Here is a 72,089-nt window from a genome sequence, read left to right as displayed (position 1 = left end):
CATCCTGGACCAGCAATCTGTGTTTTTTTTTGTTTTTGTTTTTACTTTATTTATTTACTTTGAGAGAGAGAGACCTGGGGGGGGGGCGCAGAGAGAGAGAGAGAGAGAGAGAGAGAGAGAGAGAGGGAGAGAGAGAATCCCAAGCAGGCTCTGTGCTGACACAGAGCCTTATATGCTAGGGCTTGAACCCACAAATTGCATGATCACGACCTGAGCCAAAATGCAAAGTTGGATGCTTAAACAACAGAGCCACCTAGGCACCCCCAGCAACCTGTGTTTTCACCTGCCCTCAAGATGATTCTGATAATGCTAATATTTGAGAGCCTTTGGTCTAAGAGAATTAGGAAGGTAAGGTGAATTAGAGGCTGGGAGTGGGTTGGTTGGGATTTGGGAGGTCCGTGAGGCAGACCATCAGCCTTTCAAGGGGTATATCTGATAGGGATATAAGTGAATTGGTAGGGATAAAAGATTAAAAAGTCGCTTTTAGGTATCATAAATTAGTGTTACCATTGGCCTTTTGTACACATTCACCTTGCATTTGTTGCCCATTTCATTAAAGACTCTAAATGTGGGCATTGACATCAGAGAAGGGGCATGGAGTTCCACCACAGTAGATAGTGGTAAGATTAAGTGGTAAGTAGAGTCTTGAAATTTCTTCAAAACATGTGTTATGATCAGTAACTACAGGTGTGTGGAACACCAGCTCTGCACAATGACACCTTCAAATTAGTCAAGGCCTCTATTTTCTGTAATATTAGACTGTATAGCTTAAAAATAAGTAAATATAATATATTATATTTACTTATTTTGATATAATCTTTAAATGCAGATAAATTAGGGTGAAACATGATGTGTATGATTATAGTTGAAAGACAGTCAACATAATTCCTTCTTGTCCTCTGTCTTAATCATTCCTTCATCTCCTTCCTTTGATTTTCTTCTTTTTGCTTTTTAACACCTGTCATTTTCCAAAGACTGTTCTCTGACCTACTTCTCTCTTTACCAAAACTACTTTAACTAGTACAATTTCAAGGCTTTCATTTGCATCCCCATTTTGAAGAGTATATTTATTTCTAGTCTTCTCAGAATATTTTTGGAAGTCCAGGGCCATTTCTTGTAATCACAGTCTACTAAATTTTATGGAATTTAGTCTTTGTTTACTTCCAAATGCACACACTCTTATCTAACCACCCATCCATACCTAGAAATATATACTTTAGGCCTCAAATGAGAGATTGTACATTCTGGTGTTGCTTTGTTTTCCCCTAGATTTCTCCACTACTTTTTCTCATTTATATAACTTTCTCAAACTTTACACCTGCTCCCTTGACTGGACTAAGATAAGTTACTTATTCACATATTAAGTAATTCTCTAGTGTTGATTGGTTTCTGGACAGAACTTGACCTGCAAGCATGTTCTGTGTCCTGTGCTCATCTGGCCCAACATAATAAGTCCTGACCATTACCCAATTCCCAGTACCGTGTCTCTAACTCCACAGCTTGATATTTCCAAGTGGATATCATTTCAAACTCAACACATGCAAATTAAGCTTCCCCTTTTATTACTCAAATGGGATTTTCTTCCCAAATTGTTAGTAAGAGTGTTCCCCCCAACCCCCCGCCCAAGCTTCTAGGCTTAAAACTTTTGAAGATTGAAACTTTTATTAATGATCCACTTATGAAACCCTATTCTTTGGCTACATATAATCACTTTGTCCCATAAAATTACTCTGTTATTTTTGTCTCTGTGCCTAATTTCTACCTATTCCCCTTATGTAGAAGGCTCTGTCTTCACCTCTATCAATTTTATTTTTAGCCATATTTTATATTCAGCTTAATTTTTATACCTTGATAAGAAATCCCCAATTAACCTGATATTGGCTATTTATCTTCCATTTAAATATTTCTGGATGACTTTCTTCTATTACTTAGTACATGAACTTATTTATTTATTTATTTATTTATTTTTAGTTTCAAGTTTTTATTTGAATTCCAGTTAGTTAACATACAGTGTAATATTAGTTTCAGGTGTAGAATTTAGTGATTTCATCACTTACATACAACACCCAGTGCTCATCACAACAAGTGCCCTTCTTAATACTCAGTACTCATTTAGCACATCCCTCTGCCCACGTCCCTTCCAACAACCCTCAGTTTGTTCTCTATAGATAAGATTCAGTTTTATGGTTTGCCTCTCTCTCCTTTTTTTCCCTTATGTTCATTTGTTTTATTTCTTAAATTCCATATATAAGTGAAATCATATGGTATTTGTCTTTCTCTGACTTATTTCATTTAGCATAATACTCTCTAGCTCCATTCATGTTATTGCAAATGGCAAGATTTCATTCTTTGTTATGGGTGAGTAATAACCACATCTATATCTATATCTATACCTATATCTATATCTATCTACTTATAAAATCACATCTTCTTTATCCATTTATCAGTCAATGGACACTTGGGCTGTTTCCATAATTTGTCTATTGTTAATAATGCTGCTATAAACATTGGTGCATGTGCCCCTGAGAATCAGTATTTTTTGTATCCTTTGGGTAAATATCTAGTACTGTAATTGCTGGGTCATTTCTATTAGTGGTAGTTCAATTTCTAACTTTTTGAGGAACCTCCATATTATTTTCCAGAGTGGCTGCACTAGTTTGCATTCCCATGGACAGGGTTCTCCTTTCTCTCCATCCTTGCCAACATCTGTTGTTTCCTATGTTGGTAACTTCAGCCACTCTGACAGGTATGAGGTGATATCTCATTGTAGTTTTAATTTGTAGTTCTCTGATGATGAGTGATGTTGTGTATGAATGTATTTAATTACAAGTTATCTTCTGCAATTTTCCCATAACATATATAAGACCCTAAGAATGCAGGGTGATTGATTTCTTATTATTATTTCTGTTGTGAACTTTAGTGCTCAACAGAGGATTAAAAATTGAGTAAACAATTCATAATTGTTTAATAATTGATAATTTATTTATATAAACCTCACTTTCCTCCAAAATGATGGCATACTATAGCAACCGAGAGATCAGACTTTGCCCTCAGAAAGATGTAGCTTTGTGGGGTGCCAGGGTGGCTCAGTCGGTTAAGTGTCCGTCTTCAGCTCAGCTCATGATCTGACAGTTCATGGGTTCGAGCCCCATGTTGGGCTCTGTGCTGACACCTCAGAGCCTGGAGCCTGCTTCGGATTCTGTGTCTCCTTCTCTCTCTGTTCCCCCCCTGCTCACGCTCTGTCTCCCTCTCTCTGTCAAAAATAAATAAAGATTTAAAAAATTTAAAAAGTAAATAAAATAAAGATAATAATTTAAAATGATGGCTGGCAAAAATACAAACAGACCAGGAATATAAAACCACATGAATACGTAGATATACAATCCTAGGGCCAACAATGGGCGCTGAAATGGACTGTCAGTTTCTGTTAACCATAGCAGAAACGGAAACACAATCAATTACAAGGTTTGAAATGGACATAAAGGAAAAACTTACAAAGTCTGGTGGAGAAATAAAGTTTTTCCTATTATGTATAAGAAATAAATTTTTCATGCTGAGACTTCTGGTGGAAACACTAAATGATGTGACTGACAACACACTTCACAATATCCCTGGAATTACTGAGATGGCACCATTCCTCTTGAAGTTAGCATTCTTACACTTGAGACATAGTCCCAATGCTCAGGTCAGGTGAAGCATCATTGCAGCAGGCTGAAAGAAATGTAGTCCAAAAGTGTGGCTCTCTGTTAACATTTAGCTTAATCCAGAGATAACATCTAGACGATCCAGATAGGTTCTCCAAACAACCCTATGTAAACATCTATAAAGTATTTGAAAGTTTACACATCACAGTGCAAGATGGTTCCAAAAATAATTTAGCTCTATTCTTTTCCCTAATCTTCTCCCAAAGCCCTCACTGCTAGGTTATCGGATTTAGGGGCAAATATATCCTTAAATTTGCCAGAAGGAGGAATTTCAGACACACAGATTAACTCAATCTTTTTGGGGTAAGTACTACTTAGTTCAGGGTTTCTCCTCCATTCTTCTAGCCACGAGGACACTGGGGGGGTAGATGAAATCTATAGAGCTTTTTAATTCTGTGTCTGTTTTTATGTCCTCTGGATGCTAATTAGTCAAAGTCAAATTAGTGTCAAAGTTCCCTGCACTGCCTGGTAGCTAGGCCTTATGTTAACATCTGCTCTTAAAATTGTAGTGAAACTTGAGCCTATCACTTAGAATGGAGTCCAGTGGCCCTCCCTTGATGTTTTGCTCTCATTTCAGCTCTCATTGGTCCTCAGAATTTCAATCTGGTTGTTCTTTCACACTCTTGGTTTGGGTTTTACATCTCCACCTGCGGCCTCTGTTACAAGGTTACCTCATTCTTTGTTGTCCCTCTTCTGTTCCCCAAACTCTCCACCCCTGGACATGCAGGAAATTGCTTTCTGTGATACTTGTGATCAGAGGGAGATTAGCCATCTACCATATTTGCTCTTCTCTCTGGCAAATATGCCGTTCTATCCATGCCACTACTCCATTCAGTGGGAATGGCATACTGGTACGGGGCACTCTGCAATGTACTTTCCTTGTAAAAGCCCATATTAGAAGTGAGTCAAAGCCTTTCTACATTTGGCCTCCTGCTCTGTATGAAGTATCTACCTTTTTCCATCCATGCTTTATCTCCAAGGATTGCAACCTGGATTTATAACTGTAGTGCTTATCTTCCTGTTTCCCTTCTTCTGTTCTCTGGAATAAGAAATGCTTTCTTTTTATTCCTTTTCTGTCTATAAAATACTTCTCTTATGTGCTAGCCTCCTCATGCTTGATATATCATTAACCTGTTCCTTTCCTTGGAGCCATAGTGGCAGGCAGGCTTTGTGGGAACATGATTTGAGGGAAGAATAATAGTTATTTCAGCTTATCATTTTTGGAATATTAACCCATTATGTATAATTTTACTCAGCATAATTTGTCATAACTGTTGATTACCAGATAGTCGGAGGTTACTATCAAATGTCTCAAATGGTACATATTTAATTCTTTTCCTGTCACCCTTCACTAGAGCTGCCCAACTGCACGTTTCTAATCATGTTCTGTGTGAATGACAAATGAAGTACTTTGCCATACATAATCTGACTAATGACTCCACACAGCCTAATATAACCACCCCATATGTTCATTTCTAAACTTTTACTGGGCAGCTAATGAGACTTTCCCACAAAGTTTATCCAGACCTTCTTCATAGTGAGTGAAAGGACCAAAGAGAATTGATGACTCTGGCTGGAGTGCAGATGGCTTTTGGAAAGCCCAAGTTTTTCCTGGCTGTGTGCTGAGGTCTTGGATTAGGAAAAGGCCATGCTGATATTGCATTTGTTTATTTATCAAATTTAACAAACATCTTTTGAATGCCCACTATAGGAAAAGTCTGAAATTATGCCATGAATAAGTGCATTAAAATCTCTCAGTCTACTTGACCACAACATGAACCTCTTGGATTTTATTTTGATATATTCTTGGCACAGGGAAAATAAATATCTTATCTTTGGGTCATTGTACAGTTCTTTGTTTCTAGCATCAACTTCCTAAACATTAGGGGGTGGAGATGTACGGTTTTTTTTTATTGGCTAGAACAGAACTTGAGGGCTTTTTGTCTCTGTGGGATAACCATACAATTTCTGGATGATCCTAACATCTGAGTCTGTTTTCCCTTCACTAAATAACCAACACACATACCCCAACTCAAACCATCTGCCTATAAAGTACTTTGGATTCTTCACGTGTTTCACCAGATATAACTAATATTTCATGCCAGAATTTACCACTGTAACTATATCTTTTATCTATTCACCATGAATGTGATTTTTGTATATCTCCTGGAGCCAGATGTTTACAAATTTAACTATACAATCTTTCATACCCATTAAAGTCTGATGTATCTACAAGCCTCTTAGTGGAAAATAACACAGGTCTCCAGCTGGCTATTTCGCAGACACCAACACAAACACGCTAGCTGTTTGAAGAGTTCCTTCATGCTTGTCCTCCTTCAGGGCTGTCAAAGTCCATAAATTTATAAAGTCTAGTTAAGCTATGAGATTCTCCTTTATCCACCAGACACATTGGTCTTGAGATTATTACCCAAGATTTCTGAAGGATGTCTCAGGGAGGTAGAGAAAAATATGTGCCTGTTTTAAGGATTGATCAGAAAACTGAAAGAGTGCCTTTGTCTTTTACTGACCTTAAAGAAACCATAGATCATGGTGTTCCATACACTTTGTTTTAAAGCATTAAGAGAATCCCTGAGATGAGTTAAAACCCACCCCTTATCCAGAAACATGAAATATCCACGGTAGCAACTGCTACATACATGTTCATTCAGGGTCTCATTTACTCCATGAATTATATAGAAAGATGAAAGCATAGCCTCATATTCAGTAGGACAAAAAAGGTGGACAAGGACCCTCTAAAACAGCAGGGTTGTTCTAGGAGTGCAGTCATTGAGTTATTAAGATAAGAGGCTCTTGTCAGTTAGAAGCTCCTGTAACAGAATCAATCCCAGTGTGGTTTTTCTTTTATCTAAATCTCTTCTTTTGTCATGTGTTTATTAGCTCAGTGAACATATTTAATCTGCACTGTTGACCAAATTAATTTTTATTAATAAATTAATTTATTTTTAAATAAACAGCATTCCATAGTACATAGGATTATGTATAGCATGTAGTATTCTATAATTATACTTCTTTTTCCTCCTACAGTGTTTTATAAACACACTCTCAGCATGTTTAAAAAGTATTATAAAGCCCATCAATTTCAGTTATTTTTCCTTGGAAACACTCTCTATTGGGGCTTTTTGTGTTTTTTTTCCAATCTAGACTGGTTGTTCTCCAGATTATATAAAGCTTGTGTTCTGATACTTCCCTTCACCAATATGATGAGAATTTCCTTTTTTTAATTCTCATGTAGAACCAATTTCTTGGAGTACATATCTCATACTTTTATTTATTCTTTTGTTTATTTGTAGCAAATTCTTTAATGGCTTCTCCTTTTTTGGATGAATGGCAAATTTTGAAGATCTTAGATGAATAAGAAACAATTTTGCTCTACTCTTATATTAAATATTCATTTAACAATTCTTCTTTATTATTTTGTATTATTTATTTTATTTTTTAATGTTTATTTATTTTGAGAAAGAGAGAGAGCATGAAAGCAGGGGAGGGGCAGAGGAAGAGAGAGAGAGAGAGAGAGAGAGAGAGAGAGAGAGAGAGAGAGAAAGAATCCTAAGCGGTTCCATGCTCAGTGTGGAGCCGAACACATAGCTCAATCTCACGAACTGTGAGATCATGACCTGAGCAAAAACCAAGAGTTAGATGCTTAATCGACTGGGCCACCCAGGCACCTCTATTTGGTTATTTTAAAATTAAGTTTTGTCAGGAACTTAAAGGGCTGCTTTGGTTTTCAGAACTATTTCCAATGAGAAAGTTCAAATTTGGTCACATTTAATATTGTTAATTTTTATGCTTTTAAAGTGCAGAAAATCTAAAAGGTTTTTTTTGTTTGTTTGTTTTGGGTGTGGTTTTGTTTGTTTTACTTGAAGAAAAACAAACACACAGAAGTTGGAATAATCACACAAATATCATTATGATACATTTAGTTCCTAATCACTTTTTGTAAGAAAGATTAAAAAAAGAGATAATGGTGAATTAAAATACAGATACTTGAATCTGGCTTCACAATACCATGTAATATAACAAAATAAATTATAACTATATATATTTTATAGAATTTATCAACTATTTTAGAAATGTAGTATTTTGGTATTATTATGTCTATATATAGTATTATTTAGAGAGCTCAAATTTTGAGAATATTTTTTAGGTTTATTCTGCACATTTTCTGAATCCAATAAATTCATGATCCTCTATGACATTATAAATGGACATACATATTAAACACCAAAATTCTATCATTCTTACAAAGCCTCCACCCTTCATCAGTTGCCCCCAAATACATTTTAGATTGATTAGTAATTATTAATGGTTAAATTGGTGAAAAAAGTTTGCAAAGATCACCTAGACATCTTTAAATATTGATGACCCCAAAATGTTATTGAGATTTGTCATTAAGCAAGAAAAAAATTTATTAAAGAGAAGTTAATACACAATTTATGCAATGTTTTCTTACTGTTTACTAAACTCTTTTTATGATAACATAAAATTACCTGTAATAATTTCATTATCCAAGACAAGAAGGCTGTTACCCTACCTAAATAATGAACCACGCATGGGCTTGTGAACTTATTGATTCTAACAGGAAAAAGAAAGTGGTTAATTGTAGTTGGGGTATATAAACCTGGGGTACAGAAATAGAAAGGAATGGTTTCAGCAAGTAAGGGTTACAAAGTAAATTGATTTATATTCTCAAGGCCCTTGCAAGGCAGGTGAAAGCAATTGAATTTGACTCTATGGCCAATGGGCAGCCAACAGAGAGTTACATGTGCATGAGTGACATTATTCTATTTGCTTTTTAAGAAGGTAACCAAAAACAACGTGCCTGCTGAATGAGAGGAGAGACACTGGAAAATCCTAGGAAAAGATAATGGGATTAACTTTAAGAAATCATAATAATGATTTGGAGAGAGAGAGAGAGAGAGACAGAGAGAGAGGGAGAGACAAACCAAGAAACAGACTCTTAACTATAGAGAACAAACTGGTGATTATCAGATGTGAGGAGGGCAGGGGGGGTGGATTAAACAGGTGTGGAGACTAAGGAGTCCTGCGGTCATGATGATCACCAGGTGATGTATGGAAGTGTTGAAACACTATATTGTACATCTGAAACTAATATAACACTGAATGTTAATTAAACTGTATTAAAATAAAAACCACTAACTAAAGAAATAAAATTGAACAGTAGAGAAATGAAAAAAAGTAGTCATAAAAATGATATTTAAAAGGGAGTGGATTGGTGAGATATTCCAGAGATAAAATCTACAACTGATGGTGGCCAAGGGTGATGGGGTAAGGGTTCGGGTGATGGAGAGTGGGAGATACAGGCCTCTAGTTATGGAATGAATAAATCAGGGGAATAAAAGTCACAGCTAAGAAATATAGTGATATTGTAAGAGTGATAATGTAATGGGACAGATGGTAACTACACTTGTGGTGAATGTAGCAAAATGTATAAATCTGTCAAATCACTAAGTTGTACACCTGAAACAAATGTAACACTGTGTGTCAGTGATGCTCAATTAAAAATATATGCACATGTTTTACAAAGTTAGTGTATGTATGAAGCAAGGTGAGAAAGAGTGAGGCACAAAGGATGATTTGGACTTCTGTCCTGGGGGTGACAGAATACAATTATACTTTCTATTTATATAGCATGTCACAATTTACAAAGCACTTTCATGTATGCTGCATTCCATTGTTTCAACCATCTGTGATAAATTAATATGAATTAAATTACAAATAAGGTTTATATAACAATCTTAAAAGGCTCTGAACACTACTAAGTAATTTCTTTGGGAGATACTATATGCAGGTACCTTTCCCAGTGACCTTTCTTCCTTAGAAAGTAGAAGTTGGCTTGTGTTCCCCATTTCGAAGATACTTGTGTACACCTATATTGTCTTTGATTCTCCCCATGTTACTAGAGGAATGGATTTTACAATGTCTTATTTAATAGGCATATAGTTGGGTCTCTGAAAAAAAAGTGATTTAGATAGTACTTCTCAAGCCTTTAAAACGCATATGAATCATCAGAGAATCCTAATAAAATGCAATCTGATTCAGGGGATGAGGGTCTGAAATTCTGCATTTCTTAAGGCTCCCTGCGATATCTATGTTACTAGTTCATAGAACAAATTTTGATTAGAAAGGATTTAGACCAAAGCCACGCATACATTTGTACAGACACACAGACACAAAGACACACACAGACACACACGGAGTGCCTTTGATTAAGCAGGTGTGCCATTCTGGGATATTTGTATCTTATTTCATTTCAAAAGTCACAATCATTTTCTCACAGGTTTCAAGACAGACAAAAATTGCTACTAATTGTATACATTATATGTGTGTTTTTGTGTTTTTCAGGAATGTAGCTACATTCCATTTCTGTCGCTGTTGGCAAGGATTCTCCTAAAGGTCTCTCAACACGTTAGTGGTCTTTTTCAAGAAGAGATCTCATAAAGAACCACCTCATTGTTAGTTGTTCATTAATAGTTCTCTTATTGGCAACTTGGATGTATGCCTCTTAATTTTGCAAGTATTTTAAAATTAAAATTACTTCCAAAGCATTTCAAATACTCCTGGCAATAACGTTTGCTTGGAAGCAGAATTTCTAATTCTCCTCCCACAGGTCTTTTCTTTTATGGTTCCATAGCCTTGTGGGTTTCCTTAATAGTCTGAAATTCCACAATATAATCCATGTGTGTTGAAAGACATCTGAAATCATCGACATGCCTCAGGGTCTCAGGATTGAGCAACTATCAGCTCTGTCCTCATGTAATTGGACTCTAAGAGGTCATCTCCCATTTAGGTCCAACTCAGAAATTCCTTCTCTCTCTTTCTCCTCCTCTATCCCTGTACTTCCTCTTAGAGAAAGCCCATTTATGGTTCAGACACATTTCTTAAGGAATGCATTTTGATCTCCATGGAAGCCTGTCAAGTCAAACTTCAAGAGATAGTACCTTTTTGTGTACATGACAGAGAGGTAACCATTGAAGGCAATGGTTGATTTTTATGAGATTCTAAGCAACAGCTCAGCCATCCTGAAGAAAGGCTCATCTCCTTGGGCAATAGAGTCCTTTAGTCCTATATATGCTGGACAGCTATATGAGATATATTGAAAGGTATAGGTTAATCAGTGCTAGCACTAAAGTCTCAAAAGTCCTAGGATCTTTGAATGGATGGCCCCAGAGAGTATGTTGCCCAACTTCCTATTTAGTTCAGGAATCCTTAACACTGTGTCTTTGAGATTCATTCAAGGTGCCATGCATGAGTACCTTCTGAAGGGGTAAGACACTAGCTGGACAGCTCCATTTGTTGGATATCTGTAACTGTGAGCAGCCACATGCATTGTCTCAAGCTACTCTAATTTTTGTTATTATTCCTGCTTACCTCCTGTGCTTATATATTCTTGCCTTTTCAATTCTACAGTGTTAATTAATTTCTGTTTACAGCTTTCAGTATTGCACCTTAAGCTCTCCTAAAATGACTTCACTTTAGGTAGGAGCTTAATACTTGCTAAAATATAGTGAAACTTGAACTTTGATACATGTTAACATTTAAGACTGCATCTCATCACTGTACTTTGAAATTCAGAGAAACTTCTGGCTTCAAATGCCTTACTGTTCTCTTCAGGAATTTGATGACGTCAATCTCGCCATTGGATATGTACCTTTTTTCCTCCCATTTTTGGCTGCACCAATGAAGAGTTAAACAATATGCATCAGGCCACACATACTGCTGAAGACCCAACTGGGAATATAGCCCAGGAAACTTGGCTCCCAGTCCGGTGTGTTTCTAACCACATGACCATCATTTCTGATGACTGTAAATTCACATAGTACTCTTCCTGCCGAAATATGCAGAAGACAATCACATTGGCAAACTGGACAAGTCAGTGCAGGTTAAGTAAGTTCCTAAACTGAATAGTGTGTATTTTCCAGGATTCCTGTTGCCACTGACTATGAATTGTCCACATTTTACTAGTGATACCATGACACATGGCATTTTTGAGGGTCCTTCCATTGCAGATTGCCCTAACATTCACATTCTTGGCACTTGTCTTGCTGGACACGGCTTTTGCTCCAATGCCATCTTTCTGAGAAGGAACTTCTAACTGTTGTCAGCTAGTTGCTGCTGTTAAATTCTTCATTGCTTCTGTGCTATGCCCTCCACTATGCTTCCTGAGAGGCTGAACCCCACTCTGCTTAGATTTCAACTATATGTTTTTAAACCTGAAACAGATGTGATCTTGGCTGCTGTCATTTTGTTAGGAGCTTCTCTATTTGCATTATATACAAGGCAGGTAAAAGGCAGGCAATTTGCTGCCTCACTCTTTGGGGAAAGAAAAAGGGGAGAGAGGGTGAAACAAAACAAAGGGAGAGAATAAATACATAAACTGGAAGAATAAAGCCACATGGAGACAGAAAGTACAACCACTTGAGCATCTATTATCCTAATATCATATGCTATAGTTTGGCTACTACTGATCTGCCTGGCATTCCTCTTGAATCATATTTGTGGCCACCCAGATTAATGATGTGAGCTGATCTCTTGATTTAATATCAGCTTGCTCTTTTCAGCTCCCATGTCATTTGCTGTCTTAAAAAAAAAATGTACTGCTTGTTACTCAGCCGTCTCTGTTTTCAAGAACTCAGTCTTCTTTTATTTTTTTTTTCTCTCCTTTTTTATGGGAACCAGGAACTAGAAAGCATTAAATGAGGAAAATTAACCACTCACAGAAAAGGTAGAAGCCCAGAGAAAAAGGGGTTTGTCTTTTATGGTTTCTACTTTGTAAGCTGTGGGTGTGACTCAATTTCCTCACCACCCACATAAAAAGGTTGCCACCCAATCACTGTTTTTTCTATCCCAAACCCCTCCCCTTTGATTTTGGCTAGGAGAGACCCTAGGAAAGACTGCCCTTTCTGGAAGTTGCAGACTGTGACATATAAAAGCTGTTAGCTGCTCCTGCAGCCAGCAGCATTCAAACCTTGCAGAGTTTTGCTCTCTGAGTTTGTAATAAGACACACTCTTACAAGAGTTCATGCTACAACCTAGCAAAGAACTTTAAATTTTTGGAAGAACAGTATATTCATTTTGGCATTGTGCAGAGGTAAGCTCTTTAGCTCGACAAGTTTATTTTGCATGCATTGATTTTATACTAGCTCACATTTTTATTTTTATTTTTTAGAAATGAGATTGGCTTATTATAACTTTTTGGTATGTATTCTATCACTTGGTGTCCATATATGTCTGGGACACATTATCAGCACATTCTCTGTTGTTAACTGTGATGCATTTTTCCTTCTCACTCTCAAGAGTAATCTCAATTCCTAAAGAGTTCCCTCTGAATATGTGCAGTAATGCATTATGTGGTACAGGCATTTGGGGCAAGCGGTTCACATTCATTGTAGGGTTTGTAGTCACACTGTTTATTTTTCTCTAGCTATAGGCAGTTTCTCTTAGGTATCTGACTCATAACACCAAGTAAAATGTATAACGACTACTATATAGGTTGTTTCCTAGGCTTGAGTTCAACATTTGTTTGAATTTTTCAGAGAAAATCAAATAAATGCTCCCAAGTGATGGCTTTGTAAATTCATACCCACTGGACCCCCCCCCTTTTTTTTTTTCTTTTCATAGACCCTAACTCTACCTTTCTGCTTTAAAGCAAACTCGGTGGCCTCTTCTCCACCCCTCAAAATGATAGCAATCTCTGCAGTCAGCAGCGCACTCCTGTTCTCCCTTCTCTGTGAAGCAAGTGCAGTCGTCTTACTCAATTCCACTGACTCATCCCCGCCAACCAATAATTTCACTGATATTGAAGCAGCACTAAAAGCACAACTAGATTCTGCGGATATCCCTAAAGCCAGGCGGAAGCGCTACATTTCGCAGAATGACATGATCGCCATTCTTGATTACCATAATCAAGTTCGGGGGAAAGTGTTCCCACCAGCTGCGAACATGGAATATATGGTAAGAGGAGTTTGTTTCCTTTAAGTTCTGGGTGAGGACGCTGTATTTCGATTGTTCGTTGAAGAATCTAAACAGTGGTTAGGTGTAAAGGGATATGGAGCCCTGTTCACATTTTAACTTAGGTTCTTATGTGCATAGTAAGCTTAAGTTTTGTTCCATCATGGAATTAAAGGAGGTAGGTGGGGTGGGGGGCAGTTCTCATTTTCTTTTGTGAGTCCCATAACCACTAATGAATCAGGTCTTATATAAGAAACAAAGATAAAGAGCGGGGTATGTTGACTGACCACATTTGAAAGGTGCACTTTTTAAAGAAGACTCACATGGGATTTTTCTGTGCTTTGTTTACCTAACAATCATATTTATAAGCTCAAACATTTCTTGAAACTAACTTTTTTAAATTACAGGTTTTGTGTCCATGATTTGTCCTCTGGGTAGGTGTCTTTTCCCTTTCTTGGACAAAGCTCTTCCTGACACAGATCTATTTGTATTTTCAGAGAACATGCTGACTTTTTCCTCTTTGTGATTTAGTGCCTTGTTGTTCAGATAACAGTGAAACCAGCACACTTGCACACTGTTCCAACTTGCCATGAACACATTCTTTGCTCTTTTAAAAATAGGCACGCTGTGTTTAAATCATCCTGCTTAGGAAGTAAAAAACAAAACAAAACCCTTGAGTTGGTATTGAAAGGATAGATGTCTCTTTAAAGTTACTTTATTTTTTGTTTCCAATTATGCAAGGTTATGGTTTAAAGTTCAGCACCTTCTGAGAGCACAGCTTGGAGACTGTTTAAGGCAATGAAGATCACCAGTCTGGTATTTCTCAGTTGGGGTCGAGGGTGGGGGTGGTACCACAAAAAACCTTTTATAAGTGCTCACCCAAAAATTTAGTATTTCTATCAGATTCTAAATTCACCTTTTATTTAAACAAGCTTTTTAAGTTTGACTAATTGTAGATGTCGGTTACAGGAAAAATAAAGACTTGCCAAATATAAGAGAGTCATAGTTCATAGAAGTACAATTTAGACTCCCTGAAAATGCAGTTTCTTAGGATTTTTTAAAGGAAGAGGAAAAGAGGATATAATCAGTTCTGGTGTTATGAATGGCAATATAGTCTCATGACTAAGAATATGGGCTTTGGAATCTAAATGCTTAGGTTCACACCTCAGTCCTGAAATATAACATGCATCAATTTGTTATTGCATTTTCATCACCTTTAATATGAGGATACATGTAGTATCTGCCACTTTGGGTTGTTATCAGGAAGGTATGAGTTGAGGGGTTGAGCAATTAGACCAGAGCCTAGAGCGAAATAGACTTCAATAAACATTAGCACTTTCTAGAAGGTGATACACCGATGTAGCAAAAAGAACAAATACGTTTTTTTATTTAGCATAAATTGTGAGAGCAATGTGCATGAGATTCTACGTGAGATCAGAAAAGCCTAGTATGTAGACTGTGAGTTTAGGAAAGATTTCCTCTGCCAATCACATGGCTATGCAGACCAAAGTAGGACCAAGGCCACTGAAGTGCTTTAGAGGCAAGATCCTCTGAGTTCAAACCCTAACTCTGCTGCCTACTTTGTGACTTCCTGCAAGTTACACAATGTGAGACTCAATTTCCTTATTTTTAAAATGGGAATAATCATGTAGATAATAACCGGGGCACCTGGGTAGCTCAGTCAGTTAAGCTTGTAACTTCGGCTCAGGTCATGGTCTCATGGTTCTTGAGTTCGAGCCCCACGTCGGGCTGTGTGCTGACAGCTCAGAGCCTGGGGCCTGCCTCTGATTCTGTGTCTCCCTCTCTGTCCCCCTCCTCTACTCATGCTCTCTCTCTTTCTCTCTCAAAAACAAATAAACATTAAAAAATTTTGAATAAAAAAATAATAATATAGATAATAACCAACCAATATATAATACAATTCACTATTTTAATGATAGTGAAGGCAGAGGGCTCATCATGAGTAACATTGGGGTACAACACAGTATAAATGGTTGAAAAAAAGCCACATTTTTCTGGTTATATTTTCCCCCGCTGGTCAAGAATTAATTCATTCCGAATGCGTTTATTTTTTTTTTCTACATGCCAACGAGTTGGCTAATTGTTTTTGTAGATGATCTCATTTGATAGCTCACATTCTCCCTATGAGGTTAAGATTGTGATCTTTATTTTTACAAATAAAATCACTTCGACCTAGAAAAGTTAATGAGTAGGCCAAGGTGGTATTGATAGTGAATGGTATTAATAGAGTTAGAATTTAAATCTGTGTAATTTCAAAGCTGATGCCTGTGTTAGGAAGCCTCTTTTCATTTGCTAGGTTTTTATGTTCCATTGGGGGAAACTCCTAGAGATGTCAGGATATCTTTCCTCCTTTAAAAATACCACCTGAAATCTTATAATATGCATATTCTTTTCTATTAATATTTCTCTAATATGGGAGCTAGAATATGATTTGTTTTGTAAGACCCAGATACAGTGCTGGTTGTATCAGTAGATGGGTGCTTTATAAATCCTCTTTAACTTAGTCAAGTTAATGAGAAGCAGTAATTAGCACAGTAAATCCTATAAAATAAAATGACTGTCTCAAATTGTCATGTAAATACTGCATACACTTCATTTGCCCATGTATTTATTTAATTAATATTTATTGAGCATTTATTCTATGTCAGGCACTATTGTAAACACTGGGGTACATTCATGAATAAAATGTATCTGGTTCCCCTGGGTGGAAAACCAGAGAAAAAAGAAGATAAATAAATAAACTATATGGTACATTAGAAGGTGATAAGTTTGAGGAGAGAAATAAAGCAGGTTGTAGGCAGGTTGTGAAATTGAATAGGGTGGCCAGGGAAGGGCTGGAAGAAGTAAGGGAGTCAGGCACACTGATAGGTGAGGGAAGAGCTTCCCAGGTGGAAGGAAGAGCCAAGAAGAAGGCCCTGAGGTAGGACAAAATTGATTAGTTCAGTTAAAAAAAAAATGTGCTCAATTTAATGAAATTGTGGGTTAGAAGGATGGTTTGACTAAATTGAACCATTGAAATAATTCATGTGGATCCCTCGTGAAGACTCAGAGAAACACTGAGGGAAGTACAATGTAATTGGCAGCTTGGAGTTGGGAGCAGAAACTGTTAAGTGACTAATCTCTGGGCCAGGTGAAAAATACAGATCTCAGTTTAACACTACTACCTTCATTTTAACATGTTCAACATTGATTTAGATTGTGAGCAGTCTGAAAGTGAGCTTAGTTCCTAACCTCTACTAGGTACCTCAAAAATTTAGGATTCTTAGCTCACTAGGACCACCAACTATGTCTTCAGATTATCCTCATCAGTGAGTGATAGCAGCCATGGGAGCCTCATAGAAGAGGGTATTCAGCTCAGCTCAGGGCTTTTTCTTTTCTTTTTTATTTACTTTGGGAGAGAGAGTGCGCATATGTGCAAGATGGGGAGGGACTGTGAGGGGAGATCGAGAGAGAGAGAGAGAGAGAGAGAGAGAGAGAGAGAGAGAATCCCAAGCAGGTTCCACACTGCCAGTGGGGAGCCCAACCCAGGGCTCAAACTTACCAACCGTGAGATCATGACCTGAGTCAAAATCCAGAGTCAGACACTTACCCAATGAAGCCACACAGGTGCCCCAGCCCAGGGCTTTCTTTAACTGTGTGGCCTGATTTGGGTCCCTTTTACCCACAACTTTTTTCTCTGAACCTTTTTCCCATGCTGCCTCTCTCCCTGTATCTCCTCCTTAGGTTATTCCATGATCTACAGCTCTGCCCTTCAAGTCTTAGAATGCTGTGTCTTTTATATATACATATATATAAAATATATATATATATTTGATTTCTCCTTCTTTTAACTTCTTTAAATAACCATTCATGTCTGTTATTCTGCTGTCATCAAAATTGAACTCAGTCTACGCTTATTTGTATAGATCTTGCAAACTTTCTAGTTTTAAGCTTTCAGACCATGTTTATTCACCTTCATATCTCCATGTTTTAAGCAAATTCTTGAGTATAGCAGTGATCAACATTTATTTGATGACTTTAGTTGAAATGTCTATGAATTGTTACATGTTTATAAGTAGCATCAATTTTGGTATTACATATTTTAATGAAAGTATTCTCATCACATATGATATTTTATCACATGAACCTGAAGTTTAAATAAAAAGTTTTTCCTAGGGGCGCCTGGGTGGCGCAGTCGGTTAAGCGTCCGACTTCAGCCAGGTCACGATCTCGCGGTCCGTGAGTTCGAGCCCCGCGTCAGGCTCTGGGCTGATGGCTCAGAGCCTGGAGCCTGTTTCCGATTCTGTGTCTCCCTCTCTCTCTGCCCTTCCCCCGTTCATGCTTTGTCTCTCTCTGTCCCAAAAATAAATAAACGTTGAAAAAAAAAATTAAAAAAAAAAAAAAAGTTTTTCCTAAATTTTAAAAAAGCCCCTTAACATTAAATGATTTTATCATCTTTTAAGTACTTGGTTATATCAGTGTACCCTTGACAAAATAAAGTAGAAGCAATTTGAACTCTGAGTGTTGACATTCATGTTATAGTTGTATAATATTTTCTTTGGATATTTGGCCAGATTTTAGTAAAAAAAAACACATATTGAAAAATTTTATTTTCTAAACATAGTATCTTTTTTTAAAAAAAAATATTGATAGGGCTTAAGATATGCAAGTCAAACTTCTTTACTCTTGGCCTCTGTTCCACAATTAGTTTATTGACAAATTTCCAGAGCTCCTTGGACACCAGCTGTTTTTCATTCTTCTAAGGGCAGCTTAAACCATGACTCTAAACCACAAACCACACTAGTTTCTTAGAATAAGAATTATCCCTAAAAGAATGAAATTGCAAGACTCACACATGGAGTAAAATTTGTAAGATATTCCTTGAATTCAAGTCAATTGAACAAATTGATTTTAAAAATGATGAGGTCCCTCCATGAGAGGATAAGATCCACCAATAACAGAATCTTTGTCTTTAAAATATAAACAAAACCATAAAAAAAAAAAACACAGGAAAGAAAACACTAAGTATATAATTCAGTGTAATACGCTGCTGCATAAGATTGATGTAATAAATGAGGTACAGAAAAACACCATGGAGAAATCAAAGAAAGAAGTGATAATCCCTGTTGGCAAAATCATGAAAAGGCTCCTTGAGGGAGGAACATTTGAGATAGATGCTCAGGAAGGGGCAGGCTTGGCTGTTATAGTAGGTAAAGTAACACATGAACAAAATCACCAGGAACAAAAGAGTATAATGTGTTAGCCATACTTTTGAGGAGTTTGAGAAGAGACTGATCATTTCTTCATACAAAAGTAATTAGAGAGACTATAGAGGTCTTGGAGCAGGGTCAGAGGTGCATTTTAGAAAGATGGCCCTATCAGTTGATGGAGTTTAGACTGCCAGTGAAGTTGACTGGGGAATAGGCAACCACTGGGTTAGGAGTGCCATCCCTTTAGGCCAGGTGAAGAGAAGTCAGACACCTGCACCTGCAGAGCAACAGGTATGAACAGCTAACTGAAACACGGTGCTTGAGATAGCAGTCTTCATAGACAGTATACAGTGATGGCAAGGCAGGTGAGGGACAGTGAAAAGACAACGATGGATATGTACTGAACAACTTAAAGCTGAAAAAGTGTAATATAATTTCACTATGTTGATAATATGGGCCATTTCATTTGTTTGGTGTCTGTAAATATCTGCAGAGCTAAGAGAATAAGGCTTCCTAGACTTTTCTGGAAAAGAGAAAAATACTAGTTACCAAGTCACAGCAGGTAGTAAAGTATCAGAAAGCATAACTGCAATGAATGAATGGAGAATAGATTAATCCATCCTTGAAACAGCCAATAAACTATTTTCCCACAATAATTTATGACTCAGGAATGATGAAAAATGCTGATTTTGTTCATTTGGGGTTCATGGGAAGAGAATGGAGATAATGTTAAACTCCTTATTTTTTCTTTATTCAATAGTTGACCAAACACTTATGATGTCTATCCATGTCTTTTTTTTGTTTTTTTTTTTTTTAATGAAACCATATATTGTCCCAGATGGTGCATTTCCTCTCATTTGGGAAGGATAACTCAATTTTCTTGTTATAAACATGAGAAATTTGATGTGTCTAACCTAAATCTTTTCAATGACTGCTTTTATGACTACTAGAAAGCCTCCTGAGACCCGTTGCCAGCCAGCGGTGAACTGAGAAAGACTGCTGACAGGAAGGCATTTCTCCAGCACATTTGGAACGCCACATTCCTGTTCTCGTAGATGTAGAGCCTTTTAAGTGTCTTGGCTTCCAATCGACACTGGGCACATTTTGTAGGAATTTTCTTCCAAGGTGCATGTTGCTTAATATTACTTACTTCGTGTTACTTATATATGAATGTTCAGCTATTCATGTATGGAGTCAGCTGAAGGTTAAGAACATTTTCTTTGCAACCATTTTAAATACAGCCTCTAAAGTGCAAATGTAAATGTTAACACACTTCATGAACAACTTTTAACATTTTCTGGGCACCCAATGTAAAGAATGCATGGCTATGGTGATCTGATGGGCAAGAGTCATTCATTATTCAATCACTCATTCCACAGTATTTATTTACTCATGTGCTGGCACTGTGCTAGGAGATTCAATGGGGAGCGAAGAGACACTCTTTTATAGGAAGAGCTGTGAGCAGACAAGTGAGTGGAAAAGCAGCGAGTTGAGTGCTGAAGTAGAAAAAATACAGGGTGCTTTGGGATTACATGAGACATACTTTGCCCTGACTTGGACTCGAGGTATAGAGGCAGAGAAGGTGTGGTAGGTGTGGTAAGGTGCTCTAAGAAGGTAACTGGTACACTGAAGGCAAGGATAAAAATTCAATGTGGCTTGGATATAGTGTATAAAAGAAAAAGTGGTGTTTGATAAGTCTGGAAAAGGCATGCAAAAACTTGTTTAGTTTTATTTTAAAATTAAGGGAAGTTATTGAAGGTTTTAATCAGGGAAGTTATATACTTAATTTGCATTTCATAAAGGTCTTTCTGGCTACAAGGTGAGGAAGGGATTAGAAAAGGCAGAAGTAAAGGCAGGGTGCATAGTCCAGAGGCTGTTCTAATAGTCTGGATAAGAGATAACTGAACACTGACATTTAAGCCCATAGGGATATGACAAAGTGAATTCAGAGATCAAATCAATAGAAGTAAGTTATTTACATTATGGGAGAGATTAAAGATGTATATGATGAAGCAGTGAAGAGGGTTACCTCTGGTTTTTACCAGGACAACAGGGTTTCTCTGGATTTTGGAGAACTCAAAATCAAAATCAGATTTCAGGTAGTTATGAAGTGGCTGCAGATTTATTTTCCAAGGTATGCATCTATAATGATTGAAAAAAGTAGCTAGTATATGGGAGGGAACATTCCTCCACTATAAAAATGTTTGGATAGGAATATGCTTTGGTAATCAACATGGACTACTTTGCATAATAGGGGTAGGATAGTGTCATGGAGACAGTGTGGATGGATGATTTTATGTCTGGGAATCTACTCAAGAATTTTTGCAAGAAGGTTTCATGTACCTTTTTTTTTTTTAACAAGTACTGAGGCTTAAATCAACACAAATATAAATCCATTTCAGGGGCCTGGGTAGCACCAAGCCCATCTAGTCTTTTTGACACATTCAGGATAAGATATTTTTGGAAACTAATCAGAGGACTTCAGGAAAATAGAAGTTGACTAGTCTGACTGGTCTGATGTCCTGAACTTAGCATATCTAAAAGGCATGTAATAGTCAGTGGCCATTAAATAGTTATGAACTTGGGATATTTAATTGCCAACGAGAATTTCTAAAGAATGTTGTAGGAAGAGGGTAGGGAAAAATCAAGATTAACAGCTTAAAGTGGTCAAGGAAAATATTTGGCATAAAGTACATTAATGGGAATTGAATGTTTCCAGTCTGTGTTACCCATAGTGTCTAAAATCAGGTACCAAGCATTTTTTTTTTTTGACATCAATTTGGAACAATGCCCAACAAGTTGGGGTTTTAGACTAAACTTTTCATGACTCTTAAAATTTCACACCATATACTCCAAACTGAAACACTTGAGAAATGTTGCTTAAGGACACAATATTTTTTCTCCTAAAAAGTGCATCAAATTCACGTTTCATAATTTCATTAAATATGAACATTCTACCACATTGGTCTCTGCATTCCAGAGAGATCACGTTTTCAGCAAGCAGTAGGTAGGCGGAAAGGCATTTGAATTCTTCTAACGATGTGGGCAATGGCAAGATTTGGGATTTGCATGTGTATCACAGGATAGTTTAACAATCAAGAAATCAGTTTTTAGATTACTGTAACACTGAGCTGGTGAAAAAACTTAACCATGCATGAAAATGTCTTCCTGGCTCACAATTCCAGTATTAAATGGTAGGTGATGGGTATTACATTTCCCTGGAAAGGAGAATTCTTGCCAGAATCCATCAACAAATGATGTTAAAATTTAAAGATTGAACATATGTAAGAGAGGGATTTACACAGGGGCATTAATAAGTTTTAAGACATCTAAAATGTTCTCTAAGTTTTATCTTTCACTGCCGGATGTTATTTCCCCTGGAAGCAAACTCATTATCTACATACAATTTTGTTTCTGATTATTTAGTTGCTTAAGGGTCTATCTGTTTTCACTTTATCTGATTGCCTGCTTTGTTGAGATTAAAGCTTGGTCTCTTAAACTTTAGGCTGCCAGATAACATGATCAAAAGTGCACCTCATGCTGCTTCTGGTTTTAGGTGGCTTTCTAGTTAACTTGAGATCACAGCCATTCCAGGGCCTGAACCTCCAATGATAATGTTTACCATTAAGCACACCCTTGTCCTCCTAGGGCTGTGCTCAATACTCTTCAGTCACAATCCTGTCTAACCCTTAGAAAAGTCTTGAGAGATGAGGACAATTTTTCTCATTTAGAAACAGGACTTGGAACTTGGAAAGCAGTGAGTAAATTCCCCCAGGTCCCAAAGCAGGTAAATCAAAATAGTGTGAACACCATTCTAGATGACAACAAAGCCCCTGCTTTGAAAGACCATATGATACACACTCCTTTTCATGTGTTCCTCTCCCACTGTTGAGACCGTTGGCTGGGGAATTTCCCTACATGCGTTTTATTTGAGGACCTCACTGAATATTAGAAAGTATTTCTTCATGTGGAATCAAATCTTACTCCCAGTATTCTTTCTCTCCCCTTGGCAACCATATAGGAAAACTCTGTATTATGATAGTGCCTCAAGTCTTTGAGAGCCGTGAACATTTATGTCTGGGACTCTTGATCTTAAATCACTCAGCTCATTCTTAGCCTTCAGCCCTTGTATTAAGTACCTCTTGTATGCACAGTATTCCAACATAGCTTATCAAGAAGGTTGTACAAAGACACTTGCTTTCTGAAAATACTGGAAAAGGTACAATACAGTATTATTAAATAAATGGAAAATCAGTGTACTCCCCACACACTTTTTACCACACATACATAGATGAATGGTGCCCATTAAAGTCTCAGGAAATGGAAGCAATGTGGCTCTGAGCAAGGAGTTCCTGTATGTGCATGCTCTTCTGATAATTAGATGCCTAGAATTCATGGGACCTGTCAAGTGCAGAGTATCAATGACAAATCACTCTCCATTTATTCTACTTCTGTGGATGCATCCTAAAGTTAGGTTGGCAGAATCAGTGGGCACCTTCTCCCCTGATTCGTGTAATATTCTTGTATTCTCATAAACTGCATGTAGGTTGGATGTATATTTTAAATACAGATTCAGTGTGATTATAATGCAAAGTGTTTGCCTTATTTTTAAAATTTTTATCTTTTTTTTCAAGATTTTGGATTTTCAGAAAGTTCTGTATATGTTTTTCCCATATGTTATTTGTGATATCTTAGTTAATAAAGACATTTAAAGTTTCCATGATTTCTAAATAAGCAGTGTAAATACCTCTGTTATCTCTGTTATTCATATCCGTGTAGCCATAGAATACATGTTCCTTTCTACTGAAATTGTCAGTCTCAGAGTGAATGATGTTGGCTTATTTGTATAGCAACATACACGACCCTATCTCTACCTCTCTCACCAATAGTTCTGTTTTCTGTGAACACAGAGAACAAACATCCTCATAGAGTTTACCACCCAGTGTCTGTGACAGCGAGACATTTTTCTGATAAAATGCTATTTTTAATTTTATTTAAACTTCAATCAGTAATAGAGCAGAGTTGAGAGGAAGGATACTGATGTAAATGCTTATATGTGACAATTAACAGATGTTAACCATTAGAAGTATCCTTTTCTTACTGAAAGTCCCATGTGGTATGGCAGGACAAGGAGGTGAGTAGGGATGGGAGAGGTGAGGGGAGGCCCAGAGTTCTCTGCAGTCAAAACGACTCTCCACCAGATAAAGCTTTACACAATTATTTCTAACCAGAAGAGAACAGAACTATTTTTGCAAGCACACATTCAAGCTCCCTGGTCTTAACATTTTGATGTGATAGGTCCGGGATTGGGGTAGGCATCTATCTTCTCAAAAGTTCCCCAGGAGATCCTGGAGTAATTTCCCAGGTGAGAAATTTCTTAAATCATGGTTTAGGACACAAAAGTGAGCTGAAGAAAACATTACGTGGCTCAAATATCCACTTATTTGTCAAGAAACTATATATTGAAAGGATTAATAGACTAAGCAAAAGGAAGAATTATCCTAAGTATAATTCTATATTATTGCAAAATTTCACTTGAAAGTATTCACCACCTGCTTTCAAAACCAAACATCATGTGGACACTGTAGGTCTAGAACATGAAACAAGGTTTACTTGAGAATATGGTTGATTGGCTAAGGAAACTTTAAAAGAAGCAAACTTTTAAGTAGCACATGATTCTTTTGGAGCATTTTAGTATGATGCATTATATACATTACATATATGTATAATGTATTACCTAATAATGTATTTATGTGATGCATTACAATTTGCAATTATTCATTTATTTATTTGGTAGTGTTTTTGTTACCTGTCTCTTCCCTAAACTTTAAGATAGAGTCCATGTCAGGCCTGCTGACTGCTGAACCCACAATACCTAGTGCCTCCCAGTGAATATTAATTTACTGGCTGCCTAGATGAATGCATTACCTAGGATCTTACTGGTTAATCTAGAAATTTGTATTTCTTGCATTTTTCATTGTTAAGGATAAAATAGCAGTCCTTGTGTGGTAAGTCTGTTGTAGGAGTTTTGGGGCAAAGGTGGCTCCTGGGTCACTCTTCCCTGCCAGTGCCCATGGATATTAGGAGGGAAGATGCCACATCTATGTGAACATAATTATACCTTACTCAGAGTTCATAAGCTGTAGTCTCAACAACCATTCTAATTAGTGAGCATATTTTCTCTGCATGATATTGAACTGTATATAACTTTACATTTAAAAAATTATTTGCCAAATGTTAAAGTTGATACATTTCACATATACATCAGGATTTCTAGATTATCCTGCGGAGTGAAAAGTTCTAGAGTTATTGAGCCCACTTCATACTTGTCAGCAATTGGTTAGAGAGGAGTAGCCTCTTTGGATGGGATAAATTTGCTTATTTCTAAGTCTTTCTCTCTCTCTTTTCCCCCCATGTAACTATCCAGAGGTCCAGCAGCAACAGTACTTTTCCATCTTATACCCAACACTACTTTATTCATTTTCCTTATTAGCCCATCCCCCCAACACAGTCATTTGAGAGTGACTATATTTATACAGAGCTCTAATGTCTTCAAAGCATTTGAGTCAAGTACAGTTTCACAGTGCAGATTTAGCCATGCATAGATTTAAAGCACTGAAATTTTCTTTCCTAACCACCAATCATATTTAAGTACTCTTACTCAAATCTGAATACATATCTTTTATCCATACCCTCATTAATGCATATATTAAGGCTTCGTACCTGTGAAGCCCTGCCTCAGTTAGGAGTCTCTTGCAATAACTTAGATAACACATGGTAGTGGCTTTGACTGAGGTGGTGGCAATAGTGGTGGTGATCAGTGGTTATATTCTGAATATGCAGTATTTTGAAGGTAGGGTCAACAAGATTTGGGGAGGAGCAGATAAGATAATGAAGCAAAGAAAGAGTAGAGATGACTACTTAGATTTTTTGGCCTGAGCAACTACAAGAGCAGTCGGTAAATTTCTTCTGTGAAGAAATGAATAGTAAATATGGCATATGTTGCAACTGCTCAGCTCTACTTTTGTAGCACAGCAACAGCCATAGACAATATATCAACAGGCTCTGGGACAGATCTGGTGACCCCTGAACTAGAAGATGGGCAATGCCTTTCACTAGTAGAAGGAATACTACAGGAGTAGCTGGTTAGGGGTAGGGAGTGGGGTAGGGTTGTGAATATCTGGAGCTCAGTTTGGGATATGCTAAATAGAAGGCTTAAAGTGGGTAGATGGATTGTTAGTTTGGAATTCAACTGATGATCTAGAGATAAAATTTGGAACAATACCGCCAGCATAAAAATGGTATTTCAATTTGTGAGACTAGATGAGATTACCTAAATGATGAATATAGATGAAATAAAGGAGGGGGAGAAAAAAGAAAAGAAATGGACGAGGCCTGAGTCCTACGAACCCTCCCGTAAGTAGAGGTTGGAGAGATGAGGAAGAATCAGCAAACATATGGAGAGGCAGCAACAGAGGCAAGTGTGGGGTCATGAAACCAAGAGATGGAGGTGTGTCCAGGAAGAGCAGGTGTCAGTCATGTCAAAAGCTACGAATAAAGAAAATAAGATGGTGACCAGGAAATGACCACTAATGACACTGATAAGAGCAGGGTGGTGTGGATGTGGGGTGGGGAGTCTGCCTGTGTGAACTCAAGAGAGAAGGGTGGGAGAAAAATTGGTAATTCTCAGTTAAGACAGGGAATTTCACTGTAAAAGGAAGGAGAGAATGATGCAGTAATTGGAAGATGAAAAGGGGTCAAAAGAGGCCTTTTTGTTTGTTGTTAAGAAATGTATGCCATTGGCAATGATTCCCATTAAAAACCAGTGCACTTTACATCATCATCTTATATAAATTTTCCTTTCCCACCTACATGAAAGGTAGCACTCACCTTACCTGAGGGAAATCTTCATTATCTTCTTTTAAGCACTGAAAAAATGCTTAGGACCTCACTTTGATATCTTGTGATATAATGTGTTCCCATATTTTGTAGTTATTTTTGAGGCTTGAGGGGATTTTTTTTATCATGTTCCTTTAACTATCTATTTCTCCTATAAAATAGAATCAGTTTTGTATTATTTCATTAGTCTAATGCCAAAAATTTCCCATAGGAAAGCCTTTTCTCTTCCTGTGGCCTACCCCTCCCCAAACATCCCATCCCTCTCCAGCCTTACCAAAACAAATTCCTACCCTCCTGTCTGGTTTAACCCTGGGCCTTATGTGTTCAGCTCCTGGTTTCCTTAACTGGCCATTTCATTAGGCATTTCTACCTAATAGAGATAAACCCACCAATTTCAAAAGCCCATGAAGTGTTTTAAAAGCTTTTGGCTGCCCTTGGAGGAAATAATTTTGTCATCACTAAATGTCTTTTTAATGGTTCTTTCTCACTTTTGTAAGTCAGTACTCCTTTTCCAATTTGACTAACTCAGGAGAAGACCAAACAGTCCTAGCTAACTTATCTTTTTGAAACCTCAACACTTGTCTATCTAAATGGACTTTACTTTGTATCAGAATATACAAGAAATGGCCACACAATGCTCTAAAAAATACATGTCCAAGGGACATGTCAAACTGTCTCCAATGGCATTGTTATCACAGCATCCATGACAATAGCCAACTTAGAAATGTATCTCTAAAAACTCAAAGTGTGATATTTTTATTTTTAGCATTTTATGTCTTTGAAGATGGTTTCCATAAGCAGGATAGATTTTTCAAGAGGTCACTTTTGTTTTCAAAATTAATATTCCTGGTTCCTCCTTAATTTAGCTGCAATTTATAAATCTTTTGTTCTATTCATAAATCTAGCATTTTTACAACATTTGTTTAATGTTTATTACCAACAGATTTAATTAACTAAATTTCCTAAACTGCACTTACACATTTAATATATTTGACTTTTAAAAGTATTTCAGTTGTTTTATTGAAAATAATTTTCATATACTGAAGTGTCTTCAAAGTCTAAAATAAAGTGACTCTTCAGCTCTATATTTTGCAATACTCCTTTAAAAATTTAACAAGATTTTTTTATAATTTCCAACTCAAAATCACAAAAGTAAGTAATTACTCATTTATATATTTAATGTTGCAATTACAAAGCTAACCTCTTGTTTTAATGAGCACATTTTCTTCACCACCACTAATAATATTAAGTTCACATAGGTTCCTTAGTCAGAAATTCTTTTCTAACACTTTAATTTGATTCTTTCAAACACTTCTATATTTAAATCTTATGTGTGGAATTAAAAGATATTACCCATCAAAAAAAAAAGCACTATGTCATCCCAAACAATGTTGGGGATGTATTCCCAAGTAATTTCTAGGGTTGCCTTCCATTCGGACGACATTTCTTGTTGTCCAAGCTATTGACTGGGATTTAAGATGGGTGCTTCAGATGTCAGTGTGCTTCCTGACTCTGGCTGTCACTGTGCTATGGATACCAAAACTTACAGAAATAGCTGGCAAAACAACCTCATCCTTGGACTGAACCACATCACTCTTCAATTCTGTCTGCTTATGAAAGTCAGCAAACTTCTCCCACACAGAAACATTCTTTGATTTGATTTTGTATTTCTTCAGCTCAGGCTCTAAAGACCACCGAACTTGATGAGAATCTGCATTCTTTTCACACCACTTCTATTTCTTGGAGCCACAACTCTTCTAGATATTTAAATGACATCAGGTTGAATTTTGGATATCTCTCATAGCTTAGTCCAACTACGATTTCCACAGACAGGATGCTAATATTTACAAGTAGAGTACCTCATGGTGAACATTTTAGTACAAAGTAAATCAATCCATTTATAAGCCGGCCAACTAAATAGCTCTAACAACAAGAAATGGAAGAATACTATTTGGGGCACTGGGGCATACCTACAAGCATATGTGTGTTTTAAGCAATCTTTATTTTGTGAACTATCTAATTGAGTCAATATCTAAGTTCTACTGGGTCTTGTAAATGTTTTTGGGTGTCCATGCGTAATAGGCCTAATTTTTGCCTCACGTTTAGGAGGCAAGATCAAATTGTACGTGTTTACAGCTAAATTTTCTGTGACTGCATCTTACCTATTTAAGAAGGACAAAAACTAGAAATACAGAATGTTCAAGCTCATTGAATAAGAGCTAAGTATCAGATATTTAGCTTTTCCATAAAGGTAACAAGTAGTATGCTGCATATTTACTAGGCATTCCATAGGGTGTTAAGTAAGTGCACATGTGTGCCCTTTTCTGTTGCTGTATTTGTAGGATATAATATTAAAATTATTTCAAATAAATGCTACACATACTCAGAAAAAGTCAGAAGATAGATTGTCCGTCAAGCATCCAGAAAGCTATGTTAAGTTAAATGCTTAAGTAATTTACATGTTCATTTCCTGAACTTTTGTTTCTTTCACATGGTTACACTGGCCACATTGCACATTGCACATTCATTGCAATTTAGAGCTTCTGGATAGGAAAAATAGATCATATTGGACCACTCCCTATAGCCCCCAACTTTTTGTTGAAATTTCCTATTGTTATTAAGTAAAGTTATCATTGCTTGCTATTTTCAAACCTCCTAGACCTCTCATCATATTAACAAATTTAAATACTACTGGATATTAAGGGGATAAATAATATACCCATTTTCTCCTGGAAGTTGTAACCAATGGAGAAAGGCAGATGGCAAATGCAGATCTTAACTTTCCCACAGATGTGACTGATGTAATTCCTAAATTTCAGAGCTCCCTACTCAGGCTGGATCTTCCCCTTCTCTATGGGATGGCTGTGAGTCTTGCCTGAGGACAAAGAGGCAAGAAAGAGTATATAGCACCTTTGACTTCCCCTGCAGTAGGTATCAAAGGGACAGTGGACCATGTCTCCCACAGGAAGTCAAAATGACCAGCTTTCTGTGGGGGACCTAGCCCATGCCCAACATGCCCTCTAGCATCTTCCTTCAGGAATATAGAGACAGGCAGAAATCCCTCCCATCAGTTCCTTAAAAGTAAACACACAGAGAGAAAGAAAGTGACTATCCCTCCTCCATTAACTATCTTCTCCAAAATTTTCATTGTAATATTTGTACATAGAAAGTCATGCATAGGGGCGCCTGGGTGGCGCAGTCGGTTAAGCGTCCGACTTCAGCCAGGTCACGATCTCGCGGTCCGTGAGTTCGAGCCCCGTGTCAGGCTCTGGGCTGATGGTTCAGAGCCTGGAGCCTGTTTCCGATTCTGTGTCTCCCTCTCTCTCTGCCCCTCCCCCGTTCATGCTCTGTCTCTCTCTGTCCCAAAAATAAATAAACGTTGAAAAAAAAAATTAAAAAAAAAAAAAAGAAAGTCATGCATAAAAATGTAGACATCAGTAATGCTAAATACATTGTCTTCTTATCAAAATCCTTTATCATGGTTAACAAAGTATGTTCATGTAAGATATTTTTCAGGCATGACTTTTTGGTTTATCTTTTTGACATACACAATTTTAAGTTTTAAAGTATATTAATGAGCATAAAGATAGAATTATATATGCTAAATTACTTTTAAATTTGTAACAGCCTTAAATATTTTGGTTATTTTGAAAGGAATCTAGTTTTATTCTCTCTGTGGAACAGAAGAGGTTAGAATTGAGCAAGCGGTAGGCCACTTTGATGCTGAGGCTACTTAGGTATATTAAATCATGAGAAGAGAAGATGAAAGGTACCCTAGAAATGACCCCATCCAATCTTATTTCACAAATGAGTTAAGCGGGAGAAAGAATAATTGACATGTCTTCAGTCACAGACGATCTTAGCAGTAGAATTGGGATTAGAATAAAAGATTTTTGATTTTCAGGTCAGTGTTATTTGTGCCATGTTGGGCTGATATTTTAGGACAAGACTATAATTCAGTGTTTTTAGCAGTTATTGATCTGAGTGCACATTGTAGTTCAAAATGTAAATAATATTTAGATGCATTGTTTTCCCAAGTGATTACAATTAATTAGGAACCCATCAGGGGACATAATTTTTTGGTGCTATTCCATCTGGAATTCCTTTGTAAATTAATTATGCTATTATGTACTTCAGTGAACTGTAATCCATATTTAATAAATCCATATTTCATTGAAAAAAACATGAAAAGAATAAATACTAGATAAATCCATTATCAGTCAAACAAATGGCTTTTAAAAGTTCATTTCAGTCCTAGAATATTAAGACTTTCATTATAAATGTATTTCATATTGTTGATACACTTTGTCCAGATTTTTACAGATAAAACAAAGGAGAAGTTTGAAGTCATAATTTATAATATTTATGTCTGAGCTAAGTAACTGAAAACAGTAGTGCAAAATCTCATGATAGAAAGAGTGGCTTCCATTTTTGATACTGTATGTAACATTGAATACTGACTGATTAAATGGCATTGTGTAATGTTTTGCCACATTTAATTTAATCCTCAAAATTGGCAGATGTAGTCTGGATAACTGAGGAAAGTGTATCTTGCTATAACTCCTTCAGTAATCTTTCCTTTATACGGACAAAGGAGATGTGGCTGTTGCCACCACAGAACTACTCCAGATCCTTTCTAAATAATTCTGATTTTATACAAACTTTGTAAGTTTATTTTAACGTAATTCTAGATGAGTTTATGTAAGATGGCTTTGTTTTCCTAATTTAAAACATCTTTTGAGAACCAACAAATTTCTGTTGAAGGTGACTGCCATGGCCTCATGGGACAAAAGTATTTCTAGAAGAGTTCATCCATTATTTTAATTTTTGCATGTTTTATTTCAAAGTCACTAAAATAATTTCTCTTCACTTAAATACATTGTTATATTAAATAAATATATGTATCCCATTACCCTTGTGGAAAATTTAGGCTTTCAGTGTTATAAGTTTAGCAGATTTGTGAGTTTGCTTAAAAGCTTTATAACTCACAGTGAACTCATGGCCATCAACCCTAATGTAGGTGAGTCTTGATTAGCTCCGTCCAACCTGATAGAGGAGAAAGTCACCAAAAGAATGATAAAATAAAGGAGACTATGAAAAATAGGAGCACAGCGATCAGCGGGACATCAATACACTTTCATATGGGGAGTTCCGTGTGAATTTGAGTAATTATAAAATTGTCACTTTTTGTGTAATTTCTAACCTTCTAAAATATACTACTAACCACTCACTAGTCACAATTTGAATAACTTTTTTTTTCAGATAGAATAATATGTAAATATTTAAATGATTTAGGAAATAATGTCATGATACAAACTATAAAATTCAATTAAAATCATTCATTACAAAGGAAAAACACTTCACTAAATGACATTTCACTAGGGAAAAATTTTGAAATCATTTTTTTTCTATATTGATTTATAAGAATTACAAATGTCCTCTTTTTCTGTTTTTGTACCTTGTAACTTGTTATAAAACAGATTACCATTTCAGGGATGCCTGAGTGGCTAAGTTGGTTGAGTGTCCAACTCTTTATTTATTTTTTTTAAGTTTATTTATTTTTTAGAGTGTGCAAGAGAGCAAGCAAGAGTGGGGGGGGGCAGAGAGAGAGAGAGAGAGAGAGAGAGAATACCAAGAAGGCTCCCCGCTGCCATTGCAGAGCCTGACACAGGGCTCCATCTCATATAGAGAGAGTCTATGGCTCCACCTCATAGAGTCTATGACTCCACCTCATAGAGTCTATGGCTCACTCTTGATTTCGGCTCAGGTCATGATCTCACGGAGGTGAGATGAGCCCCGTGTTGGGCTCCCTGCTGGATGTGGAGCCAGCTAAGACTCTCTCTCTCCCTCTCTGTCCCTTCCCCACTCGTGTGCACACACTCTCTCACAAAGATATGTATTATCATTTTAGAGTTGATTTATCATTGGCAGGTCCACAGATGCTTGGCTTAACTTCCCCATACAGCTTTAAAGATGAAAATATCAATCTATATGGTAACTAATATAAATGTATATTAAATCTAAGGCTTATTTAAATTTTATCCCACAATTCTTTTCGAAGAATAAGCTATACATCAAAACACCCTCATCATCAATTTAAACACCTTCATTTTTTGAGAAAAATTACTTTTTTCTTAATTTATTTCATTGGACCATCATATGCTATATTTTCATAGCAGTCCTATGTAGCATAGTCAAATTATTTTTTTATCATAGTTTGTTTCCAGTTCATACCAACTAAAATTTACTTCTCATATTATTATATTATTTCTACTACCAAAGACTCAAATGATATAAAATATGAAGGCTCCTTGGGAATTATTACACTATCATATGGTTTGACCCTTAAAAATTACAGTAAAATATTAGACATTATTAATTTTGGTAAATTGATTTGAATAAATAATTGGATGATATTAGCTTTTAAGGTATATTAATCACATGGCTCCTTGTTGCTGTGAAGATGACCTCTAGGAAAATCAATGGACTATGGTGGACTACAATTTCGGTAGTCAGTATGAAGTGTCCCCAGTTACAACCAGATAGGGTATTTTTGTTCACCTATCCTTTACTAAAACTGATGTTTGTACTTAGGATTTGGAGGATGCCATTATATGATTATATTGCATTACAGAATTTTGAATATCAATGGCCTCAATTTGCTTCCTTTTATTTAAAATAGTCTAAAGAACCAGAATTGAAAGGACTTTAGGAGGTAGTAGTACCACTTCTTCCTTTTACTTTTTGTCAGTTACTAGCAAAACTGGTAAAATGGAAGGTTTTTTTTTTCCCCTTCACAGGTTTGGGATGAAAATCTTGCAAAATCTGCAGAGGCTTGGGCAGCTACTTGCATTTGGGACCATGGACCTTCTTACTTACTGAGATTTTTGGGCCAAAATCTGTCGGTACGAACTGGAAGGTAGGAAGCAGTTTCACTGATACAGTTCATCCACATGGTTTATTACTTATGAATCCCAAGGGGTAGTGACACCAATTTCAAGTAATATCAGCAAATATTTATTGAGTGCTCATTATGTGTCAAGCAATGATGCTTGGCCTATGACTGTTTCAGATGTCTTCAAGGATTATTTATTTGGTTTAAAGGGCCTAATGAGACCAGTTTCCTATTTCACCTTTGGAACACCATTCCTTGGCTGTATTCTTCACTTACCTCACACAGTCTTTGAAAGGATTAGATGTGTGCTATATCCTATATCCTCAAGAAAAGTTTTGACTGTGACAGAAGCCATTTTTGTGTTTATGCAACTTTCCCATGATTGCATATATCTGTATGTGTATGCCTGTGTGTGTTATACAAAATATTTATATTTACATGTGTGTATATATATATATATATATATATACATGCAAGTATGTGCAGCTATGAGAAAGGCTGTCCCCAATGAGAGGATAACTTTTCCACCACTGTGGAATGCCATCATCCAACATTTCAAAGACCCATTCTCTTCCATATAGAGGAGAAAAATCAGGTGTGCTATTATTACAATGAAAGTAATTCAAGTTTAAGGGAAAAAAAAACCGCACTAAGTTCTAGTATCACAACTACATTTGCATATCTAATTTTTAATTATATATATGATTCTGGTGGGAGAAATTTTTGATATAGATAAAACAAGATAAAGGTGAAGATTCTTGAAATATTTGTACTTCGTTTTTTGAAACAACCAGACATACTCTTAAGTGAGTATGGGCTCACCTGCTTTGGTCCCGGGTATTTTCATGCTTGGCCCTACTTGGAGGAATAGAGGATTCTGCTAGGTGGTGATGGTAATTATGAGGCATGGATTTCCTCTTCACTCAGCATGAATAATCAGTAAAAACAAATAATTAACTTATAATTTAACATGAGTCCACTATATATTACCACTACTGTATTCTAAGTTGTCATTGTTTTTCTTGATATCTAGATATCGCTCTATTCTCCAGCTGGTCAAGCCATGGTATGATGAAGTGAAAGATTATGCTTTTCCATATCCTCAGGATTGCAACCCCAGATGTCCTATGAGATGTTTTGGCCCCATGTGCACACATTATACGCAGGTTATTTCAATTGTCTTGTTAAGTTTTGATTCATAGTTTAAAAACGCTCTTGCTGTTTTGGGGAATATGCTTTTTCTTAGCTTTAAATTTTTTTTTTCAACGTTTATTTATTTTTGGGACAGAGAGAGACAGAGCATGAACGGGGGAGGGGCAGAGAGAGAGGGAGACACAGAATCAGAAACAGGCTCCAGGCTCTGAGCCATCAGCCCAGAGCCTGACGCGGGGCTGGAACTCACGGACCGCGAGATCGTGACCTGGCTGAAGTCGGACGCTTAACCGACTGCGCCACCCAGGCGCCCCGCTTTTTCTTAGCTTTAACTTCAGTAATGACATATTGGTTTATTTTTGCAGATGGTCTGGGCCACCTCCAATCGGATAGGATGTGCAATTCATACTTGCCAAAACATGAATGTTTGGGGAGCTGTATGGCGACGTGCAGTTTACCTGGTGTGCAACTATGCCCCAAAGTGAGTACTAGGCTGGATTCTATTTCCTGGAACCTTTAATGATGTTAAATATCTCCAGTCAGATAATTGTTTTAATATGAATAAGACTTAACTACAATAGCCTCTAATTCTCAAATCTCCCTTCACCCCAGTATATCTGAAAAATACTGAGATGAACGATTATTTTTCACAAAGACTGGTATTTGGGGCTAAAATTGTAGGCAAAGTAATTTGAGGTATGGAGATTCACTAAATTCCCTTCACCATCTTTTTTTAGTGATGATAACTGTAAAATAAACACTGTACTTCCAGGCTTTCGATAGCTCTATAAAAGTTATCAGAAAAGAATTTCATAGGGACTTTATCAACACTGCAATATTCCCATCTATCAGTACTAGAATGTTGGCTTATTTTTTTAACTGGGAAAGCAAAAGAAAGCCCTTCTTCCTTCTTTCTTTTAAGAATAAAACTAAAAGTTACGGTTTACTAATTTTATAGATGGCTAAGGAGTCATTTGTTACTGGAAGGGAAAATTTAAATGCTATGACTTCTTTTTAAATGAAAGCTTTGTCATGATAAGTTTCAATATTGAAAGTTTAAAATTTTTTCATTAGTTCTATCTTATGGAATACATAAAAATGTATTGTGAAAATTGATCAAGGATTATAAAATATAGTCATATTTATAAATATTCTTTACAAGATGAGAATAAATAAGCCTTTGTTAACATTTGATAAAATGCCTTCTTGATAACAATAATTCTTCAGATGATAAAATGTTCCAGTATTTATACATGAGTCTGTTCCCATTTGGAGTAAATACCAAAATGTGCAAAGGATTTATGACACTCTTGGTGTCTTCCAAAGTAAGTTCCAAACAAAGATTTTCTCTGACTTTGCCAATATGGGGAGGGAATGAGAAAACGTTTCACAAATAACTGCATTACTCATTTATATGGTAGTATGCCAGTTGCAGTGTTTTTGCAAAGTTAGAAAAATAGTGATTTTCCCCATGGTCCCCCTTCACAATTATTAGAATAATAAGGTTTGGAAAGTAAAATGTGTCTGCATTACCAAAAGCATTAAAATTGTGCATTTGCTGGATATTTTCAGTTTCACACTTTATATTTTCCTATTAATCCTTTACCCTTCTTCCTGACATAAATAGGCCAAGTAGTGCTCATATGGTAAAAGAGATTTCTGTTTCCATTGTTTGACTGTTCTGTTTTCAGAATTTTCTAGTATTACTGATGAGATATCTGATTGTTTTATGGGTACAAGAGATTAATATATTGTGTTAATATGCTTTGTTATAAATAAGAACCACTATTTTGAAACCTAGGCAATGAAGAAAGTTGTAAATTCCTAATATTTGAGTGTGAATTTTCCAATGCCAATATAAAGTTATCTCATGCCTGTTTTTGGGGGGTGGGGGAAAGAGAGAGAGAGAGAGAGAGAGGGAGAGAGGGAGGGAGAGAGATTTGGAGTGAGAGAAGGAGACAGGGAGGGAGAATTTAATTAGATGGAATAGGAAACAAAAAATAAAAGGATGAATAATATACGTTTATTAGTTGACTGATTTACTATTGAATGTAATTATCCTCTATTTGGTAAAAATCTGTGATTTATATAAAAGTTTGTAATGTAATATGTAATACTTTTTACATGCAATATAATTATATTTCTAAGTTTATGTTACCAAAAATATGTGCTATATAATTTCCAAAAGGTATGTATAATAAAGAGAAAGATATGAAATCAAAATAGCATATGCTTGGTCCATATACATTTATAGCTTTGGGTAAAGATACAGAGGGAAATAAGATTATGAATATAAAATAGGAGAGATTAGGATAGAAGGGTGAGCTACACTCATAAGAGCACGAGCTTCTTGAGTGTTTCTGGGTAAGCATGTGACATTGTCAAAATTATACTCGAGGAAGCTTATCCAGAGGGCAGAGTATAGAAAGAACTAAACAGTGGTGGACACTCTTGGAATCTGATGACATTCTGTAATATGAATAGCTAATCAGCATGTTTTTTATATTTATAGATAAATTTCCCTCTATAAATATTTTATAGATCAAAGCCTGAATTTTTAAATGACTGATTTCAGCAGATAGTTTATGTAGGTACACTTTAAGGGTCACTGCTTGGTCTTCTTTAGGTCTTAAAGAAGATGAGAACCACCTGTTTCATATTTTAGCCTCTTACCTACTGTTGTCTTATATTTAACCCTGTTTTTTACTATTGACAGGCAACCAAATTTTCCCCTGACCATTCAATTTCCTTCAAATTGCTGGCTATCTTGCTATTTCTTAGTACTCTAGGTACCATGCTACTGAAAATCAATCTATTATTTTCTTCATAAATGAACAGTAAGGCATTATGGCTATTTTTAACTGCCATGAGTGATGACTTTAATGTATTACTATTATCATGGCTATCAATACAGATAAAAATATTGATAACACAAAACAATTTAGTCTGTTTAGCCTTATCAAAAAACAAACTGTATTACTAAGAACGAAAGCTATGAGTTTACACATGACAAAAGGTTTTGAAATCACCTTTAATTGCTTCTCTGAGCCCTTAATCTCTTACCATGAGAATGGAGTTTTCTGTATCTCATTTTATAAATGTTGAGAACTTAAAATGTTTTACAACTTTAGAAACGAATCTTGTGAACCTCTATTTTTTGTGCTTATGACAACTTCATGCTCACCTCATCATTTCTAAGCCTCCCAGAAAATACTAAGTACAGTATATATTATCATCCTTAACATTAGTGGGAGTTTTAAAAATGGGAGTATGTCCTGCCAATGTGCTCTAGAAGGCAGTTAGTTATAGGACAGAGACAGATGTGGTGACTGAATAAGCATCGAGCCTTGCTTGACATTAATTATGTCACTATTCATTGTAGTGCTTTACTTCTAGTCTGTAAATTAAGATAATATTAATTTTTGCAGAGAGAAAGATTTAAAAAGTGAGATTTAGAGAATAATACATTGCTGTATAAATAAGAAATGGATACAATTTTCAGTGCCTTCCTAAACTGATTAAACTTCTCAAAAAAGATCATTACATGTCAATACATGTGATCATGTGCTTAAGGACAATCAAATTGTTCTAAATGGGCATTAATATAGCACTTATATGTTTTTTTCTTCTTTCTAGGGGCAATTGGATTGGAGAAGCACCATATAAAGTAGGGGTACCATGTTCAGCTTGCCCTCCAAGTTATGGAGGATCTTGTACTGACAATCTTTGTTTTCCAGGAGTAACATCAAACTACCTATACTGGTTTAAATAAGCTTATCTTTTCCTTCAGGAAATAGAATGGTTTCTGGGAATAAGCATATATATATATTGAGTTTTGCACATAGTATACATATTTTATAATAATCTTGTTTTCCTTTTATTATTCATTGTATAAATTTGTGTTTGTCTAGTATGTTTGCTTCATCTTGAAGTAACCAAAACATCCATTTCTATCTTCTGATCTCTAAGCCCAAATTAAAATATTGTAGATATAGTATTGACATAGTTGATGCATCCAATCCCAAAACTTGCTTTCCAAAGGAATTATGTTATGTTTGTAAGGAATAAAATATATACTTGACTTATATGTGTGCGTGTATATAGATACATATATACACATATGTATATTTATATACATGCACACACATATAATAGATTATGTAACGCAGACAATAACGTGATTCAGTAGTTAACTTGAGGGAAATTTTTAAAAACACTATTCTGAAATATATATGAGGTGGTGGGACATCTTCAGCACCCATTTCTATAATTCCTACAAAGTGATAAATTGCAAATAATACTCAGTGATATCTGGACATAATAATTTAATTGATCACCCAAGATTTCATTCTGGAGGTATATTTTGTCTTATTTGGATATGCTCAACTTATGTAAGTGTCAAATCATGCTTTTTGTTTAATCACTTTTATTGAATCAGTAATCATGTGTCGAGTGCTTACTGTGTGCAAGGCACTCTGCTCGTTATGTTCTGAAAATGCAAAGATAACGAGATACAGTTCCTGCCTTCAAGAAGCTCACAAAAATATTCAGAAAATAATGCAGTTTAATGATTTTGCTATAAATTTACAGTTTTTTTTAAAATTGATTTTAATGTAAGTTTGAGGAAGTAGATGCCACCATGCTCACCTGTTGGGGGAATAGGTGATAAGACACCCTCTATAATATGTGAGGCTTCTGATTAGCATGAAAATGTAGCTACAATGCTTGGAACTAAAAGAGGCAGGACAAGAATTAACTGCCCAGGGATTACTGTATTAGAGTAAATAGTTGTGACTTTGGAAGACAGAAAACAAAACGCGAAAAAAATTCTGAGAAAGCCCAAGAGAATTAAGGTATGAAAAGTCACAGAAATACAGTTACTGCACAAAAAAATATAGGCGGAGAGCTTCAGAAGGGCCTATCCTGAGAGTGTAGCATATCTTGAGGCCCGTCAGCAGAGGGTAAAGGATGCCAGAAAAAAAAACAAAAACAAAAACAAAAACAAAAACAAAAACTGGAGAGATGCCAGGACACTTCTGTCTCTTTATGTCATTATTTGGTGAGAATCAATCCAATCACCATGAGCCTCTGAGCATCACATTAAAGATCCTGCACGCACACCATAGTTATGGCTTTGCAGAGTAGCCCTCTTCAGATGGTTCGCTAAGGACTACTTACCAAATCTTATTTCTATGTCTGTGAAGAAGAATAATTTTCAGTCCTCCATTAAGTTTGATTGTGGAAGTCCAATCAAAGTCACTATGAAAATTTCACTCATAAGATTTTGGAAATGCGGTGTTTCCTCATTCAGGAAACCGCTTTAGAGAGAAAAAGTCAACATCTGGGTCAAGACACTTATATTAATTTCATGTGTGTGGTGGGGGTGAGTGAGTGAGAGAGACAGGGAGAGAGAGATTCAAGTTATGTAAAGCTTCCATAGAGTTACAGAGTAAGCAAACAGCGTTAGTTCCAGAGTGCAAATAACAGAAGGAAGCTACTTGTTTAAAATTCTCTACACATTTGCAGTTTCTTAGGGTGCACTGAAAGATGAGTTAATTAAATCCATTCAATGAGGGAAAAATCCACCATCTGGAGTTTAGGTTTACATGATGACAAACAATTGGCCTGATTCCTTTTACAAATTGAATGTGGTGACCAAATGTTTTCATATCATAATATTCTGCTTTTGTGGGCACATATACAGACTTTACTAAACATAAATATGTTTGGAGACTAAAATGGAGAACAGAAGTAGTTGTAAGACTCGGCCCCCAGTCTAACTTTTATCTAACTAAGGGCAATTGGAGCAAAAAGTAATTAGTGGGATGTTTACTTGGTTTATCTAGAAAGTATTTCCATCCTTCATTTTCCTATATTAGTTCTACGGAAGTAGCAAAAGTACTATTAAACAAAGATGACTGTTCTTAGTTCCAGTTCTGTTGCTGGACTACTTGTGTGGCTTGGTTTCTCAGTTCTGAAAAAGAATAATGATATTTGCTACACATTTCACAGAGATTCCTAGGAGGCTAAAATTACCATATTAATAGAAATTAATGAATATGAAAAGCATCATTAACATTATGAAACTTATTTGGGATAAAATTAAGTCTTATGAGCTTCTCTTTGGCAGAAATTTTGTCTGATTCTTTGTGTTCATCCCAGTTTCTTATATAGTGGCTATAATACAGTAAGTGTTTAATGAATGTGTCTACAAATATATTTTTAGAATTAACTAAAAAGTCTAGAATTGCAACAGTGTAGAGGAGTCCCACCTTTCCATGTTTTATTAAAACAAAAAAAAATGTCTTAAATACAAAGCTCTGAATGCATCAAAAATCCAGATAAATCATCAAACATACCAGATGAAGACTAGGGTCTCTGCATGTATAACTCATACCACAGTCCTTTCCAAATCACAACTAGAGCTAGACATTTATTTATAATTTAACTACTCAGCTGAAAATATAACGGGTATTTTTGTTATGCTATCTGTACTTTTTAAAGTTAGTAATATAAAGTAGCCATGTGAAATGTTTCATTTTCCAGGCTAAAGCAAATGAAAATTTGCTGGTGTCAACACCATGTGTCATATTTTTCACAGCATTCAACCATGGTGCTAAGAGAGCTATTTCTCGCTGTAATTCCCAGGGGCAGAAAGAGTCTGGGTAGAAGATATTTCTTAAGAGCAGCTTTAAATAGTCAATATTGAGGTTTTCATTTCAAATGATTTCATTCAAAAGAAGTCGCATCCTACATATTCTACAATATTCTACATATTCTTCTGATCCTCTATGGTATAGATTTTTTATCACCCTTTATTCAGTAAAAAAGTAAAAAATTTCTGTCACAGTATAGATTTTTTTTTGGCTTTCATGTCATCAGAAGACTGGAAAATGACAATTTTAGATGTTACTCTGATGGATTTCTTTATAGAGTTGTATTTGAGGACTTGTGTAGGCACAGTCTTAATGTCCCTGGTGAGGACAGATCACCTTTTCAATCTGCTTTTCAAATGTGGTGGGAACAGTTTTTATTATTATCATTTTTGTTTCTGTTCAGTAGCCTAAGCATTGGGACTTCTGTGGTCCTTGAGGGGATCCCTACTGGCTTCGTTTGGCTGTGGCGCCATAATGTTCCCTTGAAACCTTTGTGGAAATGTTCCTTTGGAAGCTCCGTGCAACTTCAGCACAGAGCTGACCAAACACTAAGGCAAGTTCAACTACTACAATTTATTCCGACTATTTGAATTGAAACAACATGCATTTTTCTCATTAACACATGTGTTAAATCAACTTATAACATTCACCTAAGCAAATCTAATACACAGTTAGGCCAGTTGAAGTGTTTTGTGAAATGCTTATGAAATGAATATAGAAGCTAAACAGATCATTTGAATGTGTCCAGGAAGGAAAGTAATGCTCAGCCTGTGGTATATGTTCTCCCCCTTGTATAACATCATTCCTTATGTTCCTCAGTATCATAGGATGCAAATCTAGACATAAATGGAAGCCTTTACCTACTAAAGTGTTTAGGGAGAGTAAAGTTAGATTTCTATCAATGTCTAACAGTATATTTGACTATATATATATATATTTTTTTTTTTTTTGTATCGTCATTGTATGTGTGGGGAAAGGCATATTTAAACCCATGCAAAATGACTTTTTAAAAGTTATGTCATGATATAATTTTGACTTATGAGAAGTCAATCAAAACCTTAGGAAGTTTAACAATTCACTCATTAATGGTGCTGAAAATCTGTTAAACCACCATATCCTTACTACAATTTTGAGATTTCTTTTTAGTTAAAGTTTTTATTAAGTGTGAACTAGCAATATCGATTCTGGTGCTAAATATATGGTGCTAAATGAATTGTTAGTGTTAATAGCTTCAGTAATACTCTTTTTATTCATTGTTAAAAGTATTATCCATTTAATTCCTGATTCAGATATATTAATAAAATCCTGTTACCCATAAATAGGCCAGTGAACTCTTTTTTGTCTGACAGTCCAACATTATTTAGATTTTACAGAATTTAAATACATATCTTTAGAGGTTATCAATTTTCTTTTTAAGGCCTTTTTTAGCTTGGCCACATCCAAGTCCAAATACCACCTGAAGGTTAGATCACACCTACATCAACCATGCTGTAGGCACTGGCGCCCTCTGGTGATTATGAAAATAAATTTTTGATGGCTGCTTGGCCTGCAAGAAAAAGCCAGTGTTTTGTTCAAAAAAATTTGAAGTTGCACAGTATTAGAATTCTTGGATACTTCTTAAATCTGACAGCATTTGAAAATTCTTGCCTTTATTGACATAATTTTCTAAGAGGATAAAAGAGAGAATATATCTTGGCATTCACTTTCCTAAATAATGTTTTTTACTGATATTTTAGTTCTGAGGTGCTTATCGAAGTGTTTTTTTTTTTTAACTAAGTACTGCTAAAGTATATTTTTCATTTAGTTTACATCATAAATACAATTAGAATTAAAATTAACAAAATTATAAGTGTGTCTCATTTCAGAAGTGTTTATTTTTATTTGGCATAGTACATAAGATTGAAAGGAGATGTGTTAAAATAATTAGATTATCTCTCCATTTTTACTTGTTGGTCTAAAATTTGATAGTGTTCTTTGGTCATAGTATTTAGCTAATGATAAAATTGTATTATTCCCTTCAAAGTCCTTGTAGTCTAACAAATATACATAAAAGCTTAGAAGTTTATCACCTGATATAATTAATGAAGACAAAATTCTTAGGTAAACTTCTGGTTGAGGTGTCATTGACATTATATGTGTGTATCACATAATTGTGATGATATGTTTTGACGGAAATATTTCTTAAACTATGTTAGTACAACCAAATGAGATATATTTTGAAGCAGTTTTCCATGTTAGTATTTTCAAACTTATTTTAAAGCAAGAGAATACTTTTTATGATCTCAATTATATATAAAACTCTAACATATGCTACACATAAAATGAACCTGCTTATACCCAAGCCTTCCCCAGTGCCTGGGAAGTTTCTTCTGAGAGGCCTAGGATTCCATCAGTTAGAAAAACATGAATCTAAAATATCCAATTCCCCCCCACCCATTTTTCTCTAATATAATCAGTTAATTAAAGCAAGAAAAAATTTGAGGCACTTAATTATTTCAATGATTCTTTTAAATACCCACTTCACTTTGCACATGTTATAAGTTTCTGGTTTGATGAAGAATTAAATGCTGACTTTAACTGGTGCTTGGATATAGATCGTGGGATCTTGTGTTTTGTTATTTGACAAACAGAATTTTGGTATCATAGTAGTTTGAGAATTGAAGACAACTGTGGTGCACATATGAAAATAATGCATTTTTAAAGCATCTAAATGTTTCAAACATGTACATAAATCCTAAAATATACTATATCGTTTTAAATTTTTTAAAAGATTAATTTGGATGTTTTATTCACTTCCTAACACTGTGGCAGTGAAAGGTGCTCGATGTTGTGATATAATGTCATGAATGTGTGCATACATAAAACCTGTGTAAACCTCTGTTCTTATAAAGCATAACAACTGTAGCTTTGTGAGCTCTGCTGTACTTTTATTCTTTCAATAAAATATTATAATTAATAATTTTGTTTTAAAAGCATATCTAATTCTTTTATTTTCAATAGAGTTTTTAAAATAAATCTAGAGGCGCCTGGGTGGCGCAGTCGGTTAAGCGTCCGACTTCAGCCAGGTCACGATCTCGCGGTCCGTGAGTTCGAGCCCCACGTCGGGCTCTGGGCTGATGGCTCGGAGCCTGGAGCCTGTTTCCGATTCTGTGTCTCCCTCTCTCTCTGCCCCTCCCCCGTTCATGCTCTGTCTCTCTCTGTCCCAAAAATAAATTAAAAACGTGGAAAAAAAAATTAAAAAAATAAACTAAAATAAATCTAGAACTAGATGGCATGATAATTTTGGTAAGGTATTAGGAACTACTTTTCTAAAGCAACAATGATTATACCTTTAATGCATCACTGAAATACACCAAAAATCTTCTATTTTCCTTTTTTCCCCTTTCTTCTTTTCCCTGCTTAGTTCTTTCCTTCTTCCTTTCTTTTTTCTTTTTTTCCAAAAAATAGTTGGAATTAAAATACAAAAGACATTTCCATGGAGGGAGAAGAAAAGAACAATATATCAAGAAGTTCTGGCTGAGGGAAATTGCAGCAATTGAACATAGATATTTTTATGCTCCCCACACAGAAGGCCTGAAGAGAAACCATAGATGTTCCAGAAAGGCACACCTCAGGCCACTAGCTGGCCCAAGGATAGTGATTCCCAGGGTGGCTCTGCCTTGTAGAAGGGTGATTCTTTCACTCTGGTGAGATGTAAATCCAATAGGCCAGTTCACTGAGAAGGGTTTGAATCTAAGACTTCAAATTTCTCCTTACCATGTGTGATATTGTGATTTATTATAAGAAATACATATTTGGTCTTCCTCTGGTTTTTGGTTCACATCTGCCAAATCCTTGGAATTTCCTAACTGTTGAAGGAGAGTGACAAAGGTGTGTTTTGTTATGTTAATGAAGTTACATTTGGAAAACACTTAAGAATGGGCACTGGTTGTGAATGGAGCCAACCATGTGATTAGAGGGTGGGAAACTTTGGTCCCACTCTTTGACCTTTGCGGAGAGGGGGACTGTAAGTTGAATCAACAGCCAATGGTCAATGATGTAATTAACCATGCCTATCTGCTGTAGCCTCTAGAAAAACAAACAAAAAGACAAAAAACAAAAAACAAAAACACCAGGATTCTGAGAAACTTTCAGGTTGGTGAACACGTGGAGGTGCTAGGAGAGTGGCACACCAAGAGAGGGAATGGAAGAATGGAAGTTTTTGCCCTTTCCACATTCCTTGCCCTATGCATCTCATCCATCTGTCTGTTCCTGAGTTATATCCTTTTGTTGCAGGACTTTTTACCACAAGCTTCTCGCAGCTTCAAAAGAATGAAGAGGTGGATACAAAATGAGCAGCAGGAAAAAATTTATTAGAGTATAAAATTAGAAAGGAAGAATGGTAGGAAAGCTCTCTCCACAGAGAGGGGACATTGGAAAATGAATGCCTAAGGACTATAAGCAAGGGTCACTGTTTTATAAGGCTCTGGTCAGCCCTCCCCCATCCCTTCCTCCGTGTTCCTTCTCAGGTTCTACCCTTATTGGCTTGACAGCTCTAGGCCCTGGGTTATTTCCATTGTATGAGGGGTGGTCTATGGCCAGACTTAAGTCTTTTGTAAAATTCCTGAGGGGAAACCTGAGGGGGAATAGGTAGGATCTGTTACATTCTTAAGAGAAACCTTATGCCTTGGGGGGGTTTGCTGTGGTCAGACACTCCCAGCATTGTTCCAAAATTGGCATTTTTCCCCACCCAGGGACCTCAGTCCCTAATCTTTCCTTCTCTGCCTACTGAGTCCTATCTTCTCTTATCATACTTTTATAATAAACTGGTAATCTAGTAAGTAAATTTCTCTGAGTTCTATGAACTGCTCTAGCAAATTAATTGAGCACAAGGAGGAAGTGGTGGGAACCTCTTTTTTATAGCCAGTTGCTTAGAAGTGCAGGTAATAACCTGGACTTGCACTGGCATCTGAACTACAAGGAGGGAGTCATGGGAATCCCAGTCTATAGCTGGGTGGGTTGGAAGCACAGGGCTCCCAGCTGGCATCTGAAGTTGGGGGGGGGGTGGTGGCAATCTTGTAGGACTGAACCTTCACCTGTGGGATCCGATGCTACCTCCTGCTAGACAGTGTCAGAATTGAGTTGAATTCCTGGATACCCTGCCGGTGCCTGAGAATTGACTGGTGATGTATGGGAAGCCTCCTACCCCCTAACACACATACATTGGCATTGGTACTACAACCAATTTACCATAATTCACCCAAGACAAGAAAGCCTCACTAACCTAAGCCTTTTCAGAGGGTCTCCCCAGGAGTCTTGTGGCTTTCTGTCAATTGCTTTTCTTTCTCCTGCTGGTCCTGACTGTTTACTTCACTCTCTCATCTTTTAAGCCTCCAGTTTCCCATCCACATATTTGGAAAGTTACATGGCTGAATAGTACGTCCACATAAGGGAATACTATGCAAATAAAAAACAGAACGAGAAAAATCTCTGTATACTGGTAGAGAGTTGTCTTCCAGGATATGATACTAAATGAAAAGGCATGGTACACAATTATAAAACTAGAATGTTGCCCTTGTAAGAAATATTAGCAGAAACAATACACTTAAATACACATGCAGTTATAATATACATTTGTTCTTATTTGCAAAAATGGAGGTAGAATTATAAATTAAGAAGAATAAAAATGATTACCTATGGGAATAAGAAGGGAACAGGACAGAGAGGACAAAAACATCAAATAACTTTGAAACACAATAAGCATGTATTTTTTTTTAATTTTTTTAATATTTATTCATTTTTGAGAGAGAGAGACAGACAGACAGACAGCGGGGCGGGGGGGGGGGAGGAAGGGGGGAGGGGCAAAGAGAGAGGGAGACACAGAATCTGAACTAGGCTCCAGGCTCTGAGCTGTCAGCACAGAGCCCTGACGTGGGGCTCAAACTCACGAATCATGAGATCATGACCTGAGCCAAAGTTGGACGCTTAACAGACTAAGCAACCCAGGAACCCCACAATGAGTGTATATCTTTGGCAGAATATATTGTAAAGACAGAGCTGCAAAGAAGCACTTAACTTTATTCAGTAGTCCATCCATAGTAGTATTAGTGGGAAACTGAGGGAGAAAAATGCAAATAAGGAATTAGGGTACTTTTTTTTCAGTTTTTCAATGTAAGAGAAAAGAAGTATACTTTCCAAAAAGTTAAGAAACACTAAAATGTTAAATAAGAATTTGAAATATTAAATATGAATTATTAACTCAAGGCATCTTCTTTTTGAAAATTAATATATTTTTAGTTTTGAATGGTAAAAAGCCCTAGATGCTATATGGCAATCCAATAACAATAAGTGCCATTTGCTGCACAGATTGTTGTCTCTGACACCATTCACCACTAGACATAATGCTTGGCATCAGCTCAACTTTCATTGACCTAATCCAAGTCGCCATAGTTTCTCACATAGATTAATGGTGTCCAGTGTGGGGTTTGTGCTCCCAGAGTGTGCACAAGAAGAACCATTTAGAAAAGTACTTAAAAAACACAAGAACTTCTATCAAGAACTTCTATTTGTATTTAATTTTACCTAGGAAAAAAAATATTGTTAAGATTTTCTACAGGCTAATGGGGTAGACAGCATCCCCCTACCCAGGTCCACACATATAAGGATTGCATGTCTTCTGAGGAAAGTGGGGTGACCTGAAGGAATAAGGAGCTGTCCAAGGCAGCATTGCCATGCTCCTTATCTGGCTATTTGCTCTCAGGGCCTTTCAGTGTATTTTCGTGAGTCAGGTAGAGAATTATCTAATTTTGAGATCTAACTTTTACTGAACATTAATAAATGTTCTTGGAAAATTCCTGCAGAACCAATATTCAGAATAATTTACTAATGAAAGCCCAAGTTAACCCTAAGGAAGTTCAACTGTTGTAACTACCACGCTTATGATAATAGGCTTTCTGTCAACTGCACAATGATGTAAAAATATTGATGATCCAATCACACATGGCAGACTGGCCAAAGAATTAGAATTTTCCAAACCTACTTGGAATGGTGATGACGCTATTAAATATTCATTAATAATGAACATTTGCCTTGATATATTAGCTGGTGACAGTGAAGCTTTATGATTAGCAAACATTTTTAAACCAACATAAATGTAAATTTGTGCTTTATGGGATCTATATCCTTAGAGAATCTCTGCTAACAGAATTAATTTACCACAGAACCAGTTACCCAAGCCTGTTTTTCCAGAAAACCAATATCTTTCATCTAAGTTACCTTTTTTTTTAATCTGTAGCTGAAATCAGAATTAAATTAATATCCTTTTGGGAACATGTCCATGTAGTATGAATAGTCAACTTATGATAGAGATTGCCTAGAGAAACATTTTTATGTTTACCCCTGATTTCACCCTTATATGGGAAAGAATGAGGCAAAGAATGCTAGTTCTGAGAGAACAGCACCAAATTCTTCAGCTTTTTCCTGCACTATTTGTACTTAAAAATGAGAGTAGGCTACAGAAAAAGAGAAAGAAGCAATAAGTAAAAAGAAGTATGTCAACATCTGCATTTGCTCAGTAATGCCATGTGAATCAACTAGAACAATCTGGAAATAACAGAATTAATTGTGTGTGAAACCTGGGTCTTTTCCCCAAAGCACTTAGGGAGTTCTTGTACACAAAACACCGAGATAGTGAGAATTCTATTTTGACTGGATTCATGAACTGAAGCCATAAAACCAATTTGAAGAAGAAACACGTTCAAATAGAAAAAAAAAAAAAAAGTATCAAAAGTATCGGCTCCTGGGTGGTTCGGTTGGTTGAGCCACCAACTCTTGATTTTGGCTTAAGTCATGATCCCAGAGTCCTGGGATTGAGCCCCCTGCTTGGATCCACACTGAGCATGGAGCCTGCTTAAAGATTCTCTTTCTCTCTCCCTCTGCTCCTCTGCCCCTCTCCCCAACTGTTACAGGGTACTTTATTTAGATGGTGGCAGTCAAAAAAGGTCTCCCTGAAGAGGTGAAATTGGAACTGACTGGGAAGATCTGTGATCTATTTATTGAAAAGAGCGAGTACTTATTTTCTTCACTCTGTTGGGTTCAAGGCACTCTTCATTCTGTTTTGTTTTTATTTCTTTGTTTTTTTAATTCTTCTGCTTGGGTTCTGTACTCTCTTTGACCTCTATTGTCTTTGGTGCTTTTTTGTGGTTCAAGTGAGGAATAAGTAGGTTCTTAAATATGATGTGGAACTGAATTTATGGCACATCTTATTGCTAAATCAGTCTTTCTGAGGCCAACCCTGACACGTAACATCCCTGTTCACATACTTTCCTTTGCTTCTTGCCCCCATAGAATAAATGCAAACATTTCCTTACAGTTGACCTCCCCTATGCGGAGATGACAGTTTTTGTTGATAGCTTTTTCCTGCTGTGCTTCATACACATGTCCTATAGATGAACTAACCTAAACTTCTCAACATCTCTGTCTAGTCTTGTATCGTTAACATTTTCTGGATGCTTGTGTGTGTGTATGTATGTGTGTGCCCTCCATGACATACGTCCTTCTCACATAGCTTTAATACCTCCTCTGGCAATCTTAGGATTCAAGCTTGTCCTTACAAGCTTGTTCTCTTTAAGCACCAATAGCACTGAACTGCATCTCAATACTGCAATTACCTCTTAGCCTCCCTTATTGCATATTCAAAAATATTCCAAAACTCTTATTTTATTATGCTACAAGGCCTATGGTAGGGTCATCTTTGTATCACAAAGTATTAGCACAGAATAGCCTTTCGCTACTTAGATAATTAACGCTTTTTATGTAAGACTGTGGTTAAGGTGCTACATTATTTTTGCTATAGTCCCATATCTGCAGATATACATGAGTAACCTACAGATGCCACTCTTGTAACTATCTGTAGGAGCATACTTCTGTTAAAAAACTCACAGCAACTTAGAAGAATTTAATCATAGGACATTTAGTATTTCTCTTCTGTTACTTATATTAAATATAGAAGCAATGATCAATACATGTTAATAAAATCTATGCCAAGAATATGCAAATGATTTTAAGATTCCCAGCCATTGACAAAATAATGTAATTCATTCCACAGGTGGACAAACAAGTGGATGGTGATATTCTTGAAGATATTTGACGTTGTAGTTGAAGAGAAACACTAAGAGTTTGAATAATTGATATAGAGTTGTAAATATTAAATAATGGGTTAGTGTTATACTTTATGCTTAATTAAAAGTAATTTCAAAGGTGAATCTACTGTAGGCATTTTATACTTACTAAAAATTTAGAAATCAATTACAATGTAAGCATTGATCTCCTTATCCAGTAAATTCAATGATATGGGGGAAAACATAACTTTACAATTTTAATAAGTAGCTCTTAATTGTAAATACTATTCAGGGCATTTAACTTTTTTATTTTATTTATTTATTTTTAAATAGTTTTTAAAAATATTTATTTATTTTTGAGAGAGAGAGAGAGAGAGTGGGGGAGGGTCAGAGAGAAAGGGAGACAGAATCTGAAGCAGGCTCCAGGCTCTGAGTTGTCAGCACAAACCCACAAACCACAAGATCATGTCTTGAGCCGAAGTCAAACGCTTAGATGACCGAGCCAATCAGGCTCCCCTATTCAGGGCGTTTTAAAGCACGTATTCAATCGTCTAGTTTTAAAAATTTTTAAACAAGCAAAAACACACAAACAAAAATACAAATAAATAATGGCATAATAAAGTTATTTTTATGAATATGATTATATGATTAATAAAAATTATTTTTCATATGTTTTCATACACACACATTTGTGCATATTGGGAAAAAAAGGTCCATATTATTTGCATTCTGCTCATTTCTAGTGAAAGAAATAGACAGGCACAGTACGTTATTAAATGTGTTATAATGCAACATTCTAGGAAATAACACCGAGGGGAGACATAGGGTTTATGAGTAGGTATGGGACTGTCCAAAGACTTTCTAAAAGATCTGATATCTGAATTAAGTCCTCTTTCCCTATACCCCTGTTCTCTGATCCATAATCATAATGCAGGTTTTACATTCCTCTGATTTACTGAGATTTTTCCCAAAGCGATATGAGACATTTACCAAGAGATTAAAGAACCTCAATACATATCATACATGTATCATATATACATTACCTATATCATTCATATAATATGTGATATATATATGTATGTGTGTATATATATATGTGTCTATATACTATATATATATATGTGTGTGTATATATATATATATATTACCTTAAGGACATCATAGTCAAATTGCTAAAAGTTAAAGACAATAAAAGATCTTAAAAGCAACAGGAAGCAAAGGCCCATTGTCATTAATAGAGCAACAATAAGACAGATGGGTGACTTTCCAACAGAAACTCTAGAACATGGAATGCAAAGGAATATTGTCTTTAAAGTATTGTATTAGAAGTAGAAAACCTCTAACTTAGAATTCTATACCTATAGAAAATATCCTTCAAAAATGAAGATGAAATGAACAAAATTGCAGATTAAAAGACAACAAAGTTGAGAGAATTATTGTTGAATACCTGTATTTTCAAAAATACTAACGGGAGTTCTTTAAATACAATACAAGAAGGTAATCCTGGCTGGAAAATAAAACTACATGAAGAAATAAAAAGTGTCAGAAAAGTAAATATTGGAATAAATGTAAATGAATGTTAACTGTTTAAAATACAATAATAATGTCTCATGTAGTTTATAATATATACAATAATATATATGCGACAATAATGTAATAATGCAAATAGTCTAGGGAAGGAAAACTTTCCTTTCTTCCATTCTTGGTTCTTTGGTTGGTCTAATAATTAAATTGACACCAGACAGATTGACAGGAGAAAAACAAATTTAATTTCATACATAGGGGAGCTCATTAAAATATGGAAATAAAAAACGTGGCCGAAGTAGGCAGCTTTCATATCATTTAAAGAAAGAAACAATAAATTTGTGAAGAATTGACAAGACAGAAGGGTTTGAGCTTGGAGTAATAAATTAGTAAGAAGTAACAAGGCTTACAGCCTTCTTAGCCCTAAATTCGCTATCCTTGATCATAAGGGTGTCTCTTCCTCCTGAGACAGGGAAGGGACCTTTCACAAGGACATTTATTTACTAGTTTCAGGAAGACAAAGGAGGGTCACAGTGTCTTTCTTGCCCTGGATTTTGCTTAAGTAGCTTTTATTCAAAATAATCAATATACGAAATGGTATATTTGGATGTGGTGTATTCTGTTCCCCTTCAGGGATAGATAGAATTAAACTGTCCTAAGTTTCTTGCATTGAGGAAATGTAAGCAGTATCATGAGGAAATGATAGCAGTATTAATTTAAGTAATGAATTATGAAATCATATTTTAAACTCTAGAGCAATCATTTAAGGAATGATAAAAGATTATAAAAATAAGAGCCCAACAGAAAAGGAAAATGGGAAGACAGTGATTAATTGAAGGAGGTCAAGAAAGGAGGAATTCAACAAAGAAAAGTTGGACAAATAGGAAATAAATAGCTACATGTTTATTTTAAAATCCAATTATCTCAGTCTTTAATTACATTAAAGACTCATTATTCTTGATCCTATAGAAAGATATAAGAATTATATATTTTTTGCACCAAATAACATAGCTTCAATATCAAGAGATGATAGAATTAACAGAAAAAGTAGATAATTCAGGAATCATGGGGGGAGGGAGGGCTTAACACATGTCTCAAGTGACAGAATCAGCACACAAAAATTAGGAAGGACATAGAAGTTCTGATCAACCAAGATTACTTATTTGCTACATACAGAAGATTTCATCCAACAACTGCAGAATAATGTTTTGTACGTGTGACCATTTACCAAATTGGACCATATGCTGAGCTAGAAAGCAAGAATTAGCAAATCTCAAAAGACTGAAATAACACAGAGTATGTCCGTTTGTCTCAAGGGAATTAAACTAGGGGGAAAAAAAAGATAAATATAAAGAGAACAATCCCGAATGTTTGGAAATTAAGGAGTTCATCATGGGTCAAAGACTAAATCACATGGAAATTATAGGATTTTTTAAAACTGAATGATAATGAAACAATGACATAAAAACTTGGGTGCTGCAACAAAAACCAAAAAAGTGTTTAACTATAAAATTACAGCTCTAAATGCATGTAGCAGAAGAGAAGTCAAACTTTAATGACTTAAGCTTCTATCACAAGAAGCTAATAAAAACAGCAAAGTAAACTCAAAGATTGTAGAAGGAAAAAAAAAAAGTAAATGTAAGAGCAGAAATCGATGAAAAGAAAAACAGGTGTATGATAGGAAACACAGATAAATTAAAAAGAATTTTCTTTGCAAATATTAATAAATGTGATATATCCTTAACAAGATATATCAAGAATGAAAAACTAGAACCCACTATAAATCTTGTAAGTATTAAAAAATAATAAAATATGTTATAAATGGCTTTATGCCAATGTATTTGAAAATTCTAGTAAAATAGGCAAATTACTTGAAAAAACTTGAAAAAAATCAACAAAGCTACCATAAGAAGAAATGAAAAAGTTGCATAGCAGCATATTTATTAAATGGATTGAATCTGTAATTAAACATTTAATTCAATTAATGCTCCTTTGAAACATTCTTTCAAAGGATTCTTCAGGACTAGATGATTTCCCAAGTGAATTATGCTAAACATTTGAAAAAGAAATAATAGTAAAATTGCAAAGACTCTTCCAAAAAGTTGTAAAATGAGGGACACTTTCCAGTTTGTTTTATGTGGCCAGTATAACCTTTGATACATGAAGGTAATCAAGGACATTACATGAAAGAGTAACTACAGGACAATACCTCTCAAGAAACAAAACACTAAAAACACTAGAATCCAGTAACATATGTAAAAGACAGTATATGTGGACATTATGACCAATAGGTATTAAGTTTTACAGTTTAAAGTTTATTTACCACTCAGAAATCAATCAGTATAATTCTTATTATCATTAAAATAAAAGAAAATTCATATATCACCTGAATAGAGGCGCAAAGATCATTGATAACAATTAGCACACTATTATAAAAAACAAAAATCAAAACACTTCTCATTGGTTTGGAAAAGAAGGGAACTTCCCTTAATTTGATAAAAGCTATTGACAAATGTTTTACTGCTATCATCATATTTAAGCTGCTTAAATATTGAACAATTTTCTACTAAGAATAAAACAATGATGTACATTACCATCACTTCTATTCAATGTTGTACTTGAGTCTTACCCAGTGTAAAATGACAAGGAAATAAAAGATAAAAAGAATAGAAAAGAATCTTTTCACAGTCACTGTTTTTTTAAATGTTTACTTATTTATTTTGCAAGTAAGAGAGAGCATGAGCAGAGGGAGGGGCAGAGAGAGAGGGGAGAGAATCCAAGCAGGCTCTGTGCTGTCAGCAGGGAGCCAGAAGAAGGGCTTCATCTCAGCAATCCTGAGATTATTATATGAGCTGACCTGAGCCCAACTAAGAGTTAGGCACTCAACCACCCAGTGGTTGTGCCACCCAGGCACCCCAAAACTGTCATTATTAATGCAAGACATGCTTGCGTGCCTAGAAAAGCCAAAGGAACTTACAAATAATTAGAATTAATAAAAAGTCACTATTCACATAGATGTCCATTTGAATTTCTTCTTATTAGCAACAAAAGTAAATAAAAATTTAAAAATTCATTTACAGGGGCGCCTGGGTTGTTCAGTCAGTTAAGCGTTCAACTTCGACTCTCATGACAGGCTGTCATGATCTCACAGCCTGTGGGTTCGAGCCCCGCATCAGGCTCTGTGTTGACAGCTCAGATCCTGGAGCCCGCTTCAGATTCCGTGTCTCCCTCTTTCTCTGCCCCTCCCCAACTTGTGCTCCCTCTCACTTTCTCTCAATAATAAATAAACATAAAAAAATTAAAAGAAAAATTCATTTACAATCGTACCAAAATACCAAATGTCTAGTCTTTAAAGAAATATATGCAAGATAAAAAATTTACTATTTTTACTATTAAAAAATCCAAAAAATGAGGGAGGAGTGAAACAGATAAAAGGGATTAGGAGTACACTTATCTTGATAAGCACTAAGATGTAGATCAAATTGTTGAATCATACTGTACACCTGAAGCTAATATAACACGGCATGTTCATTAGACTTCAATTTAAAATGCATAAAAAATGCTGAGAGAAATTGTAAGAGTTTGTCAATTAAAATGTACATATTTTCTCATGCATTGGAAAACCCAACATATAATTTTTTAAGCTTATTTATTTTTAGAGAGACAGAGACAGCACCAGGGGCAGAGAAAGGGAGAGAGAGAATCCCAAGCAGACTCCACACTGCCAGTGGAGAACTTGATGTGGGGCTAGAACCCATGAAGCTATGAGAATATGACCTGAGCTGAAATCAAAAGTCCAACACCTAACCAACTGAGCCATCCAGGCACCCCAAAATACCCAATATTTTTAAGACATCATCTGGGTGGCTCAGTCGGTTAAGCGTCTGACTTCGGCTCAGGTCATGATCTCGTGGTCCATGAGTTTGAGCCCCGCGTCGGGCTCTGTGCTGACTGCTGAGAGCCTGGAGCCTGTTTCAGATTCTGTGTCTCCCTCTCTCTCTGACCCTCTCCCGTTCATGCTCTGTCTCTCTCTGTCTCAAAAATAAATAAACATTAAAAAAAATTAAAAAAAAAAGACATCAATACCCTCCAAATTGATCTACAAATTCAATGATATCCCTCTTAAAATTCCAGTACTAACATTTTACAATTAGTAGAGTTAGGTCACAGTGGTACAAGGATAGACAAATCAGAAATTAGTATATGCAAAAATTAACTTGGGATAGATTGATAGACATATAAGCAAAAAGTAAAACAATCATATTTCCAGAAGAAAAGAGACTATCTTCATAACCCTGGGATAGACATTTTTGGCAGAACAAAATAAGCAATAAAACTAAAAGAATAGATTGATAAATGAACTTCATTACAATTAAGACCTGCTTATCAAAAGATGGTATCAAGAGAATAAAAAGGCAAAGCATGAATTGGTAGAAACAGTTTAGAGTGCACTTCTAGAAGTTTTTGTATACAGAACTATTAAGTAAATCAGTATAAAAAAAGGCATAATTGTAAGTAACAAAACATTTGAGTTTTTATTTTCAAAGATACAATTGGCATTTACTCAAAATTTCTTGGTTATTATTTGAAGCATCTTATTCCTTTTATGGGTATTTTAGGCTTCATTTATTTCTTGCAGGAATTAAGTGTAGTTATTTTATACTCTGTATCTGCTGATTCTCTCCTCCACGTCATGCATACAACCAGGAATGTTATCTGTAGATTATTTGGGGCCTGGGTTCAAGCCAACTTCCTCCAATAGGAGCTTCCTTTGCTCAGTTAGTCTCCTAGGACACTACGAATCTTGAACTACCTTAAATTAAGTTCCTTGATTCAGATTTTTCAGACCACAAAGACAGAGTGGAGTTGGACCCGAAACGTTTGTCGAATAAGGGCTTGTTTGTGGTTGCAATTCTCAAGGACGATTGTATTTTCTTACCACCTAGTGCGAAGATGAAGTCAGGCAAGTTTTCAAGCTGTCTCCTCCTGTGTGGTGGGTTTATTTCTCATCTTCTCTTACACTGATGGGGGCCAGCTTTATGTAAAGTCCCCTAGGAAACTGCCCACTGCCCACCTGTTTCCTCTTTGGTTATCACATTCTTCAGATTCCTCCCCTCTCAAATAGGATTTGAAAGAATCCTTGAGAATCTTTAGCTAGTAAGTGGCAGAGTCAGGATTTGAACCCAGGCAAATTAATTCCAGACTGTGTTGTTAAACCATTACTCAATTTCATAGGTAGATTTCTTGACAGAAAGACTAGTAAATTAGTAAAAAGTAGATAAATATTGAATAATGACATTGCCCCTAGTTAAACATCGAATAATTGGTTGTAAATAATGACTATTGTTATCATAGATAGTAACACCCAAGTGATTATAGAAGCGAAAATAGTTGTCGTAAAGAAAAACAAAAAACCATGTCTTACAAATATTCTCCATGTGTTGCTGTGTTCACCCATAATCACATCAAGAAAATTGAGCTGGCCTTTGGATCCACTATTTGACTCTAAATCATCAAACAGTTTTTCATTAATATTTTTGATCCTCTTCTGAAGTCAAGAGTTTTGCTCTGTGTAATTCAATTTCTGGTATAATCATATCATTTGTAAAATAAAACATTTTTTACATTTTGACTTTCCTCCTCCCAATCAAAATAAATCTTTCATTTTTGCAGATTTAATTTTGTAAAACATTTATGAAACTACTAGGTTGCCCACATTCTCCGTTGAAATATTAGTAGGTAATTTCCCCTTAAAATTTTTCCCTTTTAGAGATTTCATCAAATTTCTAATATTCTTGTCAAACAGACCTTTCCCCTACAAGTTTAAAAGAGAATATGTTCCAGTAATCTGAATTTTCATGAACAGATGGTTGAGAAACAATCCCAAACATAATGTTTTAACATGATAATGAAAGTGCATTCACATTTAAGTACAGTTAAAAAGACTTTAGCACTTAACTGGAACTTGATTTTAGTTGTTTTGAATACCTTTTTCCATTCTAAAATTTCAAGAGAGTAGGAATAGTTTCCCATCCATTGCTGGAACTAACCAGATTCCAATAGGAATATAAAAATAGGAATAATATGTAATTTAAGCACAATGCAATAAAATTTACATAGGTTTAGATTTTTGACTAAATGCTATATTGTTACTCCAGAAGACTAACTGGACATCTAGATTGGACAAAGGGTAGACTGAGAGTTGGGGAACATTAACTAGAAGTCAAAGAATATGCAAGGTTAACATTTTTATAATGACAAAAAAAAAAAAAGAAAAGAAAAGAAAAGAAAACTAATGTTAGCTCCTTCTCTGCCAGATGGATTCACATTTTCTCTAGACTACTTTTTCGTTCATCATGAAATAGAATTTTTCTACTGGCTATCTCAGGTTCACAGTTACTTAAAGAAAGATCTGAATCTGAGGCTTGCCTTCAAGGCACTACATTTTGTATAAATGAATAATTCAAACAAACACTTTGATAGAGTGAATGATATGAGAAACAATGTAAGGAGTGAACACAAGATATCTTTACTGCTATCAGTTCATTTTATTAAAAAAATTAATTCATTAAAAAAAGTGGATACAATTTTCACTACACTTCCACTTAAGGTCTTCACATGATAGATAGATAGATAGATAGATAGATAGATAGATAGATAGAGACAGAAGATATATTTCCATGGAGAATTGGATTAAGAGGATTTTAGAGAAAAATTTAAATTCCTGCTAAAAATATTTAAACAAGAAATTATATCCAATGGGGGGAAGAAAAGCTCATTAAACTAAAAACAGAGTATGCACCTTGCTCAATATGAGCAATAAATGGAAAGGCACTTTTTTCTGTTCTAATTTGTGGCACCTATCTTTTCCCCACCTGCATTTGCCAAAAGGGGCATGGCACATTTGGACATGGACTATGAATGGACAGATATCTACACTGATATTTCCCCAAAATGTAAGCCAGTCTGTTCATGAATAAGATCATGTGAGTACCTGGAAGAGATCCTGGTGAAGAGAGCTAGCGGCTCCATGTAGAAACTAGCCATGCCTATGTATAGTTCTTTTCCTCATTTACAATGTGATCACTCTTCCAGTGGAAGCTAAAGGAGGAGACTAAAATTAGTTTTCAGGCTTTCACTTGAAACAGTTATCTTTAAAGTAATTTCCCCAACTAACTCTTTTGCTGCCGTCAGTTAACCTGAGGTTAAGAGAAGAAATAATTCCAATAAGCAACTGCGGATCAAGCACAATTATCCACTGTGATGGCAGCAACTCTAGACCGTAAAATAATTTCCAATGTTTGAAATCAAAATATGAGGGTACGAAGATTATTTTCCATTCAGTCATTATTATCTTCCTTGGATTAAAAGTTTCAATTTCACCAGATTCCTCAGATCTGTTTCTTTTTAGGGTTTTGTTCAAAAGTTGCCTTTTTTCTCCCACTAGTTTTGCTTCCCAGAACAAATAAGCATTTCCACTAACCACGGCCGGCAGTTTGGCTGGTTCTTCAGCAGAGATCTCAGTGCCTGCTTGTACACAACACTGTTTCAAAAGGTAGAGAGCTAGCTTCTGGCTTAGGGGAAGCTTTGGAAAAAAGTTTACCCTCTCTTTCACCTACATATAACATATCTGTGCATACAGGATATTAGCCCATTATTTCTTTGAGGATTTAAACAGCTGGGGATTCGCCCTCAATCTTCCAATTACAGTCTATGGGCTCACCTGATTTTAATATACTAGTTCCCCCTCTCTGCACTCTCTCCACCACATTGAATGGAAAACTGGACGGCTTCCGCTCTCTGAAGTTGTATTAGCTCTTCATGTTCTTTAAGGAGCTATTTACTTTATTGAAACGGTGACTGGAAAAGTGTTTCAGTGACTAGATGATTTGTACCGTTTCTAAGTTTAAACACAATGCTTAGGCTTTGCTTCGGCACTGTGTATTGTTTTAATTATCCCATCTGCCTTTTCTCATTTGGTATTGTTGTCCATACTGGTACAGTTTCCAAGAAGTATATGAGATTTTCCACACACTACAGAATACCCCTGCCGTTATATTCTGTCTTTGTGCACACACAATTGTCTTGGGGACACTTTTGTGGAGATTTCTGCAGTCTCAGCTCACAGCAACGCAAAAAATAGCTCCTTTGGATGTCATGGATAAAGAGAGCTGGAGAGGTTTTTCCAGTGAAGTCTGTCACAGTTACTTTGTCCAGGAGAATAGGTGGGAAAAGGTATGTTCTTGAATACTTTGCACTTCCTTTACATAGATTCAACACCTGTGGCAGGCCAAGGTGATGGAAGAACAGACTGCAGATTTCTGGAAAGTGAGTTGGGATGAGTTAAGAGTAAGATATTGTGACACTGTGATATCCCCCTGTCCTGGCAGTCTCTAATGCTCTTGGGCTGCTGGCTTCTCTTATTGCTCTGTATTCCCCAAATTTTGGCTCCGATCCATTCAGGAACATCTAGTTGGCAGAGGTACACATTGTGTGCAATGATCATTTTAGTTTAGTATTTATTTACTGTGCCTACTTCTCCTATTTGTAAGGATCCAGCTTGGGGAAGAGAGCCAAAGAAAGTCCAAGGGGTGCCTTTGTCTCTCCACTGGCTTGTCTGGAGAGACAGCTACAAAGGGAGCACCCATTAGTGGGTACATGGTGGGTCTCAGAACAGATGTGTGGATTGGATAGCCTGTGATGTCAACTGTCCTTTCAGTCTTCAAGTGTCATGACTCTCAGATTGGGTCAGGAGACATACAGAGTAACAGTGAGGGTCTGGTACCTTCTATCTAAGCAAGAAGACCATAAAGGAACTTAGATCAGTATAGGTTAACTTCCATTCACACTACTAGATATTCTAGGGCCTTGGTATCCCAGTTCTTTAGAGCTCATCTTTTCTCCTGGGTCTCCCTTTTCACCCTCAGGTCTCTTTTGACTCAGTTCCTAATTTGTCCTTCTAATTCTCCCATTGAGGGGTTCTCGGGTGACTCAGTCGGTTAAGTGTCTGACTTTAGCTCAGGTCATGGTCTCATGGTTCATGGGTTCGAGCCCCTCATCAGGCTCTGTGCTGAATGCTTACTCAGAGCCTGGAGATTGCTTTGGATTCTGTCCCCTTCTCTCTCTGCCCCTCCTCCACTCGTGCTCTGTCTCACTCTGTCTCTCAAAAATTAATAAATGTTAAAAAAAAAAATTTAGTTCTCCCATTGAATAAAGTTCCACCTCTCAACTCCAGTCATCTTGTCATTACTCAGCCATTATCAATTGGAAAAATTCTGTGAAACCATGCATATACAATTAAACTTGAAACCCTGAGTTTGGCTCTGCCTTTTTGGTTCAATCCACCACTGCTAGATAAATGAACTTTTGGGTACCAGAATGTGAAATGACTTACTAACAGTTTGTGTACACATGTCTTTTCCTCTTTTAATTACTATCCCCAATTTAGATCTCCTTTCAGATTTATATCCTGTGGACTAATGGACTAAGCCTCATGCCCCCCCCCCTTTTTTTTCTTTCAGTCCTGGAGAAAATCAGGAGAGAAGAGGAGTGTGTGTGAGAGAGATTCCTTTGTAGATTTTACTTCATCTCACCATATCCTCTCTGGTCTATTCCACTACTATCCAAGCAAGCTTGATTTTATTTCCATACTAGCTTCCTAAAAGCTACAGAACACAAAAAAGGCAGAATAGCATAATGGCATAGACTCTGGAGACAAAAGACTTGTTTGAATCTGGCTTTGAGTCTTGAGGAATTTGCTCATCCTTATTGTGTCTCAGTTTTCTCATCTATAAAATGGGGATAAAAACAACCTCATAGGATTATTGGGATAATTAAGAAAGTTATATGTAAAGGACTCGAAACAGTGCCTGATCTGGAGACATCTCTCAAGAAATGTTGGCTATTTTATATGGTCTTTGATCTTGAAGAAAACGTAGCAATTTCTTGGGTAGATCTACCCATCTCACAGCACAGCCTAAGCTAACAATAGTCCAGAAAGTTATTTCGGGGCTTTCCATCCTCAGTTCTAGACCTATTCTCCTCTGCCTGCAACTCTCTTCCCCAGACTTTTACATAAATTACCTTTCATCATTCATAGCACCACTTAAATGGTACCTCTTTAAAAGACGCTGTCCCTGGCTATGCTGTCTAAAGTTTTACCTCATTGTTTTCTATCTCTGGTCTTTATTTTTTCCTCACAGTTTACTTTATTCCTATTTCATCAATTTGATAATTTTGGTCTCTTTCCTCCATTGGATAGCAAATTTAATGAGAGTGGGGACCAAGTTTTACATAGATAGAACAATAGATTCAAGAGATATTGATAAGTACTGAATAAATATTGAAATATTACAAGACCATCAGAAATTTCAAAACAGAACATCCACGTTACACTTGCTTCTTTGAGGAAAATTGGAGAAATGAAGATGTTCAGAAAATCCTCAGGATGTTTCACCTGTTTTTCCCCCCAAATAACTCTACACTGATTCAGTATTTTATAGTCTTATTGATTTTTCTGAAATCTAAACTCTAACTTTGTTATATGTGAGCTGGAACTGAAACTTGATATCACATTGCAGTGTACTTAAGGCATTGTCTAAAATATGATCAGTTGGCAAATTATACACCTGACCCAAGAAAACTTGGGACTGATGAAGCCAGACTATAAGTGATGCATGTTCTTCTCCAAGTGGGCAAATGCATCTCAGCGTCTTCATACTCTTGTTCTTGGGTTAATTACCTGCTTGTAACAAAAGAGACAAGCTAGAGTAGATGATTTTGTATTTTATATTCCACCAAGATTATATGCTCTAGGAGTCACTTTATATCTTCAAACCCTTTTTTAAATGTCAACTTGATTCAGTTAATATTTATTAAGTGCCTCAGAGCAGGCATAATGCAGTGAGCTGTCAAGGATACAGGTGAGTAAGATGCAGTCTGTCCCTACACTTCACAAGGATAGAGTCTAATAGAGTTGTTAAATACATCAAAAAGAGGGGCACCTGTGTGGCTCAGTTGGTTAAGCGGCCGACTTTGGCTCAGGTCATGATCTCACGGCTTGTGAGCTTGAGCCCTGCGTCAGACTCTGTGCTGACAGCTCAGAGCCTGGAGCCTGCTTCAGATTCTGTGTCTCCCGCTCTCTCTGCCCCTCCCCTGCCCACGCTCTGTCTCTCAAAAATAAATAAATATTAAAATTTTTTGAAATACACCAAAAAGATAATAAAACACATTGCTAAGTATATTATGATAATTCCATTGCTATTCAAAAGCCAAGAAAGTACAGTTAAAAATATTACTTAACTACCATTTATCACACAGTGCATAGAGCCTCTGGACACTATTTGTTTCTTATTTAACTTATTTCATTCGACATTTAAATCTGGTGCTTGAAACCTGTTTTCTCCAGATGTACTCTGGGGCTTGAGATAAAGGACAGCATAGGAAAAGAAAGACAACTAGAAAGGTGCACAGTACATTGGAGAGACTGCAAGGAGAACAATGAGATTGAAGCAAGGGTTCCGTGAGGCTGAGGCAGGAGCTGAGGCTGCGAGGGTTGGCTGCATGAGAGCCACTTCATGACAAATAATCCAGAACTTCTGTTGGCCAGAAGCATCTATCTACCAAAAATGCATGTGTTAAGACTGCACAACAATTTTTTCAATAAAACATACTAGTATTACCATAAGATACTATTGGGAATGCCAATAGTGTATTGGGGTTACTAGTAGTAGTGTACTTAAATATATTTTTAATTTTATATTGATATATAAATAACGTTATTATTTATTTATTTACTTGATATTTATTTATTTTTGAGAGAGGGAGACAGAGCACGAGTGGGGAAGGGACAGAGAGAGAGGGAGACACAGAATCCGAAGCAGACTCTGGGCTCCGAGTCATTAGCACAGAGCCCGACGCGGGGCTCAAACTCACAAACTGTGAGATCATGACCTGAGCCAAAGTCAGATGCTTAACTGACTGAGCCACCCAGATGTCCCAATAAATATATTTTTAATAGCAATACCAACGCATGTCAAAATACTCCAAGATTTTGTTTATTTGGGGTTAAGGCATCATAAGCTAACTATTGATTAACTAAGCTATGTATTGATTAATTTAGATGGTGTTAGAAAACTGATATTTAAGAAAAACTGACATTCTTGGAGAATATTCTAATATCTAGTTAGTTAACCATTGGTCTCTCTCAGTTTTTTATTTCAACGTTTATTTATTTTTGGGACAGAGAGAGACAGAGCATGAACGGGGGAGGGGCAGAGAGAGAGGGAGACACAGAATCGGAAACAGGCTCCAGGCTCTGAGCCATCAGCCCAGAGCCCGACGCGGGGCTCGAACTCCCGGACCGCGAGATCGTGACCTGGCTGAAGTCGGACGCTTAACCGACTGCGCCACCCAGGCGCCCCACTCAGTTTTTTATTTCAACGGCGCTTTCATAGAAGGGACTTGAACAGAGCCAGGTGGCCCCAAATATTACAAGGAGTAGAACTTGACCACATAATGATGAATTGCCGATTTAGAGGGTTATTATGCCCTTTTGAAGGGCATGAGTCATTATTTTCAGCTTTATTTTTCTTAAAAATAAGCCATAGATTGGACTGAAGTTTTGTCATGTAGATGTGTGTGTGCTCATGTATGGTTTAGCGAAAGTTTTGAATCTTTGTTTTCTCTTGTATTCATAGACTCTGAGGCAAAATTTTTGAAAATATGATATAAATAATGAATAAATGGACTTGAATTTTAAGAAGTATCAGAGTGATTTCTCTTACGAAAAAAGTATGTGAAAATCTTAACATACATGAGTTTTAAACAACATTTTGACAGCTTTTTTGAGCTATAGTCGGCATACAATAAACTCCTCATATTTAAATTATATACTTGGATAAGCGTTGGCATATGTGTATTCCTATGAAACTACCAGCACAGTAAGATAAGGTACACAATGTCCCTATTACTCCTCAAGTTTCCCATGTTGTTTTGTGCTGTCTTCCTCAGCCCCTCCCTTGATCTCAGGCACCTCTATTGGCTTTCTGTGTATAATTTACTAGAGTTTTATGTAAGTGAAATTATATGCTGTACATGATAAACACACACTGATGAATCTCTAAATAATTATACTGAATGGAAAAAGCCAGACCCCCCCCCCCAAAAAAAAAAAAAAAAGGTGTATTTTCAGGAGCTTTTTTTTTTTTTTTCAACGTTTATTTATTTTTTTGGGACACAGAGAGAGCATGAATGGGGGAGGGGCAGAGAGAGAGAGGGAGACAGAGAATCGGAAACAGGCTCCAGGCTCCGAGCCATCAGCCCAGAGCCTGACGCGGGGCTCGAACTCACGGACCGCGAGATCGTGACCTGGCTGAAGTCGGACGCTTAACTGACTGCGCCACCCAGGCGCCCCCAGGAGCTTTTAAATCCAGAGAGTTTTTGGTAATATTTATGCTCATGTTTTATCAAAAGAAGACCTCCTAATTTGTTTCATGAATCTTTTCAGTTAATTTTGAAAAATTCCAAATTTTAATTAGTAATTATACAACATTAGGAAGGAAAAGGAATTATAATCTTAAATACAAGTGGTAAAATCAACAAGTTGGATTCTCCAATGTCTTAGATATGATTAAAATTAAATCTCAATACTTTACAGTTTAGCCACCTTCATTAAACAATAATAATAATAACAGCTAAATACTTTATAATAATATGGTTCAACTTTAGCCAAATATCTCAGAGGGGAATAATGAAAATTAAAAGTCACAGTTTCAATTTCTTTCTCTTTATGGGCAAATATTGAAATTGACTTATAAGATTCTTAGTAAAATCCTGCCAGTGAGCAAAACTATTAGAAGCCTGGAAGAGCAATTTCTCTTTCATCTTGAGAAAACCATTAAAATATGATTTTATGTTTTTATTGTAGATGTCTCATCTCATTTCAATGATCTCAGATTTTCCATGAGAATTCTGACCAAAATGCTCAACTTCTTTAATGGCAGGCCATTCTGCCTTCCTATATCATGTGTTTAGATAATTTTTAAGAAATTATAACTCTTTATTCTGCTTAATATCATGTCTGAATGCATGAGTGCACACATGCATGCATGAATTAATCTCCATTTGATTCATTGCTTCTATAGTGAATGTGCCACCTTAACCTAAGGTTCATATTATTTTTCAGCCTATACCTCAGTCTAACAATGGTGATCATAATTTCTGATCCTATAACTTCCAAATCTGCTTGGAAACATTGGATGATGTGACTTCTGAATGAGCCTCCCTTTTCATATAACTGAGAAACAAATGAATTTCAGGACAACTTCCACCAACCACGAAAAATGGAAATGAGAGTCAGGTTGGAGTTCTTATGCTTCTGATTTAAAATTCAGCAACAGGGACGCCTGGGTGGTTCAGTTGGTTAAGCATGCACTTCTTGATTTTGGCTCAGGTCATGATCATATGGTTTATGAGACCGAGTCCCTGTGCTGATAGTGTAGAGCCTGCTTGGGATTCCTCTCTCCCTCTCTCTCTGCCCATCCCCGGCTCACTCTTTCTCTCTCTCTCTTTCTCTCTCTCAAAACAAAACAAAACTAAACAAATAAAACTAAAAAAAAAAGTCAGCAACAGACGAAATCTTAGTGTTTGATGAGAACACAGAATTGCACTGAAATCTACATAGGGGTGATATCAATTAAGCAGAAGTAAATCATAAAATGAATTGTAAATGGTAAGAATTTCACTAATTAAATGGAAGGGCATCCCAAGCCAAAGAAATAGCATGTACAAGGAGTGTATTTGAAAAGTTTATGGAACAAATTCTCCTGGTTAGTAACACAATTCTTCCTGGGCCTGTTTTGTAAACCTTTGTAAAATTTTGTTAACATTTCTTACAGTTAGATTTATGTCACCAGAATTTAAAAAGCACTTTTATTAATCAATTGGTATATATCACTTCTTCATTAATAAAATATCTTTTTCTCCTACAAAAGTTGACGAGACCCAACTGACATTAGATACTTTTGTCACATGCTCCCTCCCTGTATTTAATCACACACATTTGTGACATTCCTGCCTTGAAACTGAGGAACCCTGGTGTGTCAAGGGGGTCATTTGGATTTTCATTTACATACAAACACCCTTGTACTGTGGATGAAAATCTCAGGAGAGTTGAGGCCAATATTCAGACTCTCAAAGAACCAAAATTAAGACTCTTGAGCATTTTAATTCCACTAGGAAGTATATATGTGTGTGTGTGTGTGTGTGTATACATACATGTATATATACACATACATACATACATATATATATAATCCCTGAGTTCAAATGGATCTGAAATACTTGTTTGTTGTCATGAGCTACAGTTTTATCATCCACAAAGGAAAACGTTTGAATACGAGTCACTCATCTATCTTTTGCAGTCCTATCTCTGGGTGAAATGAAAGCCTTTAGATGAATAGAGACAAAAAATTATCCTGTAAACAAAGAATAGCAAAGTAATGGTAGAGTAGTATATGATGGTGATCATCCCCCCACGCCACCTTCTCAGGGTTGTTTTCTTCATAATACTTATTGTCACAAGACAAAAGATCTAATCCTGTTTGTTTCTATTCTCCTTCCCCTTCTAGAATGAACATTCCAGGAGTTTCTTTGTTTTGTTCACTGCTACATTCTTGGTGCCTAGAGTAGTGCCTGGCACTATTAAGTGCCTGATAAGTATTAATGGAATGAAATGAATATGTACTAATTGTGTGTGTGTGTGTGTGTGTGTGTGTGTGTGTGTGTTGAAGGGTTGATGGGAGCTCATTACAAAATCACTGAGGTTTTAAGTCCGTCTCTTCACTCTTCCTTCTCAGCACTAAGCATGATCTGTATATGGGGGGAAGGGGTACAAATTGCTTGCAATGATCTAAAAAACAGAACATGCAACACAACATAATGGTAGATAAACTCAGATACACAGTTTTCAGTATAAGTTACAGTTCCATTTTTTTTCTTGTTAAACAAAGTATATGGACTAAGAAAGAAAAAAAGGAATTTCAGAGCCTAAAAGGAGAAGAGACGGCAGTGGTTAAGTGCTTTCACTCAGATCCCGGACTAGCAAGGCAGCTGGACAGGCAGAGAAGTAGCTTGCAGGTCATTGCAGACTACCCAAATACATTACTTGCGGTCATTGATCAGACAGCATGCTTTAAAGTTAGCCTCCACCAGGAGTGCCTGGGTGGCTCGATCTGTTGAGTGTCTGACTTCCACTAGGGTCATGATATCACAGTTCACAAGTTTGAGCCCCGCACTGGGTTGCTGACGGCTCAGAGCCTAGAGCCTGCTTCTGATTCTGTGTCTCCCTCTTTCTCTCTGCCCCTCCCTGCTCATGCTCTGTCTCTCTCTCTCTTTCTCTCTCTCTCTCTCTCAAAAATCAATAAAAGCATTTAAAAAAAATAAAAAAAAATAATGTTAGACTCTACCAGCTGTTGGACATTACCCAGAGGACGAAAGATACAAGTCTAGGAATTTCAGTGCACACAGAACCTTGGGTGTTCTTAGTCATTTGACACCAGCTAATTGCTTCAGTTAGGACTATGTATACTTCAAGTGTGATTTATTTTGTGTGTATTCCCCAAAGAAGACTATCCTCAAAGACCTCAGTCTGTACTCTTAGACTGTATGCCATATCCATTTCCAGCAGTTGTGCCTTATTATTGTCCCACATGAATTCCCTCCCTTTAATCTCAAGTTTGTGTCTTCTCAGTTCTCAGAACCTCCTTGCCTTCTCCCTCAATCTATTTAGTAATTGTCTGACTTCCCAAGATTTAGCTTTCAAGTCTACCTTTTCCACAAGCCTTTCTGGACCCCTTCAGCTTGCAGAGAGCTCCCAGCCTTTGTCGTCTTCTGTTACATGGCTGTTCTTCTCAGTCTGTCTATAACACCATGATTTACAGGTGTATCATCTCTTCAGTTACACAGCATATTTCTGAATGGCAAGGATAAATTGACTTGCCTGTCTTTCATAAAATCTAGTTCCTCTAATAGATCAAATACTAATTTATGCTCAGTATTTATATTTAATACATAAATGCATGAATGACAAAAGATCAGCTCTGAGCACTATCTCAGGGAACTGCTATCACCTCAAGATGAGATTATGACTTTCTGGTATCAGTGCTTCTACTAACAATGTCAAGGGTTGTGGTGGAAGAGTATGGAGGAGTTGGGGGTTGTGTTATGATGGCACCTCTCTTCCCCAGAAAGAGCACCAGAAGGAACCAGATTTAGAGTTACTGCCACGTTATAAATCTCAGAACAGCAGGAATAGAGAAATGGAACATGGTCCCAACTGCCCGTACACATCTAATGGCCACAACTCCTTCTTGCAGGTGGAATGTCCAAGAGCAACCTCACAGAAGAAGTATAGAGAGGAGAAAAGGAACTAGAGAGTTCATAAACAAAACTGGGTAGGGGCTAGAAGCCAAATACCATAACCAGAATCTGATTATTTAATTCCTCCAATTTCAGTAGGGATCAGGGAAGCAAAGTTATTTATAAGTGGCTTATCTTTGGTAACCAAAGTGGTTGTACAATCTAAAAATATTTATTGAGCATATACTATGTTCCAGGTACTGCTTAGGAGCCTTAAATATATATACAAGTAATACTGTATAATTATGTTCATTTTCTTTTTTTTCTTTGTTTCAAGTTTTTACCTGAATTCCAGTTAGTTAACATATAGAGTGATATTCGTTTCAGGAGAAGAACTTAGTGATTTATCACTTACATAGAATACCGAAAGTTCATCACAAATATGTTCATTTTAAAGATAAGGAATCTGAAGCACAGAGAGGTTAGGTTACTTGCTCAAGGTCAAACAGCTAGTAACTGGAGGAGGCAGTATGCGAACCCAGATGGAATAGAAAATTTTTGCTTTGAATGTAGATTTAAAATGTATTAGAAACTAGTTATAAGAAAACACAATGCTGAATAAATGGCAAAAAGTAAAACCTACTTTTCTCCAGAAATTTTCAATCTTATTCCACTAGATTCCATGATTAAATATCAAACTATAAACATCAGTTATAGGCAAAACTGGTGGCAGTTAGAATTCTGAAAATATCCAGACTATTTTTTTTTAATGTTTTGGGCTTGGCAAAGCCTCCTAACACATTTTTACCAAGCCGTTTGCTCCTTGATTTTTAAATCCTTGAACATTTCAAGGGAAATATGATACATTTCCGATTCATTTACACTTAACTCATCAAAACTTTGGTAAGGGTTATCTCATGGCCAAAAGTTCTTTTCCCTTCCGAGGAAGTCATGTTTCACTGACATCCAACGGCACCCACCGCACAAAGCACAAGATCTCTCCTAACATTGCCAGTTCTAAAACTGGAAAGCCAATCAACTACTGGGTAATTTACAGTGGGCATAGTTGGGGGAAACTATAAATGGACTATGGCCTTGTTTGAATTCACAGTCTATGATGTATTTTGGTCATGTAAGAATAAAAACTGTGACAAAAAGGAAGTATCTAAAAAGAAACATTTTTGTACAAATCATTTGTGTCCATATCCACCTGAAATATAGTCAGTTGTAAGGTACCTTAAGGGTCCAAAATCAAACTATTCAAAACACAAACTAATAAATAAAAGAACAAATATTTCTTAAAATTGCCTAAATATGTAAAAAGAAAAAAATGTGTTCTTTTCATACTTAGAGGCTCAAGAATGATGTCAGGTTCTAAGTATTCAATGTATTTTGATTGATCACTATCTTTCTTAATGATTCCATTTTAAAGGAACAGCTTTCAAGTCCTTGTTAAAGTTGTCTCAGTGACCTAGTGAAGGATTTCTTGGTTGCCTCCAAGTTGTGGCAACTATGAATAAAGCTTCGGTAAACATTTGTACACAGGTTTTTAAGTAAATGTATGTTTTCAATTCAAATACCTTGCAGACTGATTACTGGGTCATGTGGTGAGAATATGTTTACTTCTGTAAGATCTGCCAAAATGTCTTCAAAGTGCCTCCTTTCTTTGATGATAGCTACTTATTAAATGCCATCTTAAATCACTTTAAATATGGAAATTTGAAAATGTTCAATTAAATGATTAATCTTTCTTTGTGAATTGCACAACTATCTATGTGTGACACAATGGTAGTGATTCACAAACAGCCCTTCCCCTAATCCCAATCTCCCTTTCCCCCTCGTAGGCTATCCTGCAACACAGCTGGAAAATTGACATGTGTCTTAAATTCATTGCCGATATTTAGGTAGAGGAAGGGATATAAGTGGAACTCTGTCTCATAGCTAATTACTTGTCAATTTAATAGATACTTGATTTAATTTATGGTTACAGGATATATTATAATTATTGAACTATGAAAATTTTGTATGTTGAGACTGACAAAGTGATTGTGCTATTCAACATTCACTCAACAGCTACCTCTTGATATCCTTCCTATATGTCATACATTGTGAATTTATTCACCCTTTGATTCATGAGACCCAATGCCAGGTTTTGTAAGATTCTTTGTTAGTCTCCTAACAAAGCAAAAATAATAACTATCATAAATAGGGATACAATTCAAAATGTAGTATTTTCTATCTGCACATAAGCATGGATCCACTATAGTCTTATTTAACATATATACAAAAGAATTTCTGGTCTGGGTTCCATTCACTGTTCATACAGTACAGCATATGGTTTTCTCAGTGGCATTAAAACATGTGGAAGTGTGTGTGTTTTCTGTTGAAACTCCATCCCTCTTGCTGTAGTGTCCCTTCCTCTGGCCATTCATCTGTGACATTTATTGGCCTCTCTTCCTCTGCCTGCATTTTAATTGCTGTGTTTCTCACGTTTCCTGTATTACTTCTCTCTCAAGATGATCTTACCTATTCCTCCCAATTCACCTACACTGAAAAATCATTACTTTTTTAACTCTCTTCTTTCTCATTCGCTAGACAGGAAT

At 36.1% G+C, this 72,089-nt stretch overlaps 1 protein-coding gene across 1 annotated transcript; it reads left to right on the top strand.

Moving 5' to 3' along the window:
- The first annotated feature begins 12,734 nt into the window (after nucleotides 1-12,734).
- PI15 (peptidase inhibitor 15) lies at nucleotides 12,735-39,846 on the top strand. Its single transcript, XM_030304217.1, has 6 exons — nucleotides 12,735-12,834; nucleotides 13,393-13,697; nucleotides 33,604-33,722; nucleotides 34,732-34,864; nucleotides 35,216-35,331; nucleotides 38,487-39,846. Exons 2-6 carry the CDS (start codon nucleotides 13,425-13,427, stop codon nucleotides 38,620-38,622), a joined length of 777 nt encoding a protein of 258 aa, XP_030160077.1. The 5' UTR covers nucleotides 12,735-12,834; nucleotides 13,393-13,424; the 3' UTR covers nucleotides 38,623-39,846.
- Nucleotides 39,847-72,089: the final 32,243 nt, after the last annotated feature.

Source organism: Lynx canadensis, chromosome F2 (genome assembly GCF_007474595.2).
Source record: "Lynx canadensis isolate LIC74 chromosome F2, mLynCan4.pri.v2, whole genome shotgun sequence".
Lineage (NCBI taxonomy): Eukaryota > Metazoa > Chordata > Mammalia > Carnivora > Felidae > Lynx > Lynx canadensis.
This window is presented reverse-complemented; position numbering and strand designations above follow the sequence as displayed.

Excerpts from the sequence above, each read along its gene's own strand:
- PI15 (XM_030304217.1), top strand. The coding sequence starts at position 13,425 with ATGATAGCAATCTCTGCAGTCAGCAGCGCACTCCTGTTCTCCCTTCTC. Across the intron at positions 13,698-33,603 it reads CTGCGAACATGGAATATATG|GTTTGGGATGAAAATCTTGC; the intron begins GTAAGAGGAGTT and ends TCCCCTTCACAG. Across the intron at positions 33,723-34,731 it reads CTGTCGGTACGAACTGGAAG|ATATCGCTCTATTCTCCAGC; the intron begins GTAGGAAGCAGT and ends CTTGATATCTAG.